This window comes from Lagopus leucura, unplaced genomic scaffold (genome assembly GCF_019238085.1).
Source record: "Lagopus leucura isolate 7727_CA_CO unplaced genomic scaffold, USGS_WTPT01 Super-Scaffold_100016, whole genome shotgun sequence".
In the NCBI taxonomy this organism is placed as follows: Eukaryota; Metazoa; Chordata; class Aves; order Galliformes; family Phasianidae; genus Lagopus; species Lagopus leucura.
The window spans coordinates 8819659-8879847 of record NW_024962270.1 but is presented as its reverse complement, the minus strand read 5'-3'; the positions used below and the strand labels follow the sequence as shown (position 1 = coordinate 8879847).

Genomic DNA, 60189 nt, shown 5'->3' with positions numbered 1-60189 from the left:
AAAGTGCTCGCTCCTTCATGGACACCTTGCACCCTCCCTCTGTCCCCCTTGCCTTGGCACAAGTGGCTTTGTGCAGCATCACCTTGCCGGCTGCTGGGGCTGCAGCTGCACAGCACATCCTGCCAGTGCTAAAGGGTTGCAGGGAGCAGGTTTGACCCTGCCCTCCCATCCCAAACCTGCCCCTGCAGGAACCCACAGGCTTAGACCCACCTGCAAGACCCCTCTGTGTTTCATTTCATCTCCTTTATGGCCAAGAGCAAGGGATGGGGCTCCCTTTGCATCCATCTTTGCAGGATGGATGAAGCAGACAGGTGAGCATGGCCCTGCCAGAGCCTGCCCTGACACTGGTGAGGTGCTGGGGTACTCCTTAGTACCACAGAAAAGCTCAATCGCAGCCCATCTAGAAACACAGATTTATTGTGATATCAGCTTGCAATCAATACTCCATCCCCCCACTGTCCCCCCAAAATTCTGGGCTCCTGTGGGTGCCCTAATCCCCCCCTGGTGTCTCCAGAGCCACAGATGAGCAGGTGAGCCCCAGCGGCACAATTTCACTGTCCTTGCTGGGCTGTGGGCTGCAGGATGGAGTTTGGCCATGAGAAGACTGCCGTGCAGGGGCTATGGGTGTGCTTCCAGCTGGCTTGCAGGGGCAGCTCCAGCAGGCTGATGGCAGCAAAGTGGTAACAGAAGCTGGACTCAGGGTCCTTCACAGCTGAGATTTCTGAGCAGTCATATGTCAAGATCCCCGAGCAAAATATACGAACGTGGGAGACACCGCTGCATCTTCTCCTCTTACTGTGTGCCCTCGGTGCCAGCCCAGGTGTTTTGGGAGTTAGGAAAAGTGCTGACCAGGTGCCCTGCAGCTGCTACACATATCCCGTCAGGTTGTAGGAGCTGAACTCACTCTTGGGCTTCTGCACCTGTTTGATGGAGGGCTGGGGACTCCTGCTTGCCAGCAGCCAGGGCGAGTAGGGGCCAGATGGGTCACGGGGAGGGCAGGAGGCACAGAGGATGAAGCCACCAATGAGGGAGAGCAGAGAGGAGATGATGCCCAGGTATAGAGCTACCCCCAACTCAAATTTGGTGCTGTCGGGGAGCAGGGGGTTGTGGAAATCTCGCAGCACCACATGGATGTTCCACACCAGTGGGATGAAGCAAAGCAGCCCCCCAAGGATGAAGACCACACCACCCGCCACTGCCACTCGGTCCTTGGCTGGGGAGCCCTGATTGAAGACGGTGCACCTCATGCCCACCACAGCCATAAGGCAAGCAAGGGAGGAGACGGCACAGGAGCTCACCATCAGGGCCTGGGCTGCCTGGATGTCAGGAGGCAGGTTGAGCAGGGAGCTGTAGATGTCGCACTGAGTGATGCCCGTGCTATATGTAGCACACTCCATCCATAGCCCTTTGGTGAAGCTCACAGCTGTCACGATGCTTGAGCCAATGTAGGAGCTGATCTTCCAGCTGGGCAGCAGCGTGGTTGTCAGCGTGCCGATGTAGCCCAGGAAGGCCACGATGTAGCCCACCAGCTGGAGTCCCATAGAGACCATGGTTGGGCCGGGTGTCACCTCTCCCGCACGTTTACCTTCCCATGGCCCTGCTAGCGGCTCCTCTCGCTGTGCTGAAGCTTCACCCCACTCCTGTGGGTGTTGGTTTTGTGAGGGCACGGGCGCGTGGGGGGAGCCGGGGGGAGGAGAGGTTACCTGCAAGAGTGGAAAGCAATCCCTCCCCGATTAACGATTGACTCGAGCCTGCAGAGAATCGCCAAGCACCCTTTCACCTCTGTTATCTTCGCAGGCAGGCTTCAATAGGCAGCACAGCGGAGCCCAGGCAGGCCGCCAAAGCCCCTCCTTGTGCTGTGGGCAGGATGGGGAGCTGGCTGGTCCCCATCAGGTCTCTGCTGGGGCATCTCTTAATGCATGGTGTCTCCTGGTGCAAGCCTCCCCAGCCACCTCTTCCTTCACCCTGTGTCCTGCTTAATGGAAATATTCTTTTGCTGCTGTGCACTCCTCCAGCTGCCTTTGCAAACTCAGCTAATCTTTATCTTTCCCTGTTTCAAGGCAAAAAAGAAGCCAAAACACTGTGGCTGCATGTTGTTTGTCTGGAACTGTTGGAGGTGCTTCAGAGTGGTGGCCCTGAGGTTTTCTCAGCAGAGGAATGGGGTTCCTAAAGCATCTGCTGCTATCCCCCCACCCCACAGAGAATCCAGCAGGAATGGGGCCAAGGGATGTGTTCTCCTGAGGCTGAATCACAGCTATCAGCCTTCCCATGTGATGATGAAAGGGAGGAATGGCAGGTGACAGCAACACCTACATCCCTAGGAGAGCCCGGAGGTTCACGAAGGACAGCAATGCACTGGACACAGTGTGTTAATGGTGAGTCCATGCCAGCTCCTGGGAGCATTCTGTCCTGCAGCAGGCAGTGTGTGCTCCCCATGTGGGTGCTAGTGCCATGGGGCTTTTTTCTGCCCCAGCTGGGGGTGGGCAACAGGGATCTGGCAGACACGGGGCGGTTTGTTTTTCCTTCATCTTGTTTCAAAATTCCCCCTGCTGTGGTTCTTGCGAAACAGCAAACCACACAGATACTGCCTGGCCAGTGGCCTCCTGCCCTGGGAAAGTTGCCGGCTGAGGGTGCACCCCTCCCAGAGCCTCCATTCCCTTTCCCCGGCCTTGGAACATCAAATGTTTACTATCAAAATTTCCCGACTTTCATCTCCTTTCCCACGTGCAACCCAATATACAGCCACTCAATCTTATGGGTGCTGTTACAGAACTAACACTCAGGTTTTGGGGGCTGGCAAACTGGGGCATGCGAGGGACTGTGTACTTACAGAGATGGCTGGAGATGTGGTGCGGGACCGAGGGCAGCTGCAGTCCTACAGGAAGAGGCTCGTCAGGGCTGGGGATCAGGGACTGTGAATGGTTCACCTCGGCTTTGCAAAATCCATCCACAAATCTCAGCCTGGAGGCTTATTGCAGATCAGAATTAAACCCTTTCGGTGTCAGGAAGGATTGAGGAGCTGGGATGCCTTGTTTTGCTTGTTTTTTATTAATTATCAGGGTAGGTGGTTGCCTAAGTGGCTTGGGATACCAGGCTAGGGCGGGGGCAGTGGTGTGTGGAGGAAAGGCGGTGAGAAGAGATGGGGTGGAGTGAAGGGAGCAGAGCCAAGGATGGAAACTGGCTGCAGAGATGAAGCCAAATTCCTCCCTTGCCTTCCATCTGCACTGGCTCCAGGGGCCCTTTGCTGTCAGTGGTGATGCCCGGCTGGCAGGGGCGCAGAGGGGACTTTTCTCCTGCGGGGTTCAACAGCCCCTGAGACCTGTTTTGGCCAGTGCTAGAAGAGAGTGGCTGGAGATCAAGCTGGGCATAGGGCAATGCAGTGTGCAAGTTACCAAGGTGTCCCACAGCACACCAGTACCGCAAGAGACGGACAACCACAGCATTTCCATCTTCTACGCTGAATCCCGTCCCTGCCAAGCTGTGTGCTGGGATCACAGGGCAGCAAAAGACCAGCAGGTTGAACTCTCCAGCCTTGCTTGTCCTCTGCAGGGTTTGTTATTGTAAGACTCCTGGCCCAAATGAGGAGCAAATGGGGACGGTAATGAGGGCTGTTGCTCGTGCCGTGCCCCCTCCCGTTCCCCGGCTGCTGCAGATGGACTGGGGCAGGGAGGGCCCCTGGTGACAAATTGTGCTCAGAGCCAAGCCAATCCTGGCCAATGTTTGGACACTGCTGGCAGAGCTACAGCAGGGACCATTTGCTATTTTCTTTCCTTGTCTCAAACTGAAACTCTCCCAGGATCGGGGGGTGACCTGCCTGCAAGTGGCACCTCGCATCAAGTGCCCAGTCAGGAGCAGCACGAGGGGTGGGATGCATAGAGGTATGACCTTTGCATCCTCCTACTGAGAATCCTTCCTGCACCTCCTGATACTGTCTGCATCCCAGAGAGCCTAGGGAGATCATTGGCAAACACTGCAGCAGTAAATTATGGAATCATAGAATTATTTGGGCTGGAAAAGACCTTCAAAGACCATCTAATCCAATTGCTCTGCTGCGGGCATGGACATCGCTTTAGCAGATCATACTGAACCATTCTGCTGGGAGGGGACAGCCAGCTCTGAGTTGTGCTACTGCTTTTGGTTGCCAGCTTTGTGCTGCAGCTGTGCCCAGCCCTGCAAGGCTAAAGCTTGGGGAGAAGCTGCCTTGTGTCTGTGTCCCACTCACCTTGGGACTGGTGACATCACACTGTCACCATCATGCCATCCTCATCCCCTGCCCGTCGTGATGCTCCAGCACTCCTGATCAATTCCCCAAATCCCCTCTCCCTTATGCAAATGGCTACTAAGAACACTTAATCATCCTTGTTAATTGTCTTTGCCCTACCCTGTTTCCCCCCACACCCCCCTGAGCCCTCCTGGGGACTTTCTCACAAATGGTGTCTAACTTTTCCCTTCTGTGTTTTGCTTTTCCACAACACCCTGCTTCCAGTCCCCCCCAGCCCTCTGTTTACACAACTGGGACAAATTTCACACCCTGGGGACTGCTACCCCTGAGCCCCCAGTCCAACACTCTCCTGCCACAAAGAATTTGTGAGTCACTGGTGAGGGCACAGCTATATATAAAGCTATCCTCACAAAGGACCTCCAGCCTTGGAGGGGACACCGTTGCCACCATGGAAGCTGCTGCCTGTTGCCTGCCTCTCCACCGGCTCCCGTTGCCCACAGCTGGTGCTTGCCCAGCCCCGGGGCTGCAGCAGAGGGGAAGGTACTTTGGGTGCAGAATGGGTGGGGGGGCTGGAGTGGGCAGCAATGGCTATGTGGGAAGGCTCCAGGTGAGTTTGGGTGAAGGCCGTGTGCTCCTGGTTTAGGTGCGGACTCCCACGATCCCAGCACTGAAGGTGCAGAGCCTAGGATCTGGGAGCTCCTGCAGGGAAGGGACCACAAGTGGGGTGGTGGATATGCCTGGCACCAGGGCAGGGGTCGTGGATGTACTGGCAAAACTGGGGTGTGTGGCTGGGGTGTGGGTGAGCAAGGCAAGCGGGGAGGAAAATGCAGGGTGCCCACTGTGCTCATCTTTCTGTCCTCCCCGAGACCCAAGCCACTCTGGAGACCATGGCTGCCCCAGGAGGAATTCATGACCAGGCAGCAGAGGGAACAGATGGACACTGTGAGTTTTATTCTTCCTGCTGTGACCCACTTTTTTTTTCCATTGGCAGCGTTGGGGTCACCAGCCTCTGGCCCCAGACTCCTTTATCCCTTGCAAGGGCTGAGCAGAGGGTACAGAGCAGGCACCTGCACCCTGACATCCTCCCCAAAGCCCACGGGAGGGTAGCTGCAATAAGGGGGTGAGCAGGGAGTACTTTGGGTACCCACATTCCCCAGCATCTCCTCTCCACTCCCCAAGCCTACAGCCTGCTGGGGCAGTGCCAACTGCAGCAAACACAGCTGCTCTGTGGGGTCTGAAAGGGATGCCTGTTCCCGGCCTGGCGGGCATTCCTCAGGGGGTTAGCAGGACGCGTGGGCACAATGGGGGAGATTACTCTGGCAAAAAGCCCTCGTGTGGGGTTTAGATGCCAGCTTCCTTTGCGGGAGCGCAGGGAACTGAATCCATTCAGCAGAGGAGCAGGGAAAATTGGGATGCGGTCTGGCCCCACAGACACACTGCTCAGGGGCTGTGAGGTGGTGTGTAAACCTCTGATGTTAGGAAGGAGGTCTGTGTCACTGCAACCACGGCAGGAGCAGGGGCACAGGGATATGGGGCAGGTCCCAGCCCGGCTCTGTTCCCACAGGCTCATCGCCTCGATGCTGCAGGAGACCACAGCACTGACAAAGCGCTAGCACTGTTCCGCCATCCGGTCAGGTACGTCCCCGTGCCGACGCCATGCCCACAGCTAGGACAGGCAGGTTCTCACGGTGATTCTCGCCAACAGGCTCCTGTGGCCCAAATCCAGGTGCTTTGACTATCTGTACAGCGTGGGGGAGAAGCTGCTGGATAACTTCCCGGTGCAGGCCACGCTGTGCCTCTACGATGACTCAGACAGCGAGGGGGATGAGACAGAAGATGACGATGAAGATGGGGATGAAGGGAACGAAGGCGAGGCCGGAGGCGCTGTGCCCGCGCTAGGGGCAGGCTCCCCGCGGCCGGCCTGAACGCAGCACACGTGGCACGGGGATGGAGGATGACCGAGGCGTAGGGCAGCGCGGGGCCTTGGTGCGGCGGGGCAGCGTGAGCCGGGTCCGGCCGCTCGAGCAGCCGTGACGCTGAGCGCGGTGCAGAGCCCAGCGGCGCCGGCAGTCAGTTTGTGGAGAAATAAAGCGCGTGAAACTCCAACGGCCTCCGCGGTGTGCGGCGCGGGGCGGGGCGGGGCGGGGCGGGGCGGGGCCGCCCGCAGGCGGTGACCGATCCCCGATCGTGGTTCCGCAGCGCCGCCCGCAGCACGAAGCGCTGCGCCGCAGCGGGCGTGGGACTACTACTCCCAGCAGCCTAGGCGGCCGCATCGCGCTCTCCCATTGGCTGCACGTTCACAGAGTCCGCGTTTGATTGGGGAAGGCTCGTAGGCCCGCCCACTTTTCCACTCCGCGCTTCTAATTGTAGAGGCGGAGGAGGAGGCGGGGCGTGCTGGCTGAGGGGGGGATGTGATTGGCTGAGAGGTGGGAGGGGGGCGGAGCTTTCCTCTTCCTGCCCGTCGGCGGGAGGGAGCGGCTGCGGCGGGGCGCGAGGCCGCCATGAGGTACGGGCGGGGCGGCGTGAGGCGGGCTGTGGGGCGGCGGGGGAACTCGGGGTGATGTGGGGTACTGGGGCTGAGGGTATGGGGTGGGCTTCGGGCTGGGGCGTTGAGGCTCTGTGTGTGTGGAGGGGGGGGATGCCAGGGCTGGAGGTCGGTGTATGGGCTGGGGGAGCTGCGGGCAGGGCGGGCCTGGCTGGGTGCGGGAGGTGCTGTGGGGTCCGGCTTCCCCCTGGCGCGTTCTGTGGGGCCGCCCGGAGCCGAGGGCGACAAATGGGGCCGGGGTCTGGGCGTGGAGGGAGGGGGCCGGGCGGCGCGGGGCCGGGCCGCGGCATCGCATCGAAGGCTGCCGCGAGGTGAAGCTTCGGGCCCCCGCGGTGTCTGGCGTGCGGAGCGGGCGCAGCCTGGCACCGCGTGGTGGATCCTGGCACAGAGCATCGCTGGGGAGCGGGAGGAATCCCCGCTGGCTGGATCACGGCTGTGGCGCCGGTCGGTCCCTCGTCACACCTGTGCCCTTACCCTGGACTCTGCGGGCTGGGATCGCGCGCCGGGCTTTGCCAGCACGATTTCCTCCTTTGGCATCAGGGAGGGGGGTGGGGGGAGCCCGGGGGAGACACGAATGTGCGACTGCAGCATCCTCGCACTCACGGACGCATCCCTCGCGCCTCCTCGCCGTTGCTGTAGCAACCTCCCGTCGGTGGGGTATTTATAGAGGAGAGCTGAGAAGCGTGGGGCGGACGGGGCTGGGTGGGTGTCTGCCGGGTCAGCCTCCAGCTTCTTTCATACGGAGGGTGGGTGCTCAGGCAGTGCTGTTCGCCGGCTGCCGGCCCTCCCACTTATCTCACCTGGGGGCGGCCATGGATCTGCGTGTGGAAATTAAAAATAAATACCCGTGTTGCTCACCCTTGTTGCATGCGCCCGAGCAGGCAGCTCTTGTGCTTGCAGGCTTGTGCAGAGCAGGCTTATTGTTGTGCTGGAATAAACAGTCTCTTGTTTCTGACGCTGGGTGGTGCATTGGCACAGATGTTTGGGGAAAAAAAAGTTAAAAGTGATGAAATTGATCATTACTGTACTTTTATGCCTGCGGTGTCAGGCTCCATGAATGTAAAGCGTGCTTCGTGGAGCCTGGGATCCTGGCAAGTCTAGTCTTGAATATGTTTATTTCCGCAACTCGAATTCTCGTGTGTATCAGGTAGAAAAGGTGTGATGCTCATTGCCTGTAATAATGAGTGGTACGAAGTTTGTGTACTGTGTGGATGCTGGGGCAAATTTTCTTTGCAGCCTGTTCTTTGATACAGAGGATTTGAGTTTCTTCATTAAAACAGACAGCAACAAAATCAGGTCAGTATCTGCTCACAGCTGACAGAACCTATAAGGGAATGTGCGGCTCCTGCAGCCTGTGTGCTCCCATCAGACTTGGGAATGTGGTTTGGAGGAGCAAGATCAAGTGTTCCATTCCTTGTGAAGAGAAACGTGGATGAATGCCCAGCCTGGGGAGTGCGAGATGGCAAATCTGTCACATGTAATTGTTCTGTTGCTTTCCCTCTGTCCTGTTTAAATCCCAGGCTAGGTGTTGCAGAATTTCTCAGTCTGTTTAAAATAAACTGTTCTTTGCTGATGGAAAGCAGCTCCAAGCATCGCCGGTTTCTTACTGCTTTTGGTACAAAAAACATGTGAAGCCTGATTTTGGCAGTGAGAGACATTAGCTTTACTGAGGAGGTGTTTGTTGGTGAGATCTGATACCTCCTGATGTAGCAATACACCAGCACTGTTGTGTGCCTGGATTCCAGCCTTTTGAGTGAAATGGGAAGTGTGTTTCCTGTGCTGCTGACCCAGCGGATGGCTTTGTACAGCCACTGACCTCACCCCAGCAGAGAGCTAATTGAAGCGCTTTGGGGATTACTCTGAATATCTGCAGTCCTGGACCTCAGATCAGCTCATTTTAGTTCCTGCTGTTTCTAAACTGCCTTTGCAGCTACATCCACAATACATCCCTGTGGGAGCTGGCTCAGTCTTTTGATGGAGTTGTGGTTTTGTCACAGCAAGGAGTCATGGAAGGTGAGAGATGAGTTTGGCCAGGATGGTCTGATCTGTGGGATCTTAAGCGCAGTGAAAAGACAAGTGGAAAATAAATGAGTGGAATTCCTCCTGCAAGCAGATAATAGTTTACTCCTTTACTGAACTTCACTGTTGTGGAGTTTTTTTTGTTTTGTTTTTGAAGTGTGAAAGGTGCTTTTCTAGCAGGAGAGTTGGCATCCTGAATATGCAGGGAGTGCTGCTGCTGCTCTGAGCTTTGTCAAACAACCTTTAGGACATGCATATCCTTTTCTCTCCTGCTAAATACTCAGCTTGATGGTAATGGAGAAAACAATCCAGCCATCCTTACTGCATACTGTGGGTAAGCGTTACAGAAGTGAGAATTTACATGACTGTGCAATGGATGCAAAATGAGTTTATCTGTATCCATCAATCCTGTCTGGGAGGGAAGAGCACCAGTCTGTTCCCAGCAGCTTCCAACTCTCAGGTCGTCCTATATGCTGATCCTGATCTTCCTAGTTAGCTTGTGTGTTTGCCTCCTGGGGCAGCATAGGTCCTGCAGGCACCTGCCATGGGCAGCTGATGGTAGCAAGCATGCCAGGCAGAGGGAGGCTCTGGTGTCAGGTGTACTCTGTGTTCAGCAAAGCATTGTTGATCACTCACCAATTACATGGTCCTCGGCTGTGCCTTGTTTCCGTGAATGGGTGACTCTCCCTTTTGCTCTTGGTGCTGGGTGTATTGGAGTCTGCTTCTCTCAGAGGAACTGTCGCTTTCTAAGCATTCTTTATTCTGTGAATTCAAAGGTTAGGAGATTAGCTGGTTGCAAGGTTGGGCTGACAGTTTCATGGGTCTACAGATAGCACCCTGCTTTCTGCATCATTCTGACCCAGGATGGTGGAGGGATCAGGCTTTAGTGTCTGCTGGGCTGCAATTGAAGCTCTTGATGACTCTCCTATTTTCTTCCCTGCAGGTAGGTGGGAGTCCCCTGCAGCCGAGCCAGGCAGCATGGCAAGTAAGTGTTCCCTGTTCCTCTCCAGCACCACTACCACCTCTTCATCTGCAGTGGGGAAGCGTTTTGCAGATGCCTCACAAGCAAGAGGCACCTGTATTTTTTGGGGAGGCTCAGATGCCATTGACTCTTATCCCTATACATGGTCTGAGGTCCAGCCTGCCTTGTTCCTCTCTCATCTATGCAAGGTGGGAGGTACTGAAGGGCAAATCTCTCCAGGACTGCCTTTATTTCTGTGAGGCTTGTTGCATGAAGCCTCCCTTGAGGCTTTTTGGACTGACTGACTCCTTTGCAGGCATTGCTGGTCTGCACCAAGATCTCCCAGCCATTGTGCTCCCCAGGAAGGTGGCCCGTGATTCGGGCCATGCTGTCCTGCAGCCTGGGAGGCCTGGGACACTGCAGCCCTATGTTCCTGGCAGAGACTTGGGCAGTGGTGTAACGTAGCCCCCTGCTGGAGCATGTTGCATCTTGGTGAGTGAGTGCCCAGCACATGTGGCCATTTGGTGTCAGCAGCTGTGAGGACTGGCCTGGCAAAAGCTGGGCTGAGAACAGTAAGGGTGCAGGGTGGTAAACAGCATGTGATCTGTGAAGGGCTGGACTCAACCCTCTGTCCTCACTTATCTGAGCAGCCTGCACAGAGGCTGCATGTAGCGATGCAATGGGAGCTCTGAAAGGATGGTGGTTGTGAACAGGAAGATGCTAGAGCTGAAATCTCAGGATCTGCTGAGGTGCCGCCAGAGCCAGCTGTGAAGGTGGAGGCAGAGGCCAAGCTGGACAGAAGAGAACTCCAGGGATGACAGGTATGCCTCCTCTTGTTGTCTGTACTGTGCTAGGTGGGGGAGGGAGCAGAGATCTCCACGCAGGTTCTGCCACAGAATGTACTTTTTATCTTGTGTTATTGAGGAAGGTCCCCAGTTGTTGCCCTGCCTTCTAGCACCTTCTCTCCCTCGCAGATTTTAGCTGCTGACTTAGTAGCACCTGCTTCTTGTGGACGCTGTCCCTTGAGGTGGCAGTGCCCTGTGCCAAGCAGTTTCTGTCATGCTAACCCTGAAGGATGTGACTTGCAGGAGTGGTTTGTGGTGATCAGCACATTTGCCCACATGTGCTTCCCCAAAACTGCAGCCCTGACTGCTCCTTTCCAGGCACAGCCATGTGTCATTTGGGCAAGGCAGTCCTGGGTAGAGGTATGGCTAAGCCTGCCTACCACCAGGGGCCAGCATCACCTTAGGAAACTTAAAAGGGATGGCAGTGAACTCCTGCTCCCCCAGCCTAAAGCTCTAATCTTTCCTGTGCACTGGTGCTCCAACTGGTGTGGGGAGACTTGGAGAGGCACAAGGAGTCAGTACAGACACTGCTGGGGTTTGAAAACTCTTCCCTCTGTCCTGTGGTTTGGAGACAGCTGCTGCTCAGTTGTCTGCTGTCCTGTGAGTTGAGGATCCCAAGTCAGAGAGGAGAGTTTACAAGGCTCTTCTGTCCTGAAGGCCACTGGTCTTCCTGCCCTGATTCCCGTGCATGTGGGAACTGCTTTCCACATAAAAGAGGGGAAGGATCAGTGACTTAGTTTCTGCTCTCCTGTCATTTCTAGGTCCTCAGGGGAGATTCTGTGGGGGAAGAGGCTCATGCCTCCATCACAGCATGTTTTCAACTGAGAAATTGTTTGTGATACCTCTCTGTGTGTCTGTTTTTATTTCCATCATAGTGACCAGTTCAGCAAAGCAGGGTCAAGTGAGTGGTATCTGCAGGGATGGAAAACCGTGCAGGCGAGATCTGCAGCTAAGCTTGTTGCTCCAAGGTGGGAAGGAAGATGGAAAGAGTCTCAGGCTCAAGTGCTGAGGAGGGGAGAGTTAATAGCACAGCTTGATCAAGTCAGGAAGCCAAGGAGGTAAGGCCAGATTTCTCCAGTGAAAGCTGGGACATTTGCAGAATGGATGGTGCCTTTGTGAAATTTCATCCGGTTCCGGAAAGGGGCGGGAGAAAGCCAGCCTGCCAGCCTGCTCCATCTTCAGCCAGGACAGCCCTCCTTGACTGGGAAAGCCAAGGCAAGCTGATCCCTGCCCTCCAGCAGTGTGCTTCTGTGCCTCTTGAAGATGCTTTTTCTGGTTATCCTTGTTATTTAAGGGGAGAAAAAAAAAAAAAAGATATGTTTGCATAATAAAGTTGATTCTGAAGGGAAAGTCTCTGACTCACATCATTCATGCTGTTCTTCGTTCACACCTCAGTGGTTTCAGCCTTCTGCAAACTCTCTCACCGAAGCAAGCCATTAATAAATCACTAGGGGGAAATGCACCTACACAGCACATAAAGAGCACAGTATCTCCAAGCACAGAGTCGCATAGCATTGTAGTAGTTTCTTGTTTGTGATCTTTCCCCTGCCTTGACACTTGTGAGTATTCCCAAAAATACCTTGCTATATTATTTTAGAAGCAGGATAAATGGAAGGTAAAGCTGAAGGAAAACATGTTGACCTCCCTGGTGGCAGGCTGCTACTGAATGTTATGTTTGATCATTTACTAAGCATCCTTTTCTATTCTATCCAAGCTGGTCTACTGGGAAACTCTGTCAGTCCCCTTACCTCCTTGTCCTGCATCTGTTCTTATTGCTGCAGTGTGAATTAGTTCATCTGGTTAATTCATTGGAAGACTGAGCCTGAGGGGAAGAGGTAAACAGGCTTCTGTAGATCAGCCAGCTGACCTGATTCATCTTACTCAAAGAATGTAGTGAGATTGGCTGAGTGGGAAGAATCAGTTGGATGTGTTTGGCTGCATACAGAAGGGCTGCCTTGTGAAATGTGTGTGGGATGTTTGTATCCTGGAAGGGTTATGGTCTGTGTGCAGTGTTGCTTTTTGGACAGCATCTCACCTTTCTTGTGCTAACAGGGTCAGTGCCCTTATGCTGGGAGCTCCCTTTTCCTGCAGAAGCCTCTGCCTGACCCTGGGTCCTTTTCTGATGTAGTTGCTATGTAGTAAAGGGGCAGTATTGTGAGGTCCCATCAAGGGCAGGAGGTTAAAAACAAATCTGTTGGAGCTGTCCTATGTGGTCTGACACTGCCGATTTCTGTGTAAGTAGCATCCAGTCCTGTTGGAAGAATGCTGCTGGTGCTGCATGTCTCTGGCCAGACCCCAGAAACCCTACTACTGTGTGTACTTCCTCAGCAGGCACACTGCTGCGCTAACTGAGCTGTAGCTGTGGGCCGTTTGGTGCTTGGGATACCTGTTCCACCAAAAGCGGGTGGGAAAACCCGGCTGTACAGAGGCCAAGTGTGGGTTTGTCACTGTTGAGCATCTGTGCTTTGTGTGTTGCAGTGTTCTTGGGGGCCAGGAATGCCCACTCAATCCTGAAGCGCTTTCCCCGAGCCAACGGCTTCCTGGAGGAGATCCGGCAGGGCACCATCGAGCGGGAGTGCATGGAGGAGGTCTGCAGTTATGAGGAGGTCAAGGAAGTGTTCGAGAACAAGGAGAAGACAGTGAGTTTGTCCCACTCTGCTCCTCAGTGGATGCGTGAGGCACTTATGCCTTAGTATGCTGTGGGTGGAGAAAAGCACAGTGGGAATGGCCTCTCCTGTTTCCTCTGTCCTCTTCATTCCATGGGCAGTATGCTGTAGCCTCACTTTTCAGCATGTTTTACTCTTGCAAGGCAATGTTCTCTCCTTGTCATTGCTGGGACACCCTGCATAGCTTCAGGTTGAACTGGCACTCCCCTGGCATTTACAAGAGATTTATGCTGCTGTCCCCACATCTCCAGGTGGGTCTTGACTTTGGCCACGTTTCTCCCTGCTTAATATGGGGACTGGTGGCTGCTGTTGAGTTTTGTTCCCATCATCTTTTTTGCTGGGTCCTGTAGTTGGTTAAGCAGGACCACTCAGCCTTGGTGGGAGTGTTGCAAGGCAGCTGGAAATGCCTCTTCTGTGGGCTTGGGGACAGCAGTGTTTATTGCATGCGATGGTTAGGGGCTGCTTGTCTCATGCAGAAGCACGTGGTAGTTCCTTCTGTGTTTCTACTGCAGATGGAGTTCTGGAAGGGCTACACCAACTCTGTGTACTCTGTCAAGGACCCTGGGCACAGCACGGAGCGCTCAGATGCTATGTACGTGGTGGTGCCCCTCTTGGGAGTGGCTCTTCTGATAGTCATCGCCCTCTTCATCATCTGGAGGTGCCAGCTGCAAAAGGCCACCCGTCACCGCCCTTCGTACGCCCAGAACCGCTACCTGGCCAGCCGAACGGGACGCAGCCTCCCCAGGGTCATGGTGTACCGTGAGCGGTCACAGAGCCAAGGGGAAACTCAGTATCAGCGAGAAGCAAGCAACCGAGGGGCTGGAGACAGCAGAGCAGGGGGCATCTCCCAGCAAGAGGGCACTCTCTGTCCACCAGAGCACTCGGTCTCTGTCCTCTCCAGACTGTCCAGTGCCACCCCTCCACCCTCTTACGAGGAAGTTACGGGACACCCAGACAGCAGCAGCGGCGAAGAGACCAGCATCTCCTACAACGACCCTCCACCAAAGTATGAGGAAATTGTGGCTGCTGCTCCCACTGCAGGCAAATAGAGGGTCTGCCTCTCTCTTGCCTCTTCACACACTCATGCTCATGCACCCACACCCCTTGCCATGCCCAGAACCTTGTTCAGGTGGCATTGATATCCCTGTATCACTTGTACAAGCTGGTGCCATCACACAATAGCCTTACCTTCCTTACCAAAAAACAACTGTCCCCACGCAGGGTGAGGGTGGGATGTGGGGCTCTGGGTTCAACCAGCTATCCCCCTTCCCCTTGCTCCCTGCTCACATAAGTGCTGCAGCAGCCAGAGCAGAGCAGCAGCTTGTTCCTGGCTCAACTGGGGGTCCTCCCTACGGTGCATTGGATTTCTTCACTTTCCCTCAGACATAACACTTCCCATGACTAAAACAGCCTCACTGCCTCTCTAGGACTCTGCTCAGCCTTACCCTGTGTGCATGCTGGCTCATGGACCTTAGGCACGTGTGGGACTGGTGCTGGGATTGGTCTTTTCCATAACCAAGTCAGCAGGGGCTGGTTTGTGATATGCTGAGACCCCAGTCCTCACTGTCTTCTGTTTGATGCTTGGTGCTCTGAAGAGAAGGTGAGGAGGCGGGAGCGGTGCTTGTTTCTGTCCCCATGGTTTGTGACCAGGGAGAAAATTCCTCCTTTGTGTGGATTTGCTGCCTGTGGGAGTGGGGAACCCAGTCCATCCTGTTGTGCCTGTAGTGATATTTGTTACTGGGAGAAAGAGGAGGGACTGGGCAAGAAGGTGCTTTGTGATCTAGAACCCTTTGGAAAGGGAGGAAGGTTTGTGGTGGTCTTGCACGTGAGGTAAGTTGCTTTGGAACCATGAAGATGGCTGCACGGCTTTAAGCAGTGGGGATGTACCTCCTTTCTGCAGGTGCCTGCCTCACCTGTTTGGTGTCCTCACTAGATGTGGGATGCAGGTACAGGGAGGCTGCAGATGTGCCAAACCTCCCTTCAGCCTTCCCCTAACCTCTCAGTCCTGGCTCTCTTTCCAAGGCTTTTGTCTTTCAAGCCGCTCTGGTGGGCAGAGCACATGGCCACGGCCATGGTGCAGAGGGCCTGTCGGCAGAGATGACTGCAAAGGTGAACAATGATTGTGCAACCAACCAGGCTCTGGCAGCTGGGATGCTGATGGCACAGGAGCAGAGCTGAATCCTGCCCTTGGAGCCAGGGCAGGGTAGAGCACTCGCTTTGCCCTGGGACCAGCGTGTCCCCTTTTCCTAGGCAGCCATTTCTGGGCTCTGTGTGATGGGGCTATCCTTTCCCAGTCATGTCTGATGGGCTGTAAGGGGGTTCTTCTCACCAGCCCTCAGTACCAGCCCAGAACCTTGTAGCACTGCCGCCCTGTAGCATTCACCCCAGCACCAGTCTCCACCAGCACCAGAAGGCTGTGGTGTACCCGCAGGCTGCCCACACCCGCTGTCCTTTGTCCCAGTGATGCTCTCAGCCCGGAGCTGAGGCTTGCCCAGCATGGCTGTCCCTGGGGCAGGATACAAGCCCGTGGGGTCTGCAGCTGCCGGCACCTCATCTGTCCCCTGCCAGGCCTTCACGCTGCCTTTTGGCCTTAGTAAATGCAGGTGATGGGACAACCTGGCAATGAGTGCCAGGGTCAGAGCTGGGAAAGACTGGAGGGAGTCAGAGGGCATTCTTGGATCCTCTGTCTTTGATGCACGGTCGTTACCTTTGCGGTTTGTATTCTGTAAAACTTGGTATATTTCTGTGCAAAAAGGTATTTATTAAAAAACCCTCACTGTCTAAACGGCACAGGGTGGCTTTTTCCCAAACTGCTGGGAGAGGGTTGTAGGATGGGGCATTGCAACCCACATCGCTGGGCATGGTAACAACAGAATGTCCTACGAGCCCGGCTGGTAGGTGAGTATGAGGGATTTCCTGACCGCCGGGAGGGGATTTGGGCGCACAGCTTGTCTCTGCATTCCTCTGCACGCGCCTAAACCTCTTAGATAATCCCCTTTAAATAGCAAGACTAGGGCAGCGCGAGATTTATTTTAAGCCCTTTCAGAACTGGATTTTATGGTAAGGCCTTGGACTCCGTCCCCATTCAGAAGCTTTTAAAACCGTCATTCATCCCAAACGGATGGTTTTATCGCTGCACGCTCCACCGAGAGGCGGAAGAGCTCAGCTCCGGCACGGCGATGCGCGGCCGCTGCTGCCCGGGGGCCGGCGGCAGAAGCAGCGGCTGTGCCTTTAAGCCCGGCGCAGTGCCAGGAGGGGAGGGCTCGCCCCGCTGACATCACCTCCCCGCCGGCCGGGCAGGAAGAGCAGCTGCTTACAGGTTGAGAAGTTGCTTTAAACTGCAAAAAAAAAAGTAAGTGCCCATTCCCACCCCGCTCCGCCCTTTCCGCCAGCGGGGATCGGGCGCTGCGATGGGGCGAAGCCCGGCTCCAGGGGGGAGAGGGGGCTTTAGGAGAGCAGAGCAGATCTGCGGTCACGAACCTCAAGCGGGGGGTGCCAGACCGTCTGGGGCGGAGGGATGCCGCTGCCCCTCCTGTCCGCGCCGGGAGAGAGGCGGGCGGTCTGTCCGCAGAGCAGGACGGGGGGGTCCCCTCCGCTTCCCCCATCCTCAAAGCCGCATCCCCCGCGCTGCCAATGCGAGGAGAAGCGCAGCACGGAGGTGGGGAGCGATCGTGTTCCATCGGCGTGAGCAAGATTGCTCGGCAGCAGCTAGAGAAACCCCTGCAGAAAGTTAAAAGCGGAAATCCGGCCATTTAAGCTCTTTCTTCTTATGGATTTTGACATCTGTGGGTTTTTGGTGTGTGTGTGTGGCTTAGATTGTCAGAGCTCGCTCCCCTCTCAATCCTTTTCTCCTTGGGAGCTGTGGCAGTTCCATAGATGATTAGGACCCCAAAATCGGAGGTGGAACCCAGTGCTTGCCATGGCTGTGGGGCTGCGTGTCTGGTACAGCATTCAGGAATGGCACCTTTCCGGGACAGTCCCAGGACTCGGTATCGGGACCGACCCGGTTTGCAGGCACGAGGATCTCGTTCGTACACACATGGAAGCAGCAAAGTGCCGCAGCTGATGATGCTGGGCAGGCTTCTGTCCCTTTAATTAAAAGGCTTTTAATGATGGAGGAGGAGAGAACAGAGTGAAGTGATTACTGTTGGCGGGGAGCCGCCCTGGCATGCCTGGAGTTACAGGGCTGCTGTGGGGTGGGATTGGTGCTCTGGAGCTGCATCTCCGGCCATGTGTGCGGCTCCAGGAGTGAGGCTGCTGCTCCCGGGAGGTGGGATGGGGATGGGGATGGGGATGGCAGTGGGGAGCCCTGGCTGCTGCCAGCTGGGGGTGGCTGGGCTGGCAATGCAGCGTCAGAACACAGGGTGCTAAAAATAGAGCCCAGCGTGATCAGAGCATGCTGAGCCTCTGCCGTTCTCACCCTCTGAGCTTTGGAGAGGAAAACGTCCCCTTCCTGCAGTGCTTTGGGCTGTGCTGGGGGATTTTGACTCAGGAGCAAAGGGGGATTCCTCTCTATTGCGAGGGCAGAAGGGAGGGCCGAGGAGTCTGTAGGGGAATGGGGTTGACTGGGGTCTGGAAGAACACAGAACGGTACATCAGTAATGTCAAGAGCAATAAATCAGAAAGCAGAGAGTCAGAGGGGCTGGGGACCTGTGTCCCTGCTGTGTCCTTGCTGGAAGAGGCTTCCTTTCCCTGTGGGATGATGGCCAGTTGTCTGACACCACTGCCTGAAACAAAGTCCATCCTGTTCAGCTCCTTGGTGTGGATCCCTCCAGGAGATGGGCACGGATGCAGTACAGCCCTAGAGGACAGTATGGTGAAAGTGTGTGTGGGGACAGTTTAGTTCTTTCATTCCATCCTGCTGGCAGCTGTTCCCATCCCATGCTCTTGCCCCTGCCAGCTGGGCTCCATAGGACTCCCTGTTCTCCAGCACATCTCCTATGGTTCTGTTTGTCGTTGCTTCTGTATGTGTGTAGATGCTTTACAGCACGTGTGTTGTCCCTGTGCAGGTGTCACTCGGCTGCCTGTGCAATCTGGGGAAAACAGACAAGATGTGGCCACTTTTGGAGCAGAAAGTGAACGCAGTCCGCTGTGACCTGCTCTTCACTGAGGACATCAATCGAAGGATGCGGGTCCCCAACAGACTCACCGTGGCAAACAGCTTCAGCCCTGTGGATGAGGAGCCCATGTCTGAAGGTGTATCCCCTTCCTTTCCAATACATATCCCTGTTAGGATTTCACTTGCAGGTAATGTGCTGGGTTTTTTGGGGTGCCTGAAGTTTGGCAGGGCTCTGTAACATTGTAGGGAGAACTGTTTTCTAAAGCGCTCAGTCGTTTGATTTGCAAGAGAGGAAGGAGTCAGATACTGTAGTCATCTTTCTCCTGGAAAGTAGTGTGGGAAGGTGGAGAGATGCCTAAGGATGAAAGGTGGACAAAGATGGCTAGCAGAAGGCAGGAGGGGCCTTCGATACAAAATGTGAGGAGCGAAATCTGGAGGCATCTCCTTCCACGTCTTCCAGTTTCCTCTCAGTTTTGGGGATGCTGAGACATATGGCCCTGCTCTTTGACAAGCTGTTCCCAAACCTTGCTTTCCTGGAGTGGTACATCCAATTGATTTCCATTCCACACCTCTCCAGGCTCTCTAATTGCTCACATCTGCAGAATGTGGCTTTTGATGTACATCCATTAACAGTGGACACAGTGCTGGCAGCCCTGTATGAGAGAATCTCTCTTCCCTGCTGCCCTGAGAACAACAGGGCACATTCAGGTTGTTTCATTCTTCCCTCTCTCTTTTCTGTGGAAACATCAGATGCAGATCTGAGACCCATCCTGCTGGACCAGCAGAGGAATGTCCCCTGCGCTGAGGTGTGCGTGTCCGCAGACTCCTCGGCTCAGCACTCTGCATCGGGGGAGCTTCCTTTTATGCACATGGCTGGCAGATCAAGTGCCCAGAATCGCAGACGACTGGTACTGTAATGAGGGTGGGTGGGCGTGCATGTGTTGGCAAAGGGAGCACATCCCCTGTGCTTGCTTTGCTCTGGAGGTCCAGGATCATCTTACTGGGCTGGGGCTTGAGAAATGCCCCCACCAGTGAGGGCTTTTCATGGGGCACAGGGCTGGCTCTGCCTAAATTGAGCATGGTGGTGATGGGTTGATGGTTGGACTGGATGATCTTAGTGGTCTTTTCCAACCTTAATGATTCATTGACTCTAATGCATCTGTGTTTGATGCCAACAGGGCCACCACGGCGGCAGGTCACGGTGGCAGAGCCAGCACAGCAGTGGGTCACGGCGGTCCCCAAGTGACAGCACCCAGCTGGCCTTGCCCAGCCCAGCCCTGCACCATGAGCGGTGAGCATGGACCTGGAATGGTGCAGGGTGGGTAGGGACCGGCATCCAAGGGATCTTTGGAGCTTTGTGTTGGTGCCCCAAGATGGGGGGGGAATCCAAATCAGGGCTAGCTCTAGTCTTGCATGAAGCTAGTTAAGAGGAAAGTGTCCTCTGGTGTCAGTGGGGAGAGGTTTGCTGCCACCTGAGGCACATGGGACAGCGTGTCCCCACTTGGAGCTTGGTGGCAGCACTGTGGGTCCTTGCCTGGCCGTTGGGTTTGCAGCCAGGGTGAGCAAAGAGCACGTGTGCTTTTTGTGAACAGTAGTGTGGTTGACATCATGGTCTTTCTCTCCAGTGGAGAAAATCATTGAGCTTAATTCCAGAGCAGAGCCATCTTCTGCCTAGAAGAAAGCCTGTCCTGGGCTGGCAGAGAGGTGTGGTCGTCACACTGTCATTGCTGCCTTGAGGATCTAAGTGACTGACCTTGGGCTGCTGGAGGAACTCCTCTCACCCAGAGACACAGAGGTCTGGGTGTTGATGGCATCACCCTGTGGAGCTCGGAGCTGCAGGAGGAACATGGGGCCTCCTTGATTGTGATTGTGCTGTGCGAGGCCAGGCAGTAACCACTGTGGTTCTGTGTGCATCCCAGGCTGGACACCTGCCCCCCACCTGCTCACAGTGCTCCACTTCCCCTCCTTGCCAGGACGGGCAGGATCTACTCCATGCAGAACATCTTCCAGACCATGTACCTGCTGGGCCAGGTGCTCTTCCACCGTGTCCAGAACTCTCTGCAAGACTCAGTGTCATCCAGGTGACGTTGGCTTATCCTGAGCCACCTCCCTGCTGCTCTACATAGGCCTAGCTTTGCCTTGCCAAGGCAGGAGCCAGCCCTGAGCTTTCTAACCTCACAGGACATGGCTGCTCCAGCCCCTTCTTCTTACCTATCCTGCCAGCTCTGGGTGCCTCCTGCTTGTTTTTGTGCCACCCAAGGGACCTAACATCTCCTGGGACACTGCTGGGTTTCAGCTACTCCTCAGTGCTACTCTTTCTGCATGCCTTGATAGCTTGATGGAGGGAAATGTGGGCAGGGAATCAGAAACCAGCACAGATGGCCCTGTCACCAAGACACCTCTCCCATGTCCTCACAACATGCATGACAGTCTCTTGGTTGCTCTTCAGTAACCTTTTCATCTACTATCCTGTGTTGGAAGGGATCCATAAAAATCATCTAATCCAAATTCTGCCTCCACACGGAAGCACCTAAAAATCACAGAATCACCAAGGTTGAATTGTGAGAATACTTCTGATTCTCCTTGGGCGAAACCTCCAGGCAGATGGGGAGGAGGGGGAGGGTCCATCATCATGCCACCCTGGCACATGGTACCTTTCTTCCCGGGCTGGAGCAGGGCTGCAGGCAGCAGTTTCTCTCTGGGCAGTTCCAGGTGATGACCAGCACACTGCTTAAAAACAGGGACATCTTCAAATGTGGTTTTGTTTTTTTTTTAAGCTTCTAAAACTTTGGTTATTGCACACATGGACCTCCTCTGTCTGACGTGGAGGAGTTTTAGCTGTGACACTGTGGAGGAAGGAACTTAGAGAGTAGGGTGAGTCCTGAGCTCTTCCCAGCTCTCCATCTCCCTTAGGAGCCAAGCAACTTGGAAGGCCTTTTCTTGGTACTTTGCATCATTTCAAATGCATGCATTCTTTCGTGCTCCCCACAACAATAAAAAAGTGACTGAGCTCACTTGTTTATCCTGAAATTTTAATGAAGAAAGCTCTGGCCTCAGAGAGAGGCTGGATTATTTCCATGGCAGTGACCTCTTGAGAAGTATGAGTCATCAGAGGTAATTTCTGTTCTCTACTCTAAAGGGTGTTCACTTGTGTCAGTGGGAATTTTTCAAGTAAAAGCTGCAGGAAATGTCCAATTTTAATGGCTTCATACTTGGTAAAATTGGATATTCTTTCTGTTGTGACTTTCAGATTTACCACAGCTGCATTACATGGATGCATTGTCTCATGAGTGTCTTTTCAGGCCAATTCCTTGAATGTCATGAGTGAGTTCCTCAGAAGAACTCATTCAACCCGGTTAACCCATTACATGTCAGTGAGGGCCTGTGGCAAAACATGGACTGGTTTGAGTTGGAAAGGACCCTTAAAGGCCATCAGATCCAGCTCCCCTGCAATGAGCAGGGGCATCAACAGCTCCACCAGGTGGTCTGAGCCCAGTCCAGCCTGACCTCGAGTGTCTCCAGGGATGGAGCATCCACCATGTTGGTGTGTACAGTAGAACTATGGATTACAGATGAGTTGATGGAGTGCTACCCTATAATGATGGGAACAACAGATGAACATGGCAACTCTAATTTCTCAGCATGGATCTATTGTGGCTTTGTGCTGTGAGCCCTGGAGCAAGGTTGTATCTGCAGGAGATGCTCATCCACGGCCTCTGTCCCTTTGTTTTCAGGGAAGGAGGGAAGCGATGCATGGTTGGAATCCCTGTTGATGCTTCTGGTTGCAAATAACATTTGTTGTGAGGGCAAAAAATGCCTTTTGTGAGGGAAGTATTGGAGCAGACCGAATCCTGGTGCCAGCAAACCCAGGCCAGCTGGCACATGGTCAGATATGTCCCCCCCACTAGTAACTGCTTCCTACCCACTGGGTCATCTCTTGCTGGGTAAATACCATCTCTCCATTTGGGCACTGGCTGTGGGATTTCTGTTTGCCTGACCTGCTCTAATGATGGTTTATCCAATCCTCAGTGGATTCCTCTGGCTGTAGGAAATGAACTCTGGGTAAATATGTTTTCTGTCTGTTGGGTCTCTAAAGAAACATAAGCATGTGGATTTCCTGTTGCCTGTTGTAGCTTTTGTTGAGTGCTTTGTTGTGATCACTGCGGGCTGCATGGTGGAGGGTTAAGCATGATGGGGGTACGAAGAAGTTGGTAGATGCTGTGGGAGTGCTGCTTCCTCTCTCCCGACGCTGCATGCTGACAGCACGACCTGGGTGTGCACACATTGCTGCATGGTTGGGCTCCCCATGGCAGTGCCATGTTTACAGGAGGGTAACTGCAGCTCCTGAACAGTGTGCATCTCTGTTTTCCTCCCACAGCTCCCAGGAGGTTGGAGCAGCCCCGGAGGAGGTCATCGCTGCTGAGGCTGCAGCAATGAAAAAGGAGGTGAGAGGAGAGTAGGGGCTGCAGTGGTTCCTGGGAAAGCTGCAGGCGGGTGGCTGAGGGTGCTCCAGGGCTTCTTGCTAGGGCCTGGTTTGCTGGCATTGCCAACTAGCCCTGGGTGGTGCTCCTCACGCTGCTCTCCTTGCAGCTGGCAAGGATCTCGGAGCGGCTGTGTGTGCTGGAGGAGCAGCACAAAGCCTGGCGGAAAGAGGAGCCCCTGGTGTACTCCATGCTGCTCTCTGCCTGCCTCGTCAACACCTGGCTCTGGCTGTGGAGATGACTGTGTGCCTTGGGCTCCCCGACCCACCCTGGGCGAGAGCAGAGAAAGGATTCTTGCTCACGTATTGTGGATGGTAAAACTGTGTGTTTCTTCTGAACTTGACCTGAATTGGAACCATAAAGCTGGACCTGGCCACAGCAGCTGGAGATGGATGAGAGGGAGTGGTGGGGTGGGACAGGGAGCATGGTCCAGTGTGTATAGACCCAGGGCCGGGCTGTGTTTGGTGTATGGTAGCAACTATGTGGTGTATTTTACGGGGTCAATCGTCCTGTGAGAAGCTGCTGTGAAAAGCCAAGCCTCGTAAGAAATTTGTAATGACACAGGAGGTATTTGTCCTGCACAGATCAATGAGAGAGCTTCTGCCCCTTGGGTGTGTATTGGAGGAGGCACAAACCCAAATGTTACGTCTCTGTGGGCATCAGGTCCTGTTACAGTCTCTGGCCATGGTTGAGCTGGTCCCCTGCCTGCATCACAGCTTGGACAACTTAGTTCTACCTCCATGAAATTTCTCAGCCAATTCATAGAAACATAGAATGGCTTGGATTGGAGGGGAACTTCCAGCCCACCTAGTCCCAACCGCTGCCATGGGCTCAGGCTGCCCAGGACCCCCATCCCACCTGGTCTTGAGCACCTCCAGGCATGGGACACCCACAGCTCTCTGGGCAGCTGTGCCAGTGACAGTTACTGTGGTCTCTTCTTCAACTTCCACCCCAAAAGCTTGTGCAGAGTGTTTGGGTGCTTTTGAACTGCTGCTAGGTTTTCTTTTCTTCCTTGAGCAACTGTGTGAGTTGTCCTGTGCCAGGGCGACCCCTGCTCCAGGAGAGGGGTGGGCCTGGAGGAGCTGGGGGCTGCCATCCGCAGGAGAGTTGGACTAGATGACCTTTAAAGGTCTCTTCCAACTCAAACAATTCTATGATTCTATGATCTATGGCCTCTGCTGTGGCACCACCTCCTTGGCTGCTGTCGTGCTGGAGGCTCTCAGCAGTGGGTTTGCAAGTGCTCAGATCCCAGGTGGCTGTAAGAGCACTGCTGAGCTCTATAGAGACTCTGGACTTATCCAGGAGCTTGGCTTTTTCCCAGGGAGATGTACATGGGAAACCTCCCCGGGGTAATTGTAAGACCTTGTAATAACAGTGCAGGCACCAGACAGGCCATGGACAGTTGCCTGTTTGGGCAGCAGTGGGTATCTGTGAGATTGCCAGTGCCAGAGGGCAGGATCACTCCCAGTCTGCTGCCAAGTTGTAACTTCAGCATGGTACAACTGCACAGGTGAGGGGAATCCTTGGCTCAGGTGCCAAAAACCAAGCCCAGTTCAACAGCTCTGCTGTTTCTTTCCTTCCTTGACATTTAGGAACACTTGGATTCACAGTGAACTGAGATTCTCATAGTGGTTCATCCAACGCATCTGCTGAAGTGGTGCCTGCAGGCCTGGGGCAGGTGTTGGCAATAGGACCTCTCTGTTCCACCTATAAATGATTGTAGCTGGATCTGCAAATCACCCAGATGTCTCAATGGCTTATTTACAGACATGGATGCTTAGCTGTTCCCTGCCTGCCACTGCATCAAGCCTCTATGGCTGTAAATCTGGCAGCTGGACATCTACTAATAAATAACTGTCCCACAAGTAATTGCAGGTCTGAACCTGTGGCTGATGTCTGGGTTGAGGACAGCACTGGGATTTACTGCAGGTGAGAGCAGGAAGGGGGTCTGTGCTTCAGCAGTGTCTGTGTAAGGGATGGCAGCAGGGCTCCTGGCTTGGCTCAGGGATGTGGACAGGCTGGAAATACATGGAAGTGAGGTGGTCAGATGGGATGTGTTCCTGAAGGCTAATTATGGGAAGTTGCATTGGGTAAAAGGTGACTTTTTTGTCCTGATTTCAGCTGGGACAGAGTTGAATTTTTCCTTCATAGTGCCTGGCATGGTGCTGCATTTTGGGTTTGGGCTGATAACACACCGATGTTTGGCTGTCGCTGAGCAGTGCTGCAACCACCAAGGATCCTTCAGTCTTCAGCTTCTGGCACTGTGCTGCCATTGAGGGGCCAGGGGGGCACAGGGAGATGGGATGGAGTGAGGACAGCTGACCTGAACTGCCCACAGGGTGTTCCATGCCACATGGCATCATGTGGAAAGCCTTGGCAGTGGTGGGGAGCTGGTGGAGCAGCTGCTGCTTGGGGACTGGTGGGCATTGGTAGGTGGGTGGTCAGCAATTGCATTGTGCATCACTTACTTTGTAAATATATGTTATTATCATTACTATTTTCCTTTTCTCTTCCTTTTCTGTCAGTAAATAGCTTTAACCTCCACCTATGACTTCTACTTTGCTTTCTTTCCCCTGATTCTCTCCCTCCCTCTCACTGAGGGGAGGTTTGAGCAAAGGGCTGTGTGGTGCTGAGCTGCTGCTGGGTCAAATCCCAGTCCTATGCCTCAGGCTCAAGTCCTTCTTTAAATCTAGAAACACTGACCCATGAAGTGCATGTTTTAATAAACTCTATGTGTGCTGGATGTGTCTCCTGTGTCACCGAATCCTGGTTTGGGGTGGCTGAGGTTTTCCCCCTTGGCAGCAGGATGCTGCCCTGCTCTTAGGTGCATCTGCAGCTTTCTTCCTTTGTTGTCCCAGGAAGGTACGTGTGGGAGAGCTGGGTGTCCCCTGAGGAGGCTGCCACAACAACATGCTTAGAAAAAGAGGCAGCTCGTGCAATCTGACACTGAAGGGAGGTGCACCAAAGGGACAGAAGCAGCGAGGCTCCTGGAGCTCCCACATTTTTGGAGGGGGCTGCAGGCAGGGAGCAAAAGGAGAGGTGGGAAGGGAAACGAGCTGCTGCCACTGCTTCTGGCCTGTTGCTGGTTCTGTGGCATGGGGACAAGGGAAGGCGGTGTGTCCCTCCAGTGCTGCTAACCAAGGCTGTGGAAGTTCCACATCTATTCAAGCTGACTGCTGCCAAGATTTTCAGTGAGGTGGGGAATGAGGCTTTGAAGGAAGAAAAGGTCAAGTTTTGGTGCTGAATGGACCCTGGATGCTGGTGCTCTCAGATCTTGCACACTTGCACAGTGTGCTTGAATCTGCGCCCATGGAAAGGACTGACCCAGCTTCAGTCGCTGCATGCAGTTGGATGTGAGTAGGAAAGAATGAAAGTCAGCCCATTCCTTATAGTCTTGGGGATGCAAGCGCTCTGCCAGCTGATTGTCAGAGTGGCTCTGTGTGCAAAACAACAAGGCAGACACCAGTGACAGGCGCAATTCTTGATCATCATCAAACTCTGCAGCTCTCTTCTCTGGGATTCCTGAGAAGCAAATGCGGCTTCCTGCTGCCTGAGAACAGGTAACTGGATGGAGGGGAGGGAGGGTTGGTGGGGAAGAAGGGGATGTGTGGGAGGGAGCAGTGTCCCTCCTCCCCTTTGATCTCTGGCTACAAAGCTGCTGTGGCTGACTACTCTGACGCACGCTGTGCTGCTTGGGGCGTCGAGGGAGCCCAGGGGCCAGGAGTGTGCAGCAGTGAAGGGACACACACACTGTGCATCACCTGTCGGGGCACTGTGGGGACCCCTCTGCAGCCACGTGGCTGTGGTGTTTGCTGAGTCTCCTATGAGGAGATGCCCCCTGCCGACCCCTGCTAGCTTGCTGGAGGCCTCGAGGGACGTCAGGCTCGTAAGTGGGCAGTGCTGGCATCTTGGTGGTGGCTCTGTCACTGTGGGGAGGTGGCTGGGTTTGTGGGCAGCTCTGTGTGTGTGGTCCCAGACCTCCACAATGTGTGTGCATAATAGTGATGTGGGCAGGGCTGTGCAAGGCATTACCCCTGACCATGCAGTTCATTATCAGTAGGATTTGCTGTGGGAGAGCACTGGTGAGCTGTCCCCAGGAGCCTGCTTTGCCCATGTGCCCATGGCTGCAGGGATGTGGAGGGGCTCAATGGGCGGGCTGCTCAAATGCAAGCTTGTACATGCTAAGCCGATCTTGTGCTGCTGTGTGTACAGCATCTCTGCCTTCAGTGGCTCTCCCATCCCTCGTGGGGACTGTTTTCTCACCCTTGGGCTGTAGGAGAGCTGCAGCTCATCACCAGGGCACAGTGCTACAGATGCTGTTGCCCTGGCAATGGCTGAGGAGCCCAGGTGGTGGGGAGAACATCTTTCATGGGCAGATGTAGGGCCTCCTGGGGAGAGTACAATGCCTCATAGGGCTCTGCAGTGAGAGCTAAATGGAAAACACGGGGTGGGCACACGCCTTAGGCTTTGCCTCTTTTTCCTCTGGTGCTGTACCGTAACTCAGTGCTCACACCATACACTGCCTCCTGCTCCCTGAGCTCCTGCTCTTTGCTCTTCCTAGGTCCCTGGCGCAGCTCGCTGGAAGGATGATGGCAAGGAGTAACGGCCTGCAGCTGCCTGGCCCCTGCCCACCCCTACCAACCAGAGCCAGGACTGATGCACAGAGCACAGGGCTTGGCACGAGCAGGTCAGAATGGCTCAGGAGAGGGTGGCATTGGTGGGGCAGGGCTGAGTCTCAGGGCACAGTGGCACACCCCAGCTGTCCGCTTCCCCTGGTTCACCCAGCAGGAGTGGTGGCATTGAGTTGTGCAGTGAAGCCATTGCCCTTCCTTCTCCCCACTGCAGGACCTGCTCAACCCAAGATGAGACCTCAGAGCTGCACAGAGGAACTCCTGCATATGGGGAGGAGCAGCCAGCTGCCCCCCCTTTCCAAGGCAGACGAGCCCTGGCCAGGTAGCGGTTTGGGGGCAGGCTGCAGGGCAGGGTCGGGTCCTATGCATTTCCAGAGCATGGAAGGAAGCTGGAGAGCTGTTGCTTAGGCTCTTGTCTGAACCTTTTGTGCCTGGCTTTGACCTGGCTTTTGTCAAAAACGTTTGCTTTCTCCTCGCTGTGTGGGCAGCTCCTGACTTTGCCTCTTTCCCCCATTTAGGATTGTCAGGCTTGTGCTGGTGCTGCGGGACTGGGCCAGCAAGAGCTTGCAGGAGGAGCAGCAGAGGCCAGACCCCTTCCTTGAACGCTTCCAGGGCCCTGAGCTGCAGACAGTGCCTGCTGATGCCAGCAGCGATCCAGAGGATGAGGAGTCCGAGGAGAAAACCAAAAAGTAGGGCCCTTACCTGTGACACAGCCTCCCTGGGCTGAAGATTGGCCACATGCGATGCTGTGTAGGCAGTTATGGGGGAGGGCCAGGTGTCCCACGGGCAGTGGGCTCAGCTCTGCCCAGGGGCAGGGGGTGGCAGCAGCGGGAGGGTTCCGCTGTTCTCTGCTGGCAGCTGAGCCAAGATGGGTCTGCAAAAAGCTGTACTGGCAGCTGTGCATATGAGGAGCAAGGGACACGGAGAGTCCACGCTGGATGCCAAGGCAAGCACAAGGCTCCTCCAGCCTCATTCATCATTGCAGGAGGAAGGGAGACGGAGGGACTGCGTTTGCTGCCCGTCTCCCCGCCTCCGAGGGCAGACACCATGACGACAGCTTTCTGAAAAGGCTCATTCAGACCCAGTGCTTTCATCTCCTCAGCTTGCACTGCCGCTGAAAAGCAATAACCTGGCTTTTCTTCTGCTGGCTAATTAAGGGGCAAAGCTCACGGACTAGTCTGGACCCTACCATTGTACACGGTAATTAAAACACCAAGAAATGATCCTTTTCTATAGGAGGCAGGTATCTGAGGCTTGTATCAGGGCTGTTGCTAGTCACGGAAAAAAAGTGCTCTGCCCTGCGAGGTGAAAAGAAGCTTGTTAATTACTGAAGGGAGAGGAGCTGATGTGTGCTGAGAAGGCTGCTCCGTGCCTACGGCTCCCTGGGAAAAGCTGCACCCTGCAAGGTATCTGCAGGGGATGGGACAGTAGAGCTTAGTGCTGTCACCCTATAGCCTGAAAATCCCTGCTGAAGGGATAGGATAAAGGTCCTTGGGCTGGGTGTGTGTGTGTATGTGTGTGTGTGTGTGCATTTGGTGCTGCCCCACAGACTGCAGAAGGGAGACTACCACAGCTCTCCTGGGGAGGTGGTGGCATTGGTGACTTAAAGCTGAAACTACCACCATGATTATCATTGCTATTGAGGTGATTAGTACTTGTGATACAGTATTACAGCAGTGCTGGCTGGTTGCAGGTGAGTTGGTGTTTCCCAGATGCCAGTTACCTTATGTCTCAGAGAGCAAGAGGTCCCTTTGTCAGAAAATACTTAAGCTGCACATCAATCCTGTCCTGAGCAAAACACAACTGTTTACTCTTGTAATGTGGGGAGAATCACATGGTTGTCCAGGGTTGCACCCAGAGGGAGAGTGAAGGAGCACTGCTGGCCCTGCTCTGAGCTCCATTCCCACCTGGCACACCACTGATGGAGGCTTCAAGGCACAAGTCTGCTTTTGAAGCTGTCGGAAGCAGCGGGGTGAGCACAGAGAATGTGCTGGCAAGTGGGTTGTTTTTCCTATTGCTGGAGGAGCTTTGCACATTCCAGAGCTGGGAGGGAGGCGAGGATGCAGGGAGAGGTGTTTTGCCCTAGCAGGTGGTGGTGGCTGAGCCTATCAGTCCAGCTGCAGAGTTCCTGTTCCCCAGCTCCTTCAGTGAGATCTGGCCATGGGAGCACATGCATCTTATCTCAGAACCCCAAGATGAGCAGGATCAAATGATTGGGAGCAGTTCAAAGGCTGGACAGAGGGCTGAGCAGGCAGGCAGGCGGTGTGGGATGGCAGCTCTGTGATGCCAGCCGCTGCTCTGGGGCTTGGGCAGCCCCATGGTGCTCCCTCTGGTGTGCAGCAAGCTTTCCTTCCCGCTCTAATTAATCATCTTCTCTCAGATCTGTCTGGCTCCAATCCATGCCTCGTTTAGGAGAGGCAAGGTCATCTCACAGAAGTTTTCTGGTCACCCTCATCCGTACATCAGTTTCTGGCTCTGCCTCTGTGGCTCACGGAGGCCACCTGCTCTGCCTTGCCATGCTGTGGTTTCTCTTCTGCTATGCTAATGAGCGTTACTTTGGGGATAAAGGAAGTTAAACAATGTGGGACATTTTACTTATCACTCCTGGGACTGGATTTAGCCTACAGACTGGCAGTCAAGCTGCAGCTGTTTGATCCAGGCTAGTGCAAAGGATGAAGGGGATGACGCGGCTGGTTCCTTCCAACCCTATTCTCTATGTTTAGCCCTTTATTCACGCATTGCCATCTCTGGCCTCTCTCTGCTTCCAGGAAGAAATGGCAGTCCTTTGTGGTGGACCCTGCAGGGGACTGGTATTACCGCTGGCTGGCCGTCATTGCTGTTCCTGTTCTCTACAACTGGTGCTTGCTTGTGGCCAGGTGAGCTGGGATGTTGCAGGGCTCCTGTCTCCTCTAGCCTTCATCTTCACCTCCTTGTTGTGGCTCAGGTGAGGCTCAGACAGCTGGTGCTGATGACTGTGGGGCGGTGGGAAGCTAAAGGAAAGAATCAGCCTATATTCGGTTGGGAGAGAGATTTGTTGGTCTCACTGCCTCATCCTGCAGGGCTTGCTTCAGTGACCTGCAGAAGACTTATGTTGTCCTCTGGCTGGTGCTAGATTACATCTCAGACTGCATCTACACTGGGGACATAGTGATCCGCCTGCGCACAGGTGAGCATCCTGCCTTGTGAATGCTTTGCTCTAATATCCTAAAAGTGGAGGGACCTAATCTATAGCTCCATTAAAAGGAGGGTTTTGTCTACCTTAGTTCTCACCAGTATGAAGCAAGTCTCCAGAGAAAGAGTCTAATTTAAAGATCTGAGAAATGAGGTAAGTTTCAGAATGAAAGATTAATCATCCTGGCTTCCAATTTCACCTTTGAATAATTGTACAAAATTACCCTCATTACTATTAGTATTCGGGCAGAGTTGAATGTCCGTATCTCTGATTTTGCCCAAGTTCAGTTAGTGAATTATCTACATGGAAAAATAGTAGTATTTCATGCTCTTGGAATGGAGGAGGTGGCTGTACAGCTTCTGTCTGGAACTGCAATAATTCCTGGTCTGGAGAAGGAAAACCTTTGTGTTCCTACTTCTTCCTGGAACAGAGTGAATTCCTAAGCATTATCTTTACATGGCTTTTCCCAAATGCTTGATAACAAAAGCTTGTAAGCCACCTACTTGGCTTACAGGTGGAACTGGTAATGTTTGGAGGATTGTATATATGCACGCATTTCTATGGCATACCATGAAATATTTATCAGAAGTGCTTACAAAGCCTGCCGTAGGGTTTAACAAAAGCCAAAATAATTCTCTCATTCCCTTCTCTGTTAGGTTTCTTGGAACAGGGCCTCCTGGTTAAGGACCTGAAGAAATTACGGGATAACTACATCTACACCTTGCAGTTCAAGCTGGATGTTCTCTCCATCCTGCCCACAGACCTGGTGTACTTTGCTGTGGGATTGCACCGCCCTGAGCTGAGATTCAACAGGCTGCTGCACTTCTCCCGCATGTTTGAGTTCTTTGACAGGACAGAGACCAGAACCAGCTACCCCAACATCTTCCGCATCAGCAACTTGGTTCTTTATATCCTGGTGATCATCCATTGGAATGCATGCATTTACTATGCCATCTCCAAGGCCATAGGCTTTGGAGAAGATACCTGGGTCTATCCCAATGTCACAGACCCTGAATATGGGTATCTCACCCGGGAGTATGTCTACTGTCTCTACTGGTCTACCCTGACTTTGACTACCATTGGAGAGACCCCTCCTCCCGTGCGCGATGAAGAATACCTCTTTGTGATCTTTGATTTCCTTATCGGTGTCCTCATCTTTGCCACCATTGTGGGGAATGTAGGATCCATGATATCCAACATGAATGCCACCAGAGCAGAGTTCCAGGCAAAAATCGATGCAATTAAACACTACATGCAGTTCCGCAAGGTGAGCAAAGACATGGAAACCAAAGTCATCAAGTGGTTTGATTACCTGTGGACCAACAAGAAGGCAGTAGATGAACGGGAAGTTCTCAAGAGTCTTCCTGATAAACTAAGAGCAGAGATTGCCATCAATGTTCACCTGGAGACACTGAAGAAGGTGAGGATTTTCCAGGACTGTGAGGCAGGCCTACTGGTGGAGCTGGTGCTGAAGCTTCGCCCTCAGGTGTTCAGCCCAGGGGATTACATTTGCCGCAAGGGAGATATTGGAAAAGAGATGTACATCATCAAGGAGGGGAAGCTGGCCGTGGTGGCAGATGATGGAATAACGCAATATGCTTTGCTCACTGCAGGCGGCTGCTTTGGTGAGATCAGCATCCTGAACATTAAAGGGAGCAAAATGGGCAACCGGCGCACAGCCAACATCCGTAGCTTGGGCTACTCTGATCTTTTCTGCCTGTCAAAGGAAGATCTAATGGAAGCGGTCACAGAGTATCCTGATGCCAAAAAGGTCTTGGAGGAACGTGGACGGGAGATCCTTAGCAAGGAAGGCCTGCTGGATGAGTCAGCTGAAGAAGAAAGCATGGAAGGGAAGAGTGTGGAAGAAAAGCTGGAGAGACTGACCTTGAACCTGGACACACTTCACACTCGCCTTGGAAGGCTCCTGACAGAGTACAATGATGCCCAGATGAAGCTCAAGCAGCGCATTAGTGTCCTGGAGTCCCAAATGAGGCAGCAGGATCTGGAAGACTTCTTCTCAGATAGTTCAGACAGTCTGTCTGAGGTTGAGGGTGAAGCTACACCTACTGGGTCACAATGAGAGCGTGCAGATCTCAGCTAGTTGATGTCTTGCCTTGTGTTGAGGCAGTTTCTATTTCCCGTGGGAGCACCTTCGACTGCCTTGACAGGACTTCTCACATGTTCTTAGCACTGCCACTGAGTGGCAGCTCCTGAGATGGCTCAAAATCAGGCAATTGTCCTAGCTCCTCCTCAATCCTGTCTCATTTCTTGTGAAACCTCTGACTTGGGTCAGTAAGAAGAGGAGGATGACTAATGCCACTACTGATGTTTCCTTCCAGCTTCAGGAAAAGGTCTCTGTCGATCGCACTTCTTTTTGCCTTAGTAGAAAGTGGGATGTGAACCTTGATGGGGGGGTACCTGGAGTACCATCTCAAGTGAGAAAGCCCAACTTGTGCCTCTCATACGTGCAGACAGGGAAGCTTGTCTGGGACACTGTCACCCCATAGGTCATCTCCACCTCTTACTGCAAGGCTGGGCATCCAGCTGGAAGAGCAGGCAGCTGCCCACTGCGCTGCTCTTTCTGCTGCATTCAGTGCTCAGCCATCAAATTGCCCCAGCACATGCACACGGGTAGCCCAAACATCTCTCTTACCAGGAAACAGCACTTCCTCCTGCTCTCCTGCTGCAGTGGTGGAGGGATTTCCATTTGGACTACAGAGGACTCGGATGATCAATGCAGGGTGGATGTGAAGACTGCTCCTTATTGAATGACAGTGCCTGTTGCACTGTGAGAGGAATGAAGATAGCAGCTGTCTCTCATCTATTTAATGATGGCTGGATGTGCCAGGAAGGGTATGACTGAAATGACATATTTTTAAGGAACAAAGCGGTGATAGGACCCAACTGTGCCCATATTTGCTTTACGGTGGGTAGCTCAGAAAGAGTGTAGAATGCATTTATTTTCTTAGGCAGGAGGTTTTCTTGTAGTCGGTGGGAGTTTAGGGCCAGTTGCTGTCTGGAGAAATGAATGGCAGTCATGGGGATGAGTGTGCAAGGACAAAAACCTTACCCCATCACAGCCACCAGCAAAGCCTTGTGGGTCCATGGTGCAAGCAGGTGAGAATGGCCATGTAGTCCCTGCAAGCTCAGCACCATCACTAGAGGCTTCCAAAGAGGAGGAAGCTTGTTAGAGAAGGGAATTATGGGGAAATTCGTGTGCTGGGTCAAATTCAACTCATACTTTGGCTAAAATAGTGGGATGACAGATGAGGGCATGCCAAAGCACAAAGGCTCATGGTGGAAAATGGAGAACACTTGCTTTGTCCTTTCTTTTCCCTCTCAAATGAGCCTGACTTCCTTTATGTTGGATGATTTTCTGTTTGAAATGGAACGGCCTTGCTTTCTGGGATTTCTGGGAGTGGGAAGATTAAATTACCAAAATTGGAACTCGGAGCATAATAATGGTTTTTTTGGTTGCCTCGATGAAATACGGGGGGGTGCATCTGTCAGAGCGAAGCTAACTGTGGTTGGAGATGAACTGTCTTCTGCTCTGACTCCTTTCGCTACCAAACCCTCGGCTCCCAGCTTCTCCCTCCGCTCAGGCCGAGTGCCGTGAGCCGCCCCGTGCGAGGAGAGACGGGAGGGAGGCTGCGGCTGCTGCGGTTGGGCCGGGAGAGGGAGCTGTGAGCCGCGGAACCGCCGCACGGCCCCGTACCGATGGGCAGAGCAGCGCCGGGTTGCTTTTCCCTGCGCCTGGTTTGCTGGGCGATGCGGGCGGCCCGGCGCGGTGCCTGCGCTCCTTCCTGCCCGTCCCCGGAGCGGGGCAGCTCCTGGCTCCGGCTGGGGGAGATGCTCACAGTTTAGGGGATATCTTCGCTTCTTGCTGGAGAAAACGAAAAAAAAACCCGATCTTCCTCTCACCCCCCTTAGTTTTAATCCGAGGTAATAATCCACTCGGGAAACTTAAGCTGTCAGACAAATTACCCCGGAGGATGGCTTTCCGAATGCAGAGCAGATCCCGTTTGTTTTCTCGGGGCAGCAAGCCAGGAAATCACAGATTGATGAACCGCTTGATGGGCCTGCTAATGAAATTAGCAGTAGCTCCATGATCTTTCCAGTGAGCCGACAGGCAGATGCTGGAGAGAAGAGCACAGTGGCACAGCTGCACTGCTGGGCTGTCTGCATCCCCAGCAGAGAGGACATGGGGCACAGCAGATGCACCCTGGGACTGACCATTGCTGGTGGCTGCAGTATGAGTGTCTCCCTGTAAGGCTCTCCTGGAGATGCCAAAGGCTGTGCGTGCTGGTTGGCACCCAGGAGGAAAAGCTGAGGGTCCGTTAAACTCTTTTGGCCGTATATTATCTATAGTTTTGTTTCTGCTGGATCTCTCCTACTGAAAAAAAAAAAAGTTATCCCCTGTACGACAGAGGCTCTTACTCAGCTGTGTGTTGTGAATAGGAGACATCAAATACGAGCAAATATTTTGTGGCTTTAGCTCCAGAGAGGGCAAGGGCAGAGGGGGGGAGGCGTGGGGATTGCCAGGCAGCTCCTTCCAGTGCTGTTGAGCCAGAGGAGCCCCCCTGACCTCTGCTGCAGATTTCTGCACATCTACGGTACCAGAGCTGTAGAAAAAGGGCTGGGTGAATCAACCATAAATGCTGGGTGAATTAACCATAAATGTTTTGCTTGGTGTTGGGCTCTCCTTCTCCTCTCTGAACACTGTTTCTAGGAAAGAAATAATCACTTCCAGTTGATACCTAGAAAATCTCTCCTGTTTGCCTGTGGGAAAGATAAGTACACATCTCACTGGGGGAAATGGAGAGGTCCTGCCAGGACACAACAGAGATGACTCCTGCCCACCTGCTGTTTGTACTTCTGAAGATGCTCATGAAGAGGCACTTTGGTGAACTGAACAGGCTCCAAGCTAATCTTTTCTCCTTAGACAACCGGGCTAATAACCTGGCTTTGCTTTTCTGCCAGAACGGTAAGTTAGCCAGTGTCAGGTCAGCAAGGTTCATATAGGCCTGGACAAATGGATTTTAGGATTGCAGAGTGGTTCCAGATGGAGCCCTGGATCTGGTATGTAGGCTGAAACCTCAGCCTTGCTCTTCCTCATTGAACAATACCTGCTGAGGTTCAGCTGAGCTGCAGTCTCTTGAAGCTCCAAACTCTGCCAAAGGGTCTGTTGTGGTTGAGCAATGGAAGTGTTGTTTGCAGCCCTGTGTGTCTAAGGACTTGTAAGAGACAGAAACCTTCCTGAGATGTTTCACTGAGTCTTAACTCACTGATACGGGCTCTGCCCTGTAGAGGCAGAGCCTCCCTGCTGAGCACCCGCTGTGCCATACAGCCTGGTTGGTGCTCAGGCTCTCTTTGGTTCTGTGGAGCTCACGTCCTCTGTCAGCCTTAGTGCAGGGTCTCAGTGTGCCCTGGAGAGAGAGAGAGTATCTTTGGCCCCAGGGGCACATTGCCCAGCTATGAGGAGCAGAGGTGGAATGGCTGAGTGCTGCAGCCCTCTTGCAGGTGTGGTGTTGGTAAACTTTGCCTTGCTGAAGCACAGAGTGGCCAGTCTGGGTTATCCTGTCCATGATCCACCTCTGACTGTCTTGCTTGCTTTCCTGCTCCTCCCCTGCTTGAAATACCAGGGTGCTGCCTCCTCCTTGGACAAACAAGCAGAAGTACCCATTCTTTCCCAAATGGGAACCATGTATGTTACCATGACAGCGGCTCAGGGTGAGCAGGAGGTGAAGCCATTCTTGTCTGTCTCTCTTAGAGGGATGGAAGGAAAGACTCGGGATACCTTCCCAGCACCTCTCCTGCCCTGCCCAATGGTGGATCTGCTCAGTGTGTGGAATCATGGGGACCATGTTTTTGGCTCTTCTGCCACACCTTGAGGACAGCTGTTGGTAGCTACATGGGATGGAGGGGTAGGGAGATGGTGACATTTGGTAATGAGCAGAGGAGCATTGGTTTCTCATCTCATGCATGTCTGCAGGTGCTTCTGAGTCTATTCATAGCTCTGTCGCTGGCAGAGAGCTGTCAAGATGCTCTTCACTCTTCTTGTTTTTTAATTACAACTCAAAGTTCTAACTCCTGTTGAGAAGTAAGGATTCAGCAGACACCCTCCTCTGCAGACAGATGTGCTGGCCAGACACGGGCAGTCTCAGCACCTGCCTCATCTAATGAACCAGATGTTTCTATTGAGAGAAACCCAGCCACAGTTGAGCCCCAAGTCCATGGTGATGGCCTCCATCTTCCCTTTCTCCATTCCCATGGGAGCTGCAGACACAGATTTTGGTACTGAAAGCTATGCTCTCGTAGTGGAGAGTGGTTGATGAAGTATAGGATGGATGACCTGTGGACCAGCCAGACTGGAACTGTCTGGATCTGCTGCCCCAAGGTGCCTTCTAGTCCCTCCAGCAGCTTCTCCCCAGTTGATGTACTGTGTGTGCTTGGCTGTGTATAACCGAATCACAAAGGCAGTGTATTTTGTGTGTTTGCACACAGCTTTACAGATGTGAAAGTCAGAGGGGACGGTGAGCAGTGACCTTTAAGCAGGCTGTGCCACTGCAGCAGCTGTGTGCTTCCCCCATTCCAGGATCCTTGTCTGCCTGCCATCACTCTTAGAAATACCCAGGGTATAGTGAGCTTCAGTTGGTGTTGGCACAGGGCTGCTGTAATGGCAGGCTTGGGAACTTCAGTAGAGAAAAGACCTGGAGTTTTGGAGACAGTGCTCTGTAGGAATGGGACTGCTGGAGGACAAAGGTCTTCCCCATAGCGAGAAGTCCCAGGGAGCAAGATGCACCCATCCGAAAGGCTGCAGTCCTCTTTTCCCCTCTTCTCCTCCAGGTCCCTCATCTCTCCTTCCCTCCTGGCCCTCTCTGCATGTCTTTGAATGCCACATGAATCGATACTTTTAATTAGCTGCTATTCCTCATTTCCGCTTTATTGCTCTGGTAAGCAAATTAAAAGCCAGCATGTTGTAGTGAGCAGCTCCCCAGGGAGGACTGCAGGCAGGCACTGCTGCTTGCCTTGGGTTTGGGGGGGCACCAGAGGCTGGGGGCTGTGCCAGGGGCTGGAAGGAAGGGCTGGGGGCTGACAGAGAGGCTGGACTCTCACTTCCAGTCCTGCAGCATCCTTCTATGGCTGGGAATGACTGCGGAAGGGCTTTGTGGGGCAAAGGCAGTGGGTGAGCCCAGCCCCCAACCCACAAACACCCCTTTGGAATGGAGCAGCAAGTGTCAGCTCCCACTTTGCCCCGAGGAGAATCTCTGCCAAGGGAATGACGGGAGGACTTCAGCAGTAATTAAAACTTTTAACAACATAACCAAAAACGCAATGAGCCGTTGCTGTTATTAGTCCAGCTAAAATGATAGTAGCACAGAAAGACTGAATTCTGTAATTAACACTTAGCACATGCCATCAGCAGCACTGCCGTTCCCAACCGCTGTGCACGGAGAAGTGGCATTGATGTGTTTGCCAGGAGCAGCGTGCTGCACGCCGCGCTCTCAGCTCCTGGTGTTGGGTCTGCTTAGGGCCATGGCCGTGCATTTCCCAACAAGCATTACGTATTCAGCTTCTTCCCTGCTCCGTGAGCTCACAGTGCAGCTGACATTGCTCCACCTGTATGTGTGCAGAACTTCTGCTCTCCGGAGCTCCATTTGCTCACTGCAGATCTCCCTGTGATCTGGGTGGAGCTCCAGTGTAGCTGTATTCCCTCTCCTTGGAGAATGTCTGCTCTGAGATTTCCTAGGGCAACCAGCTCCTGTGGCATCTCCCTTGGAGAAAACATAATTGCAAGGCCTCTCTTGTGCAAAGTCCTTCCTTGTGCTGGTGTTCTCGGGTTTCTAATAGTGCAGTGGCCTTCTCCGTTAGGAGAATGAAAGAGCATTGAATGTAGCTGGGAGGCAAAGTGTGGTCTGGCAGTTCTTCTGGCTTGTCAGAGCCTTGGAGTGATGGGCACCAGTGGGCTGCTGTCTGTAAAAGTGACCTTTTGAGAAAGACAAATTGAGAGAAAATGTCTCACAGAAAAAAAAAAAAAAAATCAAGCCAGAAACAAAAACACCCAACCAACAAACCAGCCGCTGTTCGTGGAAATCTCTCTGCCGCAAAGCAGTGGCAAAGGTTCCTGTGAGCTGGCCTTGGCTTGATTGCTTTCTGTCAGACACAAAGGGCACAGCTGCTGTTTCTGTGAGAGCTCAGCCTTACCTGTCCGCATAAAGCAGTTAGCTTTTACTTCTTTTCCCTTCTCCGGTGTTTTTTCCGCTACAGCCTTACGTGGACCTTGCATGCTGAAATTTTGAGAGGAAATTCTGGGTGGTGTTTGGGAACCCAATCACCCCAAATTGCTCTGAGCCTGAGCAAGAGATGTCAGTGTTGGTTTCTGGGCCCCGTGCCCCTGTGCCATCCTTGCTGCACGTACCCAGCAGCAGCAGGGAGGTTGAGGAATATAACCTTGGGTGTTGGAGAGGGGAACCCCCTGCTTAGTTCAACATCCCATAGGCTTTACTGTAGTAAATCGCAGTGCCCACGGCTTCTCGGTTTGGGGATGGGCTTTAGGTTGCAGCATCTTGGAGTCAATTAATTGTATTGATGTTGTTAACATTCTCTGTAAATTCACGGAAATTACCAGATGAATATTTGATGAGGCTAATTAAGCCTGAATTACTGCCCAACTCCCCCTTTCTTTTCTGCTGTTCTCTCTGGAATGCGGGTGAGGATTTGATTTCCTGAATTGTCCTGTCCCAAAGCCTTGGTCTTAGATTCATAGAACTGTTTGAGTTGGAAGGAACCCTTGAAGGCTGGTCTGTTTGGTCCAATGCCCCACAATGAGCAGGGACACCTACAGAGTGGCACAATCCCTTCCCTTGCCCAGTGGCAGTGCTGAGCCTGTTGCACCCCAGGATAAACTTGGCTTTCCCAGCTGGCTGGGCTATGGTTGACTCACGTTCAAATCCTTCTCCTTCCTCCTGTTCTGCTTGCCAAGCATGGCCTGTGTTAATGAGTTAACGAGCTGGGATAAGTAACAGGGCTTTGTTCTTAGCCTTGTTTTTTATTTCCCACTTCACCTTTAAAGACAAGAAAGGTGAAGATAAAACAAAAGCAGCTCTGTGGATACACTTCCCCCCTGACTTTTCCCAGGCTTTTCTCCCTCACATCCACCTCTCCTGCTCCCTGCTGTGCCCTGCCATGCCCTGAACCTGCCAGTGCTGGGAGCTGACTCTGCTGTCAACAATGCCCTTATCTCCAAGGGTATGGCTTGCCTTTCGGATTCAGGATGGCGTTAGGATCAAGGCTCTGACTAATCTCCTCTGATATGGTATGCCATGGCAGGGCAGAGGGTCTGACAGCATGGGCTGCTGCCCAATTTGTGTTCATTCCCAGCCTCCCTCTCCCCCCTCCCCAAACACAGCTATGGAAACACTGCAGGGTCTGCAGAGGGGAGTCCTTCTCTGCACAAAGCAGTTTCATCCCCCGGGCTGCTCAGCTCTGAGCTCATGCTCGACAGGAGCTGCACACTGTAAAACAGGCCAGGTGTGATGCAGTAAGTGGAGTGACAGGCAGAAATAAGCACAAAAGAATTAGATGGATAGACAGAAATGAGGGATCAATAAACCAAGACTAAAGATAGCAAGAGAGATGCTCTGAGTGCTGTTGACAGAGAAATAGATGTTGCAGGCAAAAAGATCCTTGAATCAGAGAAACATCAAATGGGAGAGATGAGGCTTTGAGAAGGGTCACTTTAAATGCACTTTAGTTCCGGGCCAGGATCAGCCAGACAATACCTGGCTAATGCTTCCTCTTTTCTCTCCTTGTTTTAGATCCAAGTGCTAGGAAGGAGCAGCACCACCAGCCCTACTTTCAGCACGTCATTCAGAACTCCATCTCAGCATCAGCCCATCTCCTCTTCTGCAATAATGCCTGCTTTCACCGGAGCTCAGCCTGGCTTTACCCCTTCCCAAGGTAGGGACGCTGTTCTGGGCCCTCATGGGGCTGCTCGGGGTGACCTCACGGAGCTGGGCTGCATCACATCTCTTGACCTGATCCGTTTGCTGCACAGTCTGGATTTCAGACAGACTTCAGCTGAGGGCTGCCTTTCTCTCAAGCCAGTGGCTGTGGGGAAGGAGACAGCAGAGAATAATAGGATGGGGACTCAGGCCTTATTCTGGAGGCTGCAGTGGGATGGAGGGGTGCAGCTGGTGGGAGGGAGTGAAGCCTTCCCAGGTGTGGCTCTCCATCCAGGCTGCTTTGTGGCACTCAGCCTGGATTGGGCTGGGATCGGTTGTTTCTTTTTGTGAGTGTGATGGGGAGTCATAGCCACCCCGTATCACCTGTCCTCAGGAGGTCCTGCCCCCCAGGCATTCCCAGCACAGGTCTCTACCTGCAGAAATCACGAGTTTGAGGCAGCATGGCACTTTATTACACTGCTTTATTTCTTCTTCCAGAGACTGGGCTGACAAAGGAACAGAAGAGCTCAGCAGCTCCAGAGCATTTATTTTCTTTTCTTTTTATTAATTAGGTGAGCTACTGCCCATCTCCCTCTTCTCCATAGGCATCTGGGCATGAAGCCGCTAAAGAGACCAGTCCATCCCTCTCTTTGTGCCCATGGGAGTGCTCCTGGGGGACTGGTAGGTGTCTGGTTCAGAGGTAGGGGATCGGGCGAGCCCATTCTGCCAGGAGATGCCCGGTGTGGTCCTTCCCCAGGGAGGAATCTGTGCTCCGGGTGCTTTGCTTTGTCTGTGGGACTGCTCTGCACTGGAGCCATTTATCAGTCCCGATGCATATTTAATGCCAAAGTGGTGAGCAGAAGCAGAGCAGTGTTTGCAGACAGGCGAGCCGGGGAGCTCTGCCATGGCTGTTAACAGTCCTGCATTAATTATGATGGAATAAATAATTCACGGGGCTAATAACAAAGGCTTGTTTTTAATGGCGATGGAAATCCCGCTGCTCCCAGGAGGCGGCGGAGGAAATGCTGTGCACTGAACCCAGTGGGCAGCAGAGCACAAGAGCCGTGTGGTGGCATTCTGGGGGGCCCTGCACAACCCTGCGGCATCGTGGCTCTCCATGGCACCTGCCTGAAAAGCTTGCAGGATGAGGGCAGGAGGGATCAGCTTCTGTGCGACTCACAATTGTGCTGGAACAGCAGCCAGCCCTTCCATCTCCCACCTGTCTCATTTTGCCTCGCTGTTAAGCCTTGTGCAGTGGAAGTGCAGATCCCCAGCTCTGTGCCTTGTCCGGATGCAGTGGGCACAGCCTGCATCTCCCCTGTCTTTCCCTCGGGCTGTGTCTCTTCCTTCCTTCTCTCCATTACCCCCTCTTTGGCTCCTTCAAACATTAATATGGATGTTTTCTTGCACCTCCATTGTCCTTCAGCTTAAATAGCTTTTTTCCCCTCCCTAATGTTTACCCTCCAGATATATTTATAGAGAAAAAAATCACATTGCTGCCAGTTTGCTTCATCTGGGCTAAGCGATACCTGTTCCCTCTCCGTGCCATGTGCCCTGGCTCAGCCCACAGCCTTGCTCTGCTCTTCCTTACCGTCCTTTGTTGTGGCCATCCTCCTGGCTGAGCCACCACGGTGGGTGACTGAGCAAACCATATTGCTTTGCCTACCTCAGTTTCCCTATATAGAGAGAATGGTAACATCCCGTGGCAAGGGCTGGCTATAGACAGTAGAGGAGTTTTCTCCTTCCCAGTGCTGATCCCTCATGGAGGCTCATTTCAATACCCTGTGTTTACAGCTCAATGGGAGCACAAACCCTGTCCCAGCCCATTGCGGGAAGCTGCAGAATGGCAGGGGCACAGAGCTCTGCATGTACAGAGGAGGTGTTTGCACAGACAAACAGCCACCCTTGGAGTGTTCCCATCCAAAGAGGTGTTTTAGAGGAGACTGGGACAGCCCCAGCACAGGCTGTTGACACAGGAGAATGCAGCAGATTTCACCTAGAAAGGGGCTGTTTGAACAGAACAGCACAGCTCAGAAGTGCTTATGTCTGGAGAGTGGATGTTTACACAGGGGAATAGCACATCCGCCTTGCTATTAGAGAACAAAACAAATGTTTGCCCAGGTAAGCACAGAGCTCAAGCTCAGGTTTGGCATTGGGTCTATAGCTTCTATAGCTTCTGAACGAGCACTGCTGCTGTTGGGCTCTCCCACGTCCCTGCTGTGCTGGGGGATGGGGTGCATGGCTCACCCACAGCCAAAGCCACCTCTCTTCTCAGCCGGCTCAAGAACTAAGAACCATTCAGCACACGCTGGTGAAAAATTACTTTTATTTTTTTTTCCTTTCATTAGACATGCTCTCTCCTTATCTTTTTCTTGTTCCAAAAGAAATCAATGGAGAAAGCCTCTGAGGGATGTCCTCTCCTCTCTATTTTAACAAATTCCCAAACCACCATCTTTGTATCACACTTCCTTGAGTCTTCAGAGAAACTTTTGGGGCAGGCACGGAGGGTGAGTCGCTGGGAGGTGGGCACGTGGGTCTGTGCAGGCACTTTGGGGCCACAGGCAGGACTGGGGTAATGCAGGTGGCACAGGCTTGTGTTGCAGTAAACACTGGTGGCTGTGGGGATCGGAGGGAAACGAGTGCCAGAGTGGCTGTGCTGAGGGCTGCTGTTGTGGTTTCAGTGCTGGAGCTCGTGGGTTGGAGAGGGGGAGGCGAACCAAAATATTTATACCATAAGATGTGCACTTTTTTTGAGCCGAAGCTTGGGCAGCATCCCAGCCCTTCCATATGTGCCTGTAGACACGGCTTTACCTGATGCTTCTCTCTCCCAGTGAGAGTGCAGCTCAGCTGCTCTGTTGCAGAGGCAGAAGCAGGCATCTCCTGTGCTGGATGCTGGCAGTGTGAAGGCTCTTCCCCTGCCCCCTTGTGCCCTTGGGTTCAGGACTGAAATGTCACCCCAGGTGGAGATGTTGGGGTTGAGAGGACTGAAATTTATCAGGATCCAGCCCCAGGGAGCTGCCGTGGGGCAGGGAAGAGCATGGAGCATCTCTCCTTCCCGTGGCTGGGATAAGCAGCACCGTGGGCTGGAAGGGCTGCAGAGTCAATCACAGCTGTGGGAGCTGAACAACACTGGTGTGCATTTGAAAGGACCAGAATGATGTCCCTGTCTCTTGAGCCTTTGAGGTGAGTTCTTCAGCCTATCCTGCATTCAGGCTACACAGCCTGGCAGCACTCTGACCCTCCCTGGATGCTGAGAGGGATGCTGAGCATCTCTGCAGTGACACCTGTGCTGTTTGCCTTCCCCTCCCTCACAGTCCGAGCACAACACCCATGGCTCAGCCCCAGCCCAGAAGCATCAGCCCCTTCCTGTGAAGCAGCTGCTTCTGTGAGGGTCTCGTTTTGCAACTGCTGCAGAACAGCAGCGTTCAGTCTCCTAGTCTGCACACCGGAGATGGCCCCTCTCCTCCTCCCTCTGACAAGATTTAAGATGGTCATGGATAACTGCTTTTCATTATAGTCGTGCTCATAAATCCTTCCTGCATCCCGTTTTGGACAGGCTTCTGCCATCAGCCACGCTGCCCACGTTCTCTGCAGTGGCAAGAGACCCTCTGCTCCCCATTTCCCTGTCCCTGCCCTCACCCCAGTGCCTGCCACCATTTCCACGTGCAGCCTCTGCTCTCCATCATTTGGCATCTCCCCCCTCTCATTTCCCCAATGACAGGACAAACTCTGCAGGAGCAAAAGCACTTGCTATGCAATTTTCCCTGCCAGTGCTCACGCAGTTTCCCACTGCACCTCCACCCACCCCATATGACCGATGCCCATGAGCTCTCCCCTCCAAGCTCCAATCTCACAAGTCCCATTGCACCAGGGCTGCTCATCAAGGCAAGGCACAGCTCATGCTTCATCAGCCCTGGGGTTTTGAATGATATCTGCTGCTTTCTTCCAATTCCCAGCTCATTTATGTCATGTTTTTGGCTCTGGCTACCCAGTAGTATTGATCAGACTCCTTATGCTATGAGGGCTCTTCCTCTACTTCTTTACAATGCAAGACACATTTCTGTGGTACAAGAGCTACAAACTGGAAAAAGAAAGAAAGAATGAAAACATCACATAAAACCAGACCTTACGTCCTACTCCTCTAATTGCCTGTGAGCAGAGATGCAATTAAATATTTGTCAAGGCTTCTTATTTCATGTTAAGAACACTGCTTTTGGCAGCCCTCTGGCCCTAAATGTGTGAACAATGTGATTTGAGTGTGTGGAGGAGCCCACAATGGTTTTCTCATCCCATGGGAGCTTAAAAACCCTGCTCCTTCCTTTTCTCTGGAAGCAGAACGGTGCAGACCAGTGGTGGGAGTTTTACTGCCATGAGGACTGCTGCACTATTCAAAGAATTGTGAAATCATTGAACAGCTTAGATTGGAAGGGACCTTGAAGATCATCGAGCTCCAGCCCCCCGCTTTGCATAAGAGAAATATATGCTTTTGGTTTGCAGAGGTGGCAGTAGGACCCCTGCAGGCCTTCTAAGAGTAGAAAATCAGTGTTGGTGAAAGGGTTGATGTTTTGCAGCTGCTGCTTGATCATCAGGAGGAAACAGAGTGGATAGTAGGGGAGGTGGGACAGCTGAGAGTTAAGGAGAAGGGATTAATAGGAGGAAGTCACTCCGTAGCCACTGCTTTGGGATTGCTGCCCATGGTGCAGGGTCAGGACTGGTGGTGAGTCTGTGGGTACCAATGTCTGAAATGCAGCTGAGCCAGTGGAGGGAGAGGTTGGTGCTTCCAGGAGAAGATCTCCCAGGAGCTGTGATGGGAAGACCTGCCTTCCTGCTCTGATGGGGAGCGCAGTCTCACCTACTCAGCTTGTAGTTTCTCCCTGCCAAAATGTTTGCATGTGGGGTATGGATACCTGCCAGACAAACTTGAGTGCAGCTCTCTGTAATGGCCAAACAGCCACAGGAGATGGAGTGGGGCTTGCTCACCATCTGTCTGAGCTTGTAGCAGGGCTGTGATGCTGGGTCTGGAGGCAGCTGAGCCTGGGGGTGATGCTGCAGGGCTAAGTCCCCAGGAGCTGGGGTTTCTGTGTGTGTGTGATGCTGCAGCAGCAGCAGCACAGGTGAAAGCACCATGCTGGGCACTGCTTCTTGCCAGTGCCAATCTGGGCATGGAGCTGCTTGGGCTGCCAAAGTGAGAACGGAGAGGGGTCCTGTGTTCAGTGGATGCCAGTTTGGAAGGAAAGCACAGCTCCTGGCCAGTTTTCTGCTCCATTTGGTTTCCCTGTGGCTTGATGGGGATGTTAAATGGCAGGCGCTATGTGCCAAGCTTAGGCATCTCATCCCCATGTGGAAGAGCTGATGAAGAGCTGTTCTCAGGCATGGATGCAGATATAATCATTATTGGAGCTGACTGTAGTTGTGGGGGAGATGGCAGTGAGGAACAGCCAGCATTCATTGCAGGAGCTCACAGCCCAGCCGTGGGGTGTCTGGGCAGGAGATGCAGGGCTTGATTTGTGGGCTGCGGCACGCGGGGGAGAAAATTCTTTTGCAGATAGACTGTGCCTTGCTGAGCCCCAGGTGGGTCATACCCTCAGCTGTACATCCTGGGGTGGCAGAGAAGGGAACTGTGCACCTCTGCTGTGCTCACAATCCATCCCCAGGCTGTGCCTGCTCACAGCAGGCGCACTTCAAACACGGTCCGCTTCCCCTGTGCTTGTCTGCTCATTGAGTGGATTTCCAATAACATCACTGCAGGTCTTGAGCAAAGTTTTCAAAGTTAATCCCCCTGCACATAATCACCAGAGAAAGCCTTGTTTTAGCAAGGCACTGCCTTACGCTTGTTAGGAGGTGAACGGCAGCAGCTGTCACTGAATAATCGTTCTCATTAACTCATCTCTGTACCTTCTTTTGCTTGATGAAACCCTCTCTCCAAATCACAGCCTTGAGGGCTGCTCAAAAACAAAGCAGACAAACAAAGCTAGCTAGTAAAGCAAATGAGGACAAATAGGAAGGCTAAACATTCTTCTACTTTCTCTTTCTTTTTGTCCCGTAGAAAAAGTGGAGGGAAAATGTGCCCTGGATTCTAGTTCCTGCCCTACGTAAGGCAGCCCACCAGGGTACCATGTGGAGGCATGGCCCAGGTAACCACCTCTCCTATTTGGTAGCACTGGATCCAAGGACCAGAGGTAATGGCTTTGTTGCACCAGGGGAGGTTCAGGTTGGTTACTAGGAAAAAGCCCTTCTTGGAGGGATATTGGAACAGGCTGCTCAGGGAGGTGGTAGAGTCACTGTCCCTTGGAGGTGTTCAAGAGACATCTGGATATGGTATTTGTGGACATGGTTTAGTGGAGATGGGGTGATGGTTGGATGTTGTGATCTAGTGGTGCTTTCCAATCTTAATGATACTATAATAATGGAGAGAGCAAAGAGGCTTGGGTGCTGGATAGATACCTGTGTGAGCAGTGCTGTGGGAGCAGAAGGATTCTCTGCTGTCCCAAGTTACAGATGGTTTCTGGGCATTTACATCACTCTGGAGACTGTTCTCTCTGCCTCAGCCTTTTAGGGAAGCAGGATACTTGGGAGCCCACTGTGAGATGAAGAGCTCTCTGCCTCATCCTGCTCTTCTCCCTGCCTCTCTCTGGGACACTGAGCATTTCTGGCTTCTGTTTGACCAATGGTCTCCTGCTGACAAGGAGCATACGGCCAGGGAGGGTGCAGAGGGAAAAGTCATAGATTATCCTTAATTGAATAGAACAGATAGAGCTGACCTTCAGGGAACAAAGCCATGAATCTTCAGACAATAGAGTGAGTGCCACATGGATTTACTGTCCTCTGGCTTCAAAGGCCTGACCTCCACCACCCCTCTCCACCGCTGCAGGAGAAGAAGGACAAGGAGGATCTGCCTGGGGATGCCCTGATTTACATGAATCTCCTGGCACACAGGAGCTTTTACGCGTGTTTTCCTTGCGAGCTCAGGCTCCCAAATGCCTTGATGTCTTTGAAACAGGGTGCTGTGCTTCTGCCTTTCCCAGGGTTCAGTCAGCCCTTGAGGTGGCTGGGATTGGTGGACAAGGCTGGCTGCTGGGCTCCAGGGCTTGTGCTGTGTGGGGAGGGATGAGGGATCGAATGTGACGGAAGGGTCTTTCTGTGCAGTTTCCTCTTCTGCAGTGCCAGTAGTCACCAAGAATGTGTTGTTGATGCAGGAGGATTCGTATCAGATGCTCGGTCACTCTGAATCAGCATGGCTGTGTTGATTTGTACCAGCTGCAGCCTGGCCCCCCCTGCAGACATTTGGTTGTGCTCAGTGCTCAGGAACCAAGAGTAGGCACAAGTAGGAAGGAGGGGGAAGGAAAAAGAAAAAAAAAAAAAAAGCTTTGCTGCCTAAGAGCAGCTCTGTGAATATCAGACAGCTCCTCATGGGCAAATCCAGAGGTATGGCTGCGGTCTGTTGGGCTACTTCAGCTTTTCAGAGGAAGAACAAGGGTGTTTGTCTGTCTTAGGGCATGGGAATGGCATTATTGCATCCTACAGGAGATGCTGGGACCAGGGCAGCTGTATGTGGGTGTGGATTTGGTGGGCATCTCCTCTCTGCTCTTCGTCGGGGCACAAATGGATCCTGCGAAGGAAGAGAGAGAAACTCCCCGTGCTGCCAAAACCCATCTCCTGCAGGAGGAAGGCGAGGCCCCCAGAGGGCAGCACTGCTGGCTTGGTTGTAGGCAAGGGGAGAATGCCTGGCAGCTCCGCGGTTTTCCATCTGCGTAATGGAGTGTTTGGGAGGGAGAGGAGATGGAGAGTGACAGGCCGACCCTCTGGGTGGTGAGTGCGTATAGAAGGTACTGAACGCAAAGAGCCGAGGGAACGAGGGCTGCTCGGCCGAGCTGAGGGGCTTCTGAAGGCAGGAGCTCTGTCCCAACCCTCTCCTGCCTTGGACTGCTCCATGACGTGCCTCAGGACTCGACATTTGCCCTATGCTACCTCTGCAGTACAGAGAAAGTTTAGCAGAGATGAGTGATGAGCTCATGTGGGGATGAGCTCTGTGTCCTGGAGCTCCAGCTCTGCCCAGAGACCTGCACCAGAGCTGCTGGGGCTGGCCATTTGAGTACCTTTCTATCACATTTATAATCCTTACATGCTAATCTTGCACCACCCAGTGCTCGGAGGAACTGTGGTCAGCAAAGTGCTGCAGAACCTTCTGGCATTTGGACACAGGGTGCTTCAGGCTTAGGCACTAACCAACTCTTTCCTCCTGCTGTCACGTCCCTCAGGTCCTGTTTACACTTCCAGGCACAGCTCTGCCTTTGCAAAGTGATTTAATGCTGCAGCACCTGGGGCACTGCAAAGCAGCTCCAAGGGCCAGGGCAGAGCAGACCTGGCTGATAGAGCTGCTCTGTGGCACGCAGGGAGACAGCTTTGTGGTGTTTACTCTTTTTGTGTCCTAGGCATCCGGCACAGCCACGTGTATGTGTATGTGTATGTGCCAACCGCAACCTGCAAGTGGAGCTGCCAAAGGTCCCTTGCTCCTGAAGGCTTTGTTCCATCATGAGGATGGTTGTGAATAGAGAGTAACAGGTGCCGAGAGCTCTCCCAGCAGTGATCTGACATCCGAGAACCTTGAGCCTTGTTGTTGTGCTGGGGGATCTCCCCACATTTCACTGATCTTCTTGCTCCAGAATGCATCCTCTCTGGCTGTGTCTGAAATCCAGCTCTCTGCCACAGAGAATCCCTTCCCATCAGCCCCATCGTGTGACACAAAGTGGTGCCTGGAGGATGCTCACAAGGGGAAGTTCCTTCTGAGAGAAGGAAGAGTGTCATCTTCAAAAGAAATGTCCAAGAGAAAGAAGCTGGGGATCCTTCTGCAAGTTGCTCCTCTTTGAGTAATTTGGACGCTTGTGTATTTCTTCATGGGTTTATTTCTTCATCTGGTTTATTTCTTCATCTGGTTACACTTTAGGTCTACTCTCATTGTTAGTGCTGTTATGATTCATAGAATTGTTTGAGTTGGAAGGGACCCTTAAAGGCCATCACTCCAACCCCCCTGCAATGAGCAGGGGCACCTACAGCTCCATCAGGTGCTCAGAGCCCCATCCAGCCTGACCTTGATTTTTTCTCCAGGGATGGGGCACCACCACCTCTCTGGGCAACCTGTGCCAGTGCTTCACCACCCTGATTGTAAAAGCTTTTTCCTTTATAACAAGTCTAAATCTCTTTTAGTTTGAAACCGTTTTCCCTCCCCGCTGAAGAGTCTGTCCCCTTCTTTCTTACAGCCTTCCTTTAGTTGCTAAAAGGTTGCTATTAGGATTAAATCTGCTTTTTCCACCCAGGTCTTGCTGAAGGAACAGATGTGATCTCACACGAGTGTAATCTTGCCAGCAAATAAGGTATTGCTATTCTCATTCCTGTTTGCTTTTTGCCTGTTATCTTGGCACTGTACAAACTCGTAACTCAGAGTTCCCTGAAGAGTTAAAGCAAGCATGACAAATGAAGGCTTGGGAGTGAGGATGCAGCATGCTTGAGTGAGGTTTTTGTGTGTGGTGGCATGTGTGTAAGTTCAGTGGAAAATGATGAACAATTGGGAGTAATACTACATTTTCAATTATGTCATATTTCTCAAAACATACATATAAAATAATAAACTCATAGCGGTCTCAGCTGAAATGATTGGCCTTAGAAGAAGTTATTAATTCTTAATCACTTGCATCATGTAATGAGCCTTGTGACTGCTTGTTCTGTTTGAGGGAGATGAGAGAGCAGGCAGCGAGGCAGTACGAAAGCATGTCCCCAGCAGAGGATACCAAGAGCTGCTGTGCCAGGCTGAATTTGGGAGGATAAAGCTTCACAACAGAGCTAAAAGAGAAATGCTGATAGGGAAGCACTGATAAACTGAGCTATTCTGGGTGCAATGGGACATACCCATGGGATCGTATCCTGGCTCTGAGGTTGCTCTGTGATGGGAGTGTGCAAGTGAGCTCCTTCTCCAGTCCAGTTTGAGTGACTTGGCAATGAGGTGTGATGGTGGCTTGCAGAAGCCGCAGAGGTGAGCAGAGTTCAGTGTGGAACTGAAGGGGGCTGTGCACTGGGGGCTGCCGTGGGGAGCTGGCTCCAGGGCTGGTGGGCAGCACAGCTTGTGTTTTCTTCACCCACACATGTGGGGACACGTGGGTACTTGCTGAAATGCAGGAGGAGATGGAGGAGCAGAGGAGGGTAAGGGGAGTGGAGGTGGAGAAGTTTTCCAGTTTGGAATATCATTTTAAAGTTTAAAAAAAGAAAACTAAAATTCCCCTGTTGGGAAACCCCTTGGAGAATATTGGAAAATGAGGCCAAGCAGAGTTTCTTTGGATCCTGTGGAATTTAACACAGATTTGTCATCTAGCTGTCAAACCCACTGGAAATGTCTCACTCTCTATTAATAGTTTCATAGATTTTAGAGATTTTCTGGCTCAAAGGACCATTCTGTTCATCTCTTCTGACTTCTTGCATAAAGTGGGCTGCTCCTGTATCAAGCTCATCCATCCCAGCCAAACACAAGCGTATCTTTCAGAAGGATCTCCACTGAGACTTAAACACTTCCAGGCACGGCGAATCCAATTCTTGCAGAGGCTAATTGCTCTCACAATTAACCATGTCTTTCTGAACGCATCCAGCCTTCCAGCTGCAGCCTTTGATCTTGTAGGCAGGGATTCAGCTGGGTTAAACAGCCCTTAATCGTGAGGTTCCCTGTCTGGGGATTTGTTCACTTCACAGAATCACAGAATGGTTGGGTTGGAAGGAACCTTAGAGTCCATCCAGTCCCAACCCCTGCCATGAGCTGGTTGCTTCTCTCCAGCTCCCCCGTTTGCTGGTGACCTAAAGCCTCTGCCCTTTCCTCTACCTCTGCAGCTGGGGAGGTGTGGGAGCTGTTACAAGAGCTGGCATGGTGCTGAGCTCTCCTCCCCACTGCTTTCCAGAGTACCACCTCCAGAGACTTGTGCCAGACCTCATAATTAAGAGCCTGTAAAACCTTCCCCTTGCTGCCATGGCTTCTCCACGTGGCATACTGCAGCTGCGTCCCAAGAAACTGATTTAGAAGTGTTATTGGGGCTGGGACGTTTTTATGAGGTGCTGCTTTCACACTCCATCGCTTGAGAAGCCCAGACTGCCTTAATTAAAGACCTGGAGGGACACAACTCCTGGACAGGCAGACAGGGGTGCCTCTGCAGCACTGTCATCCAGCTCCCTAAGGGGCCTGGGTGCTCCTAAGGACCGCTGCCCCAGGACCTCGACTTCCCCCTCTGCCCCAAGCAGCCCAAGGACAGGGTCAGTGCCTGTGGGGGGAGAAGGACAAATCTGTAGTGCAGGATTAGTTTTCAGGGCTCGTCTTCTTAAAGCACCTGCAGCATCGTGCTGCTCGTGCCTGGGGATAATCCATCATGAGACGAATCTCCTTCCTGTGCTGGGCTGCATGTTACAGTGATTGTCCTTAGAGCCTGGGTCGTTTGGATGCGTGACTCCAGCTGAAGTGAGACCCAACGGGAAATGAATGTAGCTACTGGCTGGCGTGGAACTGCTCAGCCTCTTGGTTTAATGTAGCAGCTATATTTTCCCCAAATTAAAATGTATTCCAGTATCAGCCGTACCTCTCTTTGTCTCTTCTGTCAACTGAATGCTCTGGTGCATAAAAATCTGCGCATGGGCTGCACTTAATAAGTGCTAACAATCGTGTGCTAATTCTGTTAAATTTCTTGAGACTAACAGCTAAGATAACATGTTCAGTGCTTAGATGATGACAGAAATTCATATTTTTTCAAAAAAAGAAACAAATCTAATCCATCCTTTCCGATGGAGAACTTCATGAATTGCACCATCTCAAAATGCTCTTTAGTCATTAAATCTAATTACTGGAGCTGGTTACATCCAAATTTACATTTGCAACCGCAAGAGCAAGAAATCGAGATATTCCAATAACTGCGTGAATGTGCCAATGCTGTTAACTCTTCTTCTCCCCACAGAAGCAGTGTGAGCTGGAAGGACAGACCTGAGCAGCCCTGTGTGTGGGAGGTGCCCTGCTTGCTAATTGCCAAGCAGGTATGAGCTGCAGGCTTGGCTTCGGTAATGAGCATCTTCTTTTAGTTTATTAAGAGGGGGTTAGAGGTGATGTGATAATGGTCCAGAATTACCTACATCCAGGGGGGGCTTCTGGGAGACTCTTTAATCTCTTAGACAAGAGCACGGTGAGACTGGAGAGTTAGCCAGAAGAAAGGTTAAAGGTATACATGCAACGTGAGTTTAATTATCCAGAGAAGCAGCTCTCTGAGGGTGACGTCTGCTGTTTTCAACTTATTTTGCAGAAGTGATGCAGCTCAAGCAGCTCTAGCATTGCTGCCGGTGGGCACCTCTGAGCCCATCTCAGTTCCCGAGCCTCCCATGGGGCAGCGTGTTGTATATCTGTCCCAAGGCTTTGCACAATTGCTTTATTTTCAGCTTGGTGCATGGCACATAAGGGTTCCTGGGAATTTATGGTAGCCTGGGAAGAGCTGGTGAGTCAGGAGGCAGCCAGTCATTAATTCCCAGTAATGCCTTGGACTGAGTTCATTACTGTTATCAGAAGATGAAATGATGTGGAAAGTAGATTTATTTATTTTTCTGAGACTGATGGAAGACACTGCTCTGGGGAAAAGCAGTGCCAAGATATTGGCAAGCGAGGAGCCCGAATCCTCTTGCAGCAGTTTGTTCGGCGCAGAACTGTTTGCTGTGTTGAAACAAGAGGTTGTATCAAGGTCACCTCAATGAGATTCAGCTTTGCAGCCTCTATGAAAGCAGAGCTCAGTGTCCTCGTAGATCTTTTTTACTCCCCTCTGTACGTAACAGGCAGGTCTAGCAAGCTCCTGCAGAAGAAATAAAAGGTCTGCAGGACGGGACTGTTATATGGCCAGCTCTAAAGGCCCACTCTGCATCACATACCGTCTGTGCGCCATCACACTGGGCTCAGGAAGTCGATCTTGGCTTTAACTTCATTCCTTTCCTGCAACTTAAAGCAGGCAGAGTGTGTCCTGGTTGCCCTGCCAGTCCCTGCTGACGCCATGGAGTGGGAAGCAGGATGCAACCGAGTCCCTGGAGCGCAGCGGTGCTGGCCCAAATGCTGACTGGGATGGGGATGAATGCAAACCCCGCCAGCGCTGGAGGAGGGACGGGAGCACGGATCCAGGCTGGAGGCTGGGCAAATAGAGACACTGATCGTCAGAGGGTTCTACATGGATAACAGAGAACATCATAATAAATGGCCATGAATATTTCATGGCAGGGGTGGCACTGATACGATGTATCATAGAGGAGCAATGGGGTTTTTCAGCATTCAGATGCAAATGGAGAATGTGCTCTATTTTTTAAAGGTTTCTCCCCAGACATGGCTATGTTTTCTGAAAATCAGATTGACTGGGAGAGTTTGATATGAGAAACAACTTGAGGGCTCTGGTTGGTTAAAAATGAGACAAAAATAGTGCGAGCAGTATCAGAAGCTTGTTGGTGCCAAAGATTAAAAACCCAGTAGATCGGGTAGCCCATCTCCCTTAATCAAGGGACACCAGGTGGGAGTCACCAAAGGGAAATCTGCCACATCACTGTCCTTGAAGCTGCAAATTGAAGCTGAATTCTCCTTCTTCCTAGTTGCAGCCTCTCCACACTGGGACTTTGAGACATGGGATGATAGTGGTGCAGTGCTGGTACCTGGGAGAGGACATGAGAGCCAGGGTCCAGGTCCTCCTTTGCCACTGACTGCTTTCTGGTATGTGTTGAAGCTTGCTTGGGATCAGGCTGGGGCAGGCAGGAAAGGAACCGCCCTTCTGGAGGGGACTAGTTGTAACGCACATATTGGGTTTGCTTTTGTGGAACAAATTCATCTGTGGGGATGCTCAGTCCAGCTCTTCTTTGCCGTGATGATGGTACACAAGGGGTGCTCTGTCTGGGGGTGATCACCCTGTGCTGGAAGAGCCTGCAGGAGCCAGACCCACATTCCATACTGCAGCCAAAGGAGGCTTATTTCTTGGTGTTGGCTTCCTTCTGGCATATGTTTTGCATGAGCACAAGCGTGTTTCAGGGCAAGTGTTTGCTAATATATAATTTATTGCTAGCCTTATGTCTGTGTGCCATCCCATACACAGGAGTGCACACACATGAGTACAGGCAAGTGCTCACAGCTGCCAAGGATGAGGCTTTGTCCCCATCCAGCAGCAATGGGGAGGACTGACCTTACTGATGTATATTTTCCTTTCCCTTACTGATGTATATCGTATAGCACTGACCCACTCTACAAACATCTTCTGCATGTTTGTCCTGGTGGAAACTCTGTCTACCTAGCTTGTAATTAATGCCCTCAGGTCCCCAGACTCTAACAGAACACAGTGTGCATTGTACGTTCACAAGTTTTCTTGCTGAAAAAACGGTTTCTATCACCTTGTCTGCTACCTCTTTCCCTCTAATGTATTTTTTGACACAGGTGGCAAAGCTGTGGTTTAAGATGAGAGATGGGGCAAGAGGAAGGATGTCTTTGTGGCTGTGCAATGGAGCAGGTGTGAAGGAGGTGAGTTGCAGTCTGTCTCCTGTACCCCCTCCATCCTTCTGTATGCTATTACAAATATCCCACCACTGTTTCTCCTGTGTTTGTAAATTGCCAGTGAACCCACAGTGATTCGCTTGAGTTTCTCATTTGGCTCCTGTAAAGAACGTCTTCTCCTCCCCATTTTCATTTCACTCCTGGTCAGGACACAACACCCCAGGCATCAACGCACCAGCGCACAAACAGGTTGCCATCAGCAGAGCAAATTGGCAGGGCAAACCTCAGCTGATGTGTTCATCCAGATGGCATCTAAGCATAGCAGGGCCCAGCAAACTCCAAGTACTGTTCCAGAGGAAAAAAAAAGAGGGGAAAAAATGAAAGAAAAAGCATAGATTAAATGCACTTGTTTCTTTAAATCTGAGCCTGAATGGTGCTGTGAGCTAATTCTTTGCAAGCTGGGTGTTGTCAGTTGATGAAAACTCTTCCATAAAGGTGTTAAGCTCACTTGCTGGATCAGAAATATTTCTTTTTCTTGGAGAGTGCTGATGGTGTGCCTCGATCAGCCAAAATGGGGCTGATTTTAACGTGCTTTACTATAAAGCAGTCATTACATCTCTCTTTAGGATTCAAATGAACATTTCTTCCATATTTCAGCTGTGCTGAACTGGCTTTGCAAAGAACCCTGCAGGCATTTGCTCAGGAACTGGTGAAATTACCCTGCCTAATGGCCTCCAGAAGTGAATGTACCCAAGCAGAAAGTGTGCCACGCAGATCCCAGGAGCTGTGCGGAGTGAACGGCAAGTTGGTTTCTGTGCCAGTCTCAAGGTAGCAGCTGAAGCATAAACTGGGGAGAGAAAATGTCTTAATATGCTCACGCTCTTTATTGCTTTGTTTTTGGGCCTTTGTTGTTCATTTATTTGTTGGTGCCCCTCCTAGAAAATGTATGGATGGGAGAAGGAGCATCTGTCCATTTGTTCCATCTCCTGTGTTAGCACCTGGGGTTAGCAGGGCTGGGGCTGCCATCAGCATGATGCTGTGGGACCCAGGGCTGTGGCAGGTAGTAAAGCAGCTGTGAGAGCAGGGGACAGCCTTCTGCTGCCTCTGTTGAGATTAAACCCACAGATGTTGGCCCTGAACGCCTGTCAGCTGGACTGGCACTTTCTGGCTGAACCTCTCCTCCTGTTCCACTGCAGGGAAAAGAGCTGTCTGTGGGCTGAGCACAAACTCAGATTTCCTTTGTCCGAGCGTAGCAAGAAAAACAACCTGCATCAGTTCCCAAATAGCAAAGCTCCAGGTAGTATTTTCTGCAAAATTTGGATCAAATCAGACAACAGATTTCTGAGTTAAGTCTCTCCAGGCACAGAGTTATAGTTAGGAACACTTGGGAGCATTTACATGTTCTGCTTTGTCACTCAGAAAACAATGGGGAAGAGAAGGAGAAAGGCTGGTAACCAACCAACATCTTGTCACCAACTGCACAACAGCTTCAGGGGACTCCGCACTGCAAATAGGGGGTCTGAAGGCCTATGAAGAGCAGCATTGTGGTTCTCATGTTTCCTCCAGTGCAAGAGCTTCTGCTGGGAGCTCCGGAAAGTTAACCGGGGTCTTTTAGGTTTGGCAGGCGCTACTGTGCATGGGAGAGAAGGAAGTGGGATGAAGTGCCATAGAACAAGGTTGGACTGATTGGGAGCTCCATCACCAAATGTCTGCATCTTCTCCCTGCATTGGTTTAATCAAATAACTTTGAGTTACTGTGGACCACTGGGATTTGCTCTCCGTATGTTTACAGTGGGTAGCTGTAAAAGGAGACATCACTTTCACTTGTCCTGTTTTAAACACGAATGAAGCACTTCTCTTCTAAAAGCATTTTAAGGTGGATTAATTAGCAAGCAGGAGAACAAACACGAGTTTGGAGCTTTGTGAATCTGTTTATTCCCCCAGGACCCTTCCTCTCTCCCATGCCATTTCTCCTGCTTCCCTTGCGTTTTATGACCCTGAGCTGGTGAATCACATCCAGGCCAGTGCTTGCACCACATGTAGGCAGTGGTGTGATCTTGTGCGATAAATGTGTGTGATGGAGGCGCCTTCAGCCCTGCTGTGTCGTCCCGGGCTGGGAGCGCTCAGCTCATGGGTTTGTTATTTCTCTTGGCGAGCTGCGCTCAGAGCTGAGGAACTGACTTTGTGGCCCTGAATTACTGCACCAAACGTGTGTGTGAGGACCTGCGTTTCAGCAGTGACTGATATGAACAGGTCTGCCTGCAGCTAAAAATAGAAAGCGCGGGGCAGCTTCCTGGCAGAGCTGTAGTGACTTCTAATAGGAGATGGCTCGGCAGCAGTTCCCATGGCAAAGCTCCCTCCGAGGCTCTGGGAAGGCTGCCGTGCGCGCTTGAGCCAGTATTAAACAACAGAGATTTCTGCTGGCAACTGTCTTGCGAGGCACAGAGGCCAATATTGAGTTCTGAAGTTTCCTTTTTCCCAGCACAGGGGTGCCTTGGCCTGGGGAAACACTGCTTGGCTCTGTATTGCTCCGTGCCTTCGTTTCCCCTCTGTGAGGCAATCTGGGTGCTGTGTGGATGTGTTCTAATTGTGCAGTGGAGACCTCATCCTGCTCCTAAAGAGCCCATCCAGCTCGGCAGCATCCTCCTTCACTTTCATTCCTCCGTGCAATGCTTTGCTCTTTCCCCTGCTCTCAAACCTTTGGGAAAGATGCACTTTCTCAGCACCCCTTTCTGTTCTGCCCCAACTGTTGCTCCCTGGTGCTGCTTTGCAATGAAGTGTTTCCTCCCTTGCAAGGCTGGACATGCCTGTCAGAGCTCTGTAACTCTGCAGCATGCTGAGGTTATTTCTCTGCTCATTAGGGCTTACTTGCTGTGAAAATAGGCTCCCTCCCCACTCCCCAAGAGTACTTGTGCCATCAGTCATGACAGTGGTCCATCTAAGCAATGCTCATTGCAGCGAGTGGCTCATTGTCCCCTGTGCTGGAGCATATGGTCTCCTGCATTAACGCTGCCCCATGCAAAGGTTTTTTGCATGAAGAGCAGCTGTGAGAAGGCTCAGTGGTTCCCCCAAGTGTGGTATCCTCAAGGAAGCTCACTGGGCAACTGCATGGCAAGAAGAGGAAGCGAGAAGGCTAAGACAGCTCTCATTGTGGCCCTGCCCATTGCAGAAGTGCAGCTGCTTCTGGGGCAGAGGGTAGCAGAAAGATGACATGAAACTGGGGAAGGCAGAGTTCTTGGTCACTGCCTCATGTTTGTGCCAAACCAAAGTACTGTGATCCTTTCGTGCCTGCAGGATCATCCTATTCCTGCATCAACCAAAGCAATTCTGTAGGGTAGGAGTCTGTTTCCCTGGAGCCAAAGGGAGGTGGCAGGTGGAAGGTTCCCTTGAATTTGCTAATACTGCAAGAGAGGAGTGCAAGCCTGTTGCTGATCTGGGCTCTGTGACCCTTGTCCCAGCACCTCCTTGGGGACAAGGCAGGAAGACAGGGTGGTAATCTTATCTTCAAGGCAGAGTACAGAAGGAAAAAGCATCCAGGTTTGGGTCAGATGAGCTGTTCAGGACACAGGTTGTCATGACTTGCTAGGTAAAACATCCCCCACCAAGTAATTCTTGGCTGGCTGCAGTTGTGCTTGGGGCTTTTTGGATGGCAAAGTTGCCACAGAGGGTTAGTGTGAGCTTGACAGTTAGGATCAGTTTGACTTTGGATGGAAAAGTCATCCTTCTCATTTAATTTTTTTAGATGTATGATTTCCCTCCTCCTTGCATTGAGCTTGGATGCACAAGGTGTCCTGGGGCTGGCTATGGTTCAGGCATCATCACGTTTGCAGGGTGGAAGTGAGCAGCCCCAGGGCACGGTGGGTGCCAGGAGCTGCAGCGGGAGGAAAGGGCTACTCAGGAGGGAATGAGGAGGCTGGGGGTGTGCTGTGGTTAAAGACAGTCCTTTACTTGGCATGGGAACACTCCAGAACTTAGCTCTCCTGTCCTTGGAAGGCTTCTGGCGAGCCCCACAACAGTCACTCTCCAATGCAAGCAGAGACCTCCCTGGGTAAGCACAAAATCCTCCTGTAGGAAGGCTGTCACTTGGTGTTGTGCTTATGGTCCATCATTTGATGCTGTCTCTGCTGCACACATCTGAAAGGCGGGATAGAGCAGTGCTTGTGGCTGCCCATGAGCCCTGGTCACTTGCAGATCCACCCCCGAGCAGTCTTGCTTCCCAGATTCCCTGCCGTGGGGGCTGGCTGATGAATAAAGGCACAACCCTGCCCTGGCAGAGCGGACCATCCCCCATCCGCTGCCTTGAAGGCTTGGCAGCATCCATAGGGTATGTTTTGATGTTGCTAGAGATCAGACGTGCTACTGAAGGAGCCTTCCTCGATCTGCTGTGATAACGGCTTTAGGAGCGTGGTTGGCAATCACTGAGATGAAGGTGTGCGGGGGGATTTTAAGTTGTCTTTCCTCCAGTTCTGTTCTGTTTTTCTTCTTGCTGAGATCTTGTATCCTCTTGTTTCAGGGAGCTTTCCAGCCTGCCATTAGTAGGATGGGATGGGGTAGATTTTTGTCCCAGCACCAATAATGTTAGCTTAAGATTGAGATTCCCAATGCTAAGCAAGTGCAGGATTCTTCTCAGTGTCTTCAAGTCCAGGAATGACAGAAGGGATGGGCTGCACAGTGGAGAACCACTTATAGAGATAAGACAGTGGAGCTGCAGATTCTTTTGGTGTTGTGACTTGCAGCTGAGTTAGCATGCATTCCTGGGGTGCAGAGCAATCTGGTTCACTGTGAGACTCTTGTGGGACCTGGAGAAAATCACTTGTGTCTGAATTTTGCATCTGCAAAGGGTATTCTGAGCAGCTGACTGCCATGTGTCTGCACCGCTCTGTTCATGGCAGAAACAAGGAAGACAAGCTGGCTGCTGCTACTGCTGCTGGGAAAGGGGCTGGCAGATGCAGAATGGTGTTAACCCCAGCCCATGGGCTATGTATGAGAACCACTGGATGAGACTGCCTGCAGAAGCAGGGATGGGAGCTGGCTCACTGGATTTTCACCTACCTTCTCATAAACTAGAGGACCAAGCTGTTGCCTTGCCTTGCCTTGCCTTGCCTTGCCTTGCCTTGCCTTGCCTT

At 52.4% G+C, this 60189-nt stretch overlaps 5 protein-coding genes and 1 long non-coding RNA gene across 22 annotated transcripts; 5 read left to right on the top strand and 1 right to left on the bottom strand.

Moving 5' to 3' along the window:
* Positions 1–478: 478 nt before the first annotated feature.
* Positions 479–1970, bottom strand: CLDN2 (claudin 2). Its single transcript, XM_042876638.1, has one exon. The coding sequence runs from the start codon at positions 1548–1550 to the stop codon at positions 867–869; it is 684 nt and encodes a 227-aa protein (XP_042732572.1). The 5' UTR covers positions 1551–1970; the 3' UTR covers positions 479–866.
* Positions 1971–3116: 1146 nt separating this feature from the next.
* Positions 3117–6157, top strand: LOC122182965 (protein ripply1-like). 3 transcript variants are annotated; one of them, XM_042876661.1, is made up of 4 exons: positions 3117–4762; positions 5089–5164; positions 5787–5857; positions 5949–6157. In XM_042876661.1, exons 1-4 carry the CDS (start codon positions 4431–4433, stop codon positions 6145–6147), a joined length of 678 nt encoding a protein of 225 aa, XP_042732595.1. In that variant the 5' UTR covers positions 3117–4430; the 3' UTR covers positions 6148–6157. The 3 variants fall into 3 exon arrangements, with proteins under 3 accessions (XP_042732595.1, XP_042732594.1, XP_042732596.1); XM_042876660.1 differs by having other exon boundaries at positions 5928–6157; XM_042876662.1 differs by lacking the exon at positions 3117–4762 and having other exon boundaries at positions 4853–5164; positions 5928–6157.
* Positions 6158–6665: 508 nt separating this feature from the next.
* On the top strand, positions 6666–16043 carry PRRG3 (proline rich and Gla domain 3). Of its 11 annotated transcripts, none has more exons than XR_006180014.1 (4): positions 6668–6728; positions 9730–9771; positions 10398–10568; positions 11468–11942. XR_006180014.1 is itself a non-coding variant. In XM_042876424.1 (4 exons), exons 2-4 carry the CDS (start codon positions 9765–9767, stop codon positions 14305–14307), a joined length of 705 nt encoding a protein of 234 aa, XP_042732358.1. In that variant the 5' UTR covers positions 6668–6728; positions 9730–9764; the 3' UTR covers positions 14308–16043. The 11 variants fall into 11 exon arrangements, 2 of the variants coding, with proteins under 2 accessions (XP_042732358.1, XP_042732356.1); XM_042876424.1 differs by lacking the exons at positions 10398–10568; positions 11468–11942 and adding exons at positions 13071–13231; positions 13771–16043; XR_006180019.1 differs by having other exon boundaries at positions 6684–6728; positions 10461–10568.
* Positions 16044–16440: 397 nt separating this feature from the next.
* On the top strand, positions 16441–25541 carry LOC122182821 (mitochondrial fission factor-like). 5 transcript variants are annotated; one of them, XM_042876421.1, is made up of 7 exons: positions 16441–16610; positions 18268–18454; positions 19068–19225; positions 19496–19608; positions 20237–20398; positions 22696–22762; positions 22908–25541. In XM_042876421.1, exons 2-7 carry the CDS (start codon positions 18310–18312, stop codon positions 23037–23039), a joined length of 777 nt encoding a protein of 258 aa, XP_042732355.1. In that variant the 5' UTR covers positions 16441–16610; positions 18268–18309; the 3' UTR covers positions 23040–25541. The 5 variants fall into 5 exon arrangements, with proteins under 5 accessions (XP_042732355.1, XP_042732353.1, XP_042732354.1 ...); XM_042876419.1 differs by having other exon boundaries at positions 16447–16610; positions 18268–18505; XM_042876420.1 differs by lacking the exon at positions 16441–16610 and adding an exon at positions 17424–17528 and having other exon boundaries at positions 18268–18505.
* Positions 25542–26621: 1080 nt separating this feature from the next.
* CNGA2 (cyclic nucleotide gated channel subunit alpha 2) lies at positions 26622–34018 on the top strand. The gene is made up of 7 exons (XM_042876776.1): positions 26622–26684; positions 27360–27397; positions 27644–27751; positions 27948–28118; positions 30198–30305; positions 30489–30595; positions 31258–34018. The coding sequence occupies exons 1-7, from the start codon at positions 26622–26624 to the stop codon at positions 32679–32681; spliced, it is 2019 nt and encodes a 672-aa protein (XP_042732710.1). The 3' UTR covers positions 32682–34018.
* An 11214-nt stretch (positions 34019–45232) lies between these two features.
* LOC122183085 lies at positions 45233–52617 on the top strand. The gene is made up of 4 exons (XR_006180091.1): positions 45233–45262; positions 46592–46724; positions 49860–49916; positions 52524–52617. It is a non-coding gene; the product is annotated as an uncharacterized LOC122183085 (long non-coding RNA).
* The last annotated feature ends 7572 nt before the right edge of the window (positions 52618–60189 follow it).

Bases quoted from the DNA above. Each gene is read 5' to 3' on its own strand.
- CLDN2 (XM_042876638.1), bottom strand. From the start codon at position 1,550: ATGGTCTCTATGGGACTCCAGCTGGTGGGCTACATCGTGGCCTTCCTG.
- LOC122182965 (XM_042876660.1), top strand. From the start codon at position 4,431: ATGGTGTCTAACTTTTCCCTTCTGTGTTTTGCTTTTCCACAACACCCT. The intron at 4,763-5,088 runs GTACTTTGGGTG...GTCCTCCCCGAG, and splicing joins GGGCTGCAGCAGAGGGGAAG to ACCCAAGCCACTCTGGAGAC. The intron at 5,858-5,927 runs GTACGTCCCCGT...TCTCGCCAACAG, and splicing joins CTGTTCCGCCATCCGGTCAG to GCTCCTGTGGCCCAAATCCA.
- PRRG3 (XM_042876422.1), top strand. From the start codon at position 9,651: ATGGTGGAGGGATCAGGCTTTAGTGTCTGCTGGGCTGCAATTGAAGCT. The intron at 9,772-13,070 runs GTAAGTGTTCCC...TGTGTGTTGCAG, and splicing joins CGAGCCAGGCAGCATGGCAA to TGTTCTTGGGGGCCAGGAAT. The intron at 13,232-13,770 runs GTGAGTTTGTCC...TTTCTACTGCAG, and splicing joins TCGAGAACAAGGAGAAGACA to ATGGAGTTCTGGAAGGGCTA.
- LOC122182821 (XM_042876417.1), top strand. From the start codon at position 18,797: ATGCTGAGACATATGGCCCTGCTCTTTGACAAGCTGTTCCCAAACCTT. The intron at 19,226-19,495 runs GTACTGTAATGA...TGATGCCAACAG, and splicing joins CCCAGAATCGCAGACGACTG to GGCCACCACGGCGGCAGGTC. The intron at 22,763-22,907 runs GTGAGAGGAGAG...CTCTCCTTGCAG, and splicing joins CTGCAGCAATGAAAAAGGAG to CTGGCAAGGATCTCGGAGCG.
- CNGA2 (XM_042876776.1), top strand. From the start codon at position 26,622: ATGAGGAGATGCCCCCTGCCGACCCCTGCTAGCTTGCTGGAGGCCTCG. The intron at 26,685-27,359 runs GTAAGTGGGCAG...TGCTCTTCCTAG, and splicing joins CCTCGAGGGACGTCAGGCTC to GTCCCTGGCGCAGCTCGCTG. The intron at 28,119-30,197 runs GTAGGGCCCTTA...CTCTGCTTCCAG, and splicing joins TCCGAGGAGAAAACCAAAAA to GAAGAAATGGCAGTCCTTTG.